The 72089-nt window shown below is 36.6% G+C and overlaps 2 protein-coding genes and 2 long non-coding RNA genes across 5 annotated transcripts in view; 2 read left to right on the top strand and 2 right to left on the bottom strand.

The window, feature by feature from the left end:
• Window positions 1-25913: 25913 nt before the first annotated feature.
• LOC142553862 (phospholipase A1-Igamma2, chloroplastic-like) lies at window positions 25914-27830 on the top strand. The gene is made up of 2 exons (XM_075664383.1): window positions 25914-27253; window positions 27339-27830. The coding sequence occupies exons 1-2, from the start codon at window positions 25968-25970 to the stop codon at window positions 27574-27576; spliced, it is 1524 nt and encodes a 507-aa protein (XP_075520498.1). The 5' UTR covers window positions 25914-25967; the 3' UTR covers window positions 27577-27830.
• LOC142553863 (uncharacterized) lies at window positions 27540-47257 on the bottom strand. The gene is made up of 2 exons (XR_012822021.1): window positions 46602-47257; window positions 27540-27854 (listed from the first exon to the last, which is right to left on the bottom strand). It is a non-coding gene; the product is annotated as an uncharacterized LOC142553863 (long non-coding RNA).
• Window positions 47258-67268: 20011 nt separating this feature from the next.
• Window positions 67269-72089, bottom strand: part of LOC142553860 (glutathione reductase, chloroplastic-like) — a 7472-nt gene continuing 2651 nt past the window's right edge. The window contains exons 7-11 of one of the 2 annotated variants that reach the window (XM_075664382.1): window positions 72074-72089; window positions 71837-72007; window positions 71601-71735; window positions 67840-67928; window positions 67269-67537 (exon numbers count right to left, since the gene is read on the bottom strand). The exon at window positions 72074-72089 is cut by the window's right edge and continues 48 nt beyond it. In XM_075664382.1, the coding sequence (XP_075520497.1) occupies window positions 67887-67928; window positions 71601-71735; window positions 71837-72007; window positions 72074-72089 (364 nt within the window). In that variant the 3' untranslated portion in view covers window positions 67269-67537; window positions 67840-67886. The remainder of the gene's footprint in view (window positions 67538-67839; window positions 67929-71600; window positions 71736-71836; window positions 72008-72073) is intronic. The other variant, XM_075664381.1, reaches the window with a different exon arrangement.
• On the top strand, window positions 67376-69887 carry LOC142553861 (uncharacterized). Its single transcript, XR_012822020.1, has 3 exons — window positions 67376-67512; window positions 68171-68225; window positions 68720-69887. It is a non-coding gene; the product is annotated as an uncharacterized LOC142553861 (long non-coding RNA).

Here is a 72089-nt window from a genome sequence, read left to right as displayed (position 1 = left end):
CTGTATGGGGAGAAGTGCAGGATTTTCACAGACCATAAGAACTTGAAGTACTTCTTCACACAGAAAGAGCTGAACATGAGGCAGCGGAGGTGGCTAGAGCTAATAAAGGATTACGACTGTGACATTAGCTACCATCCGGGTAAGGCTAATGTAGTTGTGGATGCCTTGAGCAGAAAGACTGTAGTGATCACTCATTTATCAGTACAAAGACTGTTGCAAACAGAGATTCAAAGGTTTGAGCTTGCAATTTATGCCAAGGGCAGTGCCCCTAATCTTTCTACTCTGACAGTGTAGCCGACACTGAGAGACAGAATTCGGGCAGGGCAGACTTCTGACGAGCAGTTGCAGAAGTGGAGACTGCTAACTACTTAAATTATAATTCACCCAAGTGTAGGTTATCTGCAAGTAATATATTTCGTGAGTATGAGATCGATTCACAGAGAGGTTATTTTTAGTTTAAATTTATTAATTTATAAATTACCAAATTCAAAAATGAAGTTTACAAATTATAAAATTTTGTCAAGGTTCAAGGATTTATTCTTGGTTTATGTAACATTGTTTAACTAAAAGTAAAACAAAGGAAACCACCATAAATAATGGTTCCAAGAGAAATTAAATAATTAAACATATAAAATATAATATAGTTCTCACTGTCGAAAATACCGAATTAACCGATATTTTATATATGGTACCTATGATTATATATAAATATATAATTGCATAAAGTAAATGTTAAATTAAATCATTATATTTCATTTAGAACAACCGGCAGAGCCACGCTATTGCCTAAATGAAATATAAGATTTAATAAATTAGTTGCGATAAAGTAAAAGTTAGTTGCGAAAAGTAAAAGTTAGATGCGAAAAGTAAAAGTTAGTTGCAATAAAGTAAATGTTAGATTGTTAGATGTTAGTATTAAATCATAATATTGCATTTAGAACAACCGACAGAGCCACGCTATTGTCTAAATGAAATATATGATATAATTATATAAATATATATATATATATATATATATATTTATACATATTTATAAATAATATAACAATAATAATAATCGATGAAATATTTATTGTATCAAAATTAAACAACAAATCAAGATAACCACTTCAATAGTATCAAGCATTTGATGTAAATTGATAACAACAAATAATTCATTTTTATACCTACAATAAAAAGAAGTTAGCTAAATGAAATAAAATAAATAAAGAATATACAAAATATAAACAATCTTACTTCACCAAGAATTCATCCTCTTCACCTTGACATAATAGATTAGCTTGCCATGAGCTTACTTTTGATCAATATTAAAATCATCACTCATAGTTAAGAAAATGAAAGAAAAATATTGGAACTTAGAACTTTGATACACACTCACACTATATTTTACAATGAGATAGAATGATTCTCAAGCTAGCATAAGGCCTCTATTTATAGGCCAAATGAGAGAAAGAGTCAAAAATTTTAATAATGTCATGTAGTTGTAATTGTAGTTTTTGTCTCCTCCAACTTCAATTCAATGACCCTTCTTTCAATGCTATGTTCCACAACTTTAAGCACCGAATTTGACTTGGCTCAAACAAGAAACATGTAGGGAATTGTCTGTAGATGAATTTGGCCACTTGGTTCACCTCATTTGGTTAAATATTGAATTATTTATGATTTTTTTGCTATAAGCTGGTCATAGTAAAAGTAAATCTGGCCTCCTTTTGATATTTGCACAATTTGATCATCTTAATGAATTTTTTAGGCAATCATGTCTTCTGTAAAGTTGTAGATAATTTCTCAAGGATTCCAAACATGTTTGAATCACCTCCATTTGAATTTTGTAGCATGAGTTATCATTATTTTACCAACACGTGGAAAACCTGAAAATAAAACATATTTAGTAAGACACTTAAATATAAACAATCAATACTAAAATAACATAATTTTATAATTTTAATGAAACTTAAATTTTAAAATATAGGTTTTAACATATAATAAATTATTAATTTTAAGTTTCATCAGAGACCAAGAGACGAGGCTAAGGGCCGGAGACTCTATACAGTTGTTGACGGCATAGTCAGATATAGGGACCGATTATGGGTTCCTGACAGTGATTCCCTAAGAGCAGATATCTTGAGCGAGGCCCACATCACCAATTATTCCATCCATCCAGGGAGTACAAAGATGTATAGGGATCTTCAGTCTCTTTATTGGTGGCCAGGCATGAAGTGGGATATTCTGCGTTTTGTTTCCGAGTGTATGACGTGTCAGCAAGTCAAAGCATAGCATCAAGGACCTGCAGGAAAGCTGAGACAACTCCCAATTACCGAGTGGAAATGAGAGAATATTACTATAGACTTCGTGACAGGACTTCCGAGGATGAATGGAGGGTATAATGCAATTTGGGTGATCGTTGACCGGCTCACTAAGTCAGCTCATTTTCTACCGATCAAAAAGATCTCCACCATGACTCAGTACACAGAGATGTACATCAGATAGATAGTTTGACTGCATGGGATTCCAGTGTCCATCGTGTTAGACAGGGATCCGAGATTCACGTCTGCGTTCTAGAAGAGTCTACACCAGGCATTGGGTACTAAGCTGCTATTCAGTATTGTCTTCCATCCTCAGACTGACGGACAGTTAGAGAGAGTTATTCGGATTTTAGAGGACCTACTCAGATCTTTCTTGATCGACTTCCAGGGCAGCTGGGAGCCGAAGTTACCTTTTGTGGAGTTCACGTACAACAACAGCTTTCAGGCATCGATTGGTATGGCTCCATATGAGAATTGTACGGGAGGAAGTGTAGGTCTCCAATGTATTGGGAGAAAGTAGGAGATAGGGTCGGATATCGTCAATCATACTACAGAGTTTGTGGTCAAGATCCGAGACAGGATGAAGACCGCTGAGAGCCGGCAGAAGAGTTACGCGGATTAGCGGCGCCGAGATCTTGAGTTTGTCGTAGTAAACCATGTGTTCGTGAAGGTCGCACCGATGAAGGGTATGATGAGATTTGGGAAGAAGGGCAAGCTCAGTCCGAGATACATAGGGCCGTTTGAGATACTGGAGAGAGTTGGGACACTTGCATACAGAGTTGCATTATCGCCGAATCTGACGGGAGTTCATAATGTGTTCCATGTCTCTATGCTGTGGAAGTACATGTCGAATCATTCACATGTGCTGAACTATGAGCCACTTCAGCTGACACTAAATCCGTCATTCGAGGAGAGACCCACTCAGATATTGGACAGACAAGAGAGGATGTTCCGGAACAAGATGATCCACATGGTCAAAGTCAAGTAGCTGAATCATTCCGAGGAGGAGGCTATACGAGACTGAGGCTGAGATGAGGAGTCGCTACCCGGAGTTATTCGGTATGTTTTTAATTTCGACGACGAAATTTTGTTTTAAGGGGAGAGAGTTGTAAGGTCCAGGAAATTTAAACTGCGTAACCTGAATGCATGCAATCTAGGGTTTCTATTTAAATTATGAGTTTAATGATTGTTATGCATTTAATGCATAATTATTGCATGGTTAGTGTTTATTTCATGATTTATTTTAAAGTTTCATGCATTAGGGTTTTAAGTTGCACTTCGTGCTCGAACGAGGAACGGAGATCGGGGAAAATTATGAAAAATATTTTTATTTAATAATTAATTTAAATTAATTAATAAGAGGTTTGGTTAAGTGTATTTTTCAAAAATGGGCCTTGGTGGGTAATATTTACTCGCCCGGTCGAATGTTTTAGCCGGTACGCAAATTTTAATGAATCGGGATACTTTTTAAGGGTTCGGGCAATATTTTCTAAAACATATCAAAACGAAATATTTTTTGAGAGTGTTTTTGGGTTTGTCAGGTTTATGTTAATGCTTAATGGGCTCAAAACCCTTTTAATCCTTTTAAAATGTAATTCAGGGCCCATTAGTGCTTAAAATTTTATTTAAACACTACTCTACACTAACCCTAACCCTAATTATACAAAGTAGCCACCCCTTCCCTCATCCCTTCAGCAGCAACCCACATTTTTCAGCAGCCTCTGGTATCAAGCATTTGATGTAAATTAAAAACAACAAATAATTCATTTTTATATCTACAAGAAAAAGAAGTTAGCTAAATGAAAAGAAATAAAGAAAGAATATACAAATTATAAACAATCTTACTTCACCAAGAATTCACCCTCTTCACCTTGACATAATAGATTTAGCTTGCCATAAGCTTATTTTTTATCAACACTAAAATCATCACTCATAGTTGGGAAAATAAAAAATATATTGGAACTTAGAACTTTTATACAAACACACTATATTTTACAATGGGATAGAATGATTCTCAAGCTAGCACAAGGCTTCTATTTATTGGCTAAATGAGAGAAAGGATCAAAAATTTATTAATGCCATGTAGATGTAATAGTAGTTTTTGTCTCCTCCAACTTCAATTCCATGGCCCTTCTTTCAATGCTATGTTCCATGACTTTAATCGCCGAATTTGACTTTGCTCAAAACAGAAAACATGTGGGGAATTGTCTGTAGATGATTTGGCCTTTTGGTTCAACTCATTTGGTTAAATATTGAAATAGTTATGATTTTTTTACTATATGCTGGTCATATTAAAAGTAAATTTGTCCTCCTTTTGATATTTGCACAATTTGATCATCTTAATGAGCTTTTTAGGAAGTCATGTCTTCTGAAAAGTTGTAGATAATTCTCAAAGATTCCAAACAAGTTTGAATCACCTTCATTTGAATTTTGTAGCTTGAGTTATCATTATTTTACCAACACGTAGAAAACCTGAAAATAAAACATATTTAGTAAAAAAATTAAATATAAACAAACAATACTATAATAACATAATTTTATAATTTTAATGAAACTTAAATTTTAAAATATAGATTTTAACATATAATAAATTATTAATTTTAAGTTTAATCAGCCACCAAAAGCAATTTCGAAATACTCCAGTTTCTTTCAAGCAAGCTTCCTCCCCGCTCCTCCAGTGCTTGTCCGACGAGCGTTCCTTCGAGTCTTTGAGCATCTACACATCAAGGCACGCCTTGTATCATCCTTTTACTCATCATTCACACTATGTATGTTATTATGTGTATATTTGCATGAGGAATTTTCGATCTAGCATGGAGCATGGATCTTGTTCGATTTTTACACGATTTCATGCATGCCTTTTGATCACAACTCACGTTTTCATTTTTTTGTGCGAAGGGCTGCCGGTTTTTTGTCACTAAGGGGCTGTACTCGGTGGTATGTTGGAGTAATGAGGCTGGTGTCGAGGGTTGGTCATGTTAGGTTGAGGGCCGAGAGGTGTTTTGTCAATGAGTTGCTCGTTTTTGGTAGAGATCGGGTGAGAGGTGGAGCCGGTGGTGCAAGGGCTGAACCAAGCCATGGACCAGACCCTGTTGGGTCTGAGAGACGGGCCATGAAGACTCAACCACCACTGGAACCAACCATGGAGCCGCCGATCGCGTGAAGAGAGATTGGACGCGGGTGGTGCGTTTGGGTTGCTTCTCAGCTTTTGGCATGTTGCAGCACGCATGGAGCTGTGAGATTAGGTTAGGTAGTTCTAGTAGGGTCCTAAGGTGGGCTAGGAAGGGTTGGTACAAGGCTGGTCCGAGCCAGCAGAGCCTAGGGCCGATAATTTTCAAGTTTAGCATATTAGGGTTTCGAACGTGCATTGGGCAAGAATTTACAGCAGCATGTGGCCTTGTTTCCATGGGTCTTCGTGGGTTGTAAATTGTGGTTTTAAGTCTGGTTAGGTAGTTTTAGGACATGATTCGAGTTTTGGGAAAATCGGGTTAGATTCGGGTTGATTCGGGTTAAAATCGGGACCCCGGTCAAAGTTTTAAAACGAATCAATTACGTTTTTAAACAGGCTCGAGTTTACGTCTAAGAAACTCTTATAAATATGTTTTAAGGAGTTTGGTAGGCTTTGGGTCGAAATTTAGCGGTCCTGGGGTAAAATGATCATTTTTGGTTTTCAGGAGCAAAATGATCATTTTGCACCCGAGTTGAGTTTTTAGTCCTGGAAGCGCACTGAGCACAAATTTTTCCTGTTTTAAATGTTTATGTATCATGTACATGATTTTATGTAAATATGAAAAATACGTTGCATGCTCGATTTCAAGAAAAATTTACGTATATGCATGATTTTATTAAGTGAATGATATGATGATATGATTTGAATTATGGGCAGTTGGTTGTGACTAATACGATGACACGATGACGTGTAAGGTCAAGGCTTAGTGGACAGGTAATGATGTAGCTGATGTCCCCGCTGCCGGGTACCGCAGTTACACGTAGATGGATCCATCGACTAAAATGATGATACAAAAGTCACAACTAATGAACGGAATTCAATTAAAAGAAACGAACACGTATATGATGTTATGTTGAGATATGTTTTGACATGTATTCTTTATTATGTTTACGTTTACGCTTTAAAGTTCATGAATTGTATTTTTATTACGGTATTTTTCATTGTTGCCTGCATGTATATGTACTTTGTATTATAAGTGTATTGAGTCTTTAGACTCATTAGGTGTGAATGATGCAGGTGATCATGTCGATGAGGAAGCTGGATGTGCGTACATGGTCCGATGACCATATTTTCCGCACATCACGTGTTATGAGTTTTGAGTAGACATGTTTGGTTTTGTGAGTTGGTTATGATATGTTGATGATTTCAGGATTTTTACTCGTATTAGGTTTACACACTTGATTGATGGCCGAGTTGGCAAATTTTAAATTGCAGTATTTATTTGTCGATCATTTACGATTATTTTTAAAAGGCAAATGCTTCTGTATTGTTGCATGCATGCACAATTTAGTACTTTTGAAAAAATACTTTTAAAAAAAATTAGTAGTATTTTAAATTAGTAAATGTTTCACACACTCACTCACTCACTTTCAAGGCAATTCAAATGGGATTTTTGAAAGGAAAATCGCCGCAAGGTCTCCCCGTCTCTCCGCCAACATTCTTCGCGTCTAGAATTGATTTTTCATGTGTGAATGATGCAAAGGCACGTTTTAATCTTTCGTTGGTCATTGTTCATACCATATTATTAGTGAATATACATGTATTCATGAAAAATATGATGCGCTATTATTTATTTTAGTTTTTATGGCATACAAATGGAAAAACCTTGATTTATTGAATGATTTTGATGATTATTGATGTACAAAGGGGCTGCCAGGTTAGGGACAACATGGGCATGATTTAAGGACTATTTAGGAGGCTAGATGAGTAGGGGTGTCAATTCGGGTGGGTTGGGTCGGGTTGAGCAATATCACTATTCAAAAATTGTTCAACCCGAAACCGAGCCAACCCGAAAACTCTCAACCAGAACCCGATTAACCCGAATCAACCCGATTAACTCGATTTTGAATATTTTTTAATTTTTTTAAAAGGAAATTAAATAAAATTCAAATAATAATAATAATAATAATAATATTATTATTATTATTATTTTAATTTAAAAACATAAAAAAATATCTCTCATATATATGATTTAAATTTGAAAGTTTAATTGTAGAAAAATAAAGTATATTTACTATATCAAATAAACAATTGTTTAAAAATAAAAAATGTTCAAAATAAATATTAAATTATGAAAATATATGATATAAATATACAATAAATATTTTTTCAGACATACAGTATATAAAAATGTAGGCAATATTTATTAATTATTTTTAAAAAAAATTAAAATTTTCGGGTCAACGAACTTAACCCAACCCGATCATTTTTTTGCGTCAGTTATCGGGTCCAACCAAATCTTACCCCGAAATCCCCAAACCCAAACTTGATATTTTTGGGATTGAACCGTGTCTGGTTGGTGGGTCGTGTCTTATTTTGACACCCCTATATATGAGGCTACGCAAGAGCTGGACGGGAAGGAATAGGGGTTGGACGAAGATTTGTTCTTTAGGAGTCTAGGACTCGGTTGTTTGGGAATTCAAGGGAAAGTCGTGCGGGTCCTATCGAGGCAAGGGGCTGGGCTCGTGAGGGTCCTAGCATCGAGCCATGGTGGTCCACGCAAGGCTGGAGATACTCGGTAGGGCTGTAACCGACGCGCAAGGGAAAGGAACACGCATGTCCTCGTTCATGGGCGGGTAGGTTCCTAAGGGTTCGGTCTAGGTCCTAGGATGGCTGGATAGGGGCTGGTCGCGTCGGCTAAGGGCTAGGCTCGAAGGAACTCTCGAATGGTTAGAGCTAGGGTTTGGACAAATAAGCGCATAAATTTCCAGAAGCTTTTTAGGCATTTCCGAGGGTTTTAGATGGCTTGAACTCAGTTGAAAAGGGGTTAATAGGGTGGTTAAGTTATGGTTAAAGTTTGGCAAAGTTCGGTTAAGTTTCGAGTCGATTCAGGTTAAAACGGGACTTTGGTTCAAGTTTTAAAAGAAATTACGAATTTATTCGATGAGCTTAATTTTACATAAATGTTTATGGGTGAATTTTAAGGTGTTATGATAAGTATGGATGGATTTAGGTCGTCGTTTTATAGTCTAAGCATAAAATGGGAAAGTCGGGGTTTCGTGGGCAAAACGGTCATTTTACACATGAATTACATTAGCAGTTCTGGCAGTGTCTTGATTGCTGCAAGGAATGTTAAAATGTTTATTTTGAAAGGTTAGGGAGTTTTTTGATGAAAATTGTAAAATGTTAAAGAATAAGTTGTATGCATGGTTTCAAGAAAATGTTATGTGCATGAATTTATATAAGTGATTGATATGATAAAATGTTTTGATTGAGGTGATTTGATTGTGATCAATACCAACACGAATACGAATACGAATACGAAATAACAAGATGATATGTAATACCAAGGCTCAGTTGACGGGTGAGAGTGTCGTTGATGTTTCCGCTGCCTGGTACCATGGTAATACATAAGATTGATCGATCGACAAACTGCTGATACGAAAGTCACAATTAATGATCTGAATTCATATAAGATGAAAACGTGTATTATATGATGAAAGAAAAGTAATGATGAAAGAAAATGTTTAAGTTTATGCATATTCATGAAAAAACTATCTTTATTAAAAGTATTTTCACTGTTGCTTATTAAAACGTCTGCCTTTTTATTGCTTAAAAAGTACTAGAAATTTTTTTTTTATAAACACTCAATTTTCGGCCATACACATAAACCTCATAAAATATTTTACCCTTTAAAATAAAATATCATCCAACTAGCAATTTAAAAATCAAGTAAAATAGTCATAAAAATGAAATTGTTGCATGTTTTACCAAACCTAAAAAGCAATAAATTTGAAAAGTATAGCCCATACTAAACCTCTCAAAAATCTCTCAAAGCATAAATAAATAGTCTTAAAATCTTTAGCATAAATCATAAGTCATAACCATAAATGCGGAAAAATAGAAGCGCTGGTCCTCGGGTTGTGTGCACCTTCAGTCCAGTCAAATCACTCGTCAAGAACTCCCTCAAACTCACCTGCATCCATCACACCTAGTGAGTCTAAAGACTCAACACACCATCATCTTTATAGCAAGTAATACGTAATACAGTCAACATATAACAGTGAAAAATATTTGTACTTAAAATATTGTTTTCATGAAGATGCATAAACTTCAAACATGAACATTTTCGTAAACCTTTTATGATGCATGAACTTTAAATAGAAACATTGTAGAGGCCTAAAAATCCGTGCTTGAAAATTTGCGGGAAATTTAAAATTTTTCTTTTCAAATAATTAAAATTTCCTCAATCATAAATGAACTGATACATAAAGTTTGATGTTTAAAATTGCAGCGGAAGAAATTAACATTTTTCGAAATAACAATAAAAAGTTCATCCAACGATTGTTGAGCAATAAAATAATAAATGCTGAACTGAGGTCCTCGGGTCCTACTACTGCCGACTCGAGCTGGCTCACTGAATTAACTGAAATGATAAAAATTTAAACAACTGCATAAATAATAAATAATTAAATTTAAATACTCATGCATTAAAATCATTTTAAATTTAAATACTAGAATTATGCATGGCTTATACGTAGTCTAAGTTACGGGTTGCGGGGGGTGATCGCCGGTGCCATCAGTTGCACGGACAATGAGCGGCTCCTGGCAGGCTTCTAGGTGGAGGGAACATGAATGAATCGACCCACACGGGAATGAGAGGGATTCCGAGACTGTTCAATGTAATGGACTGTACAGTTGAAGAGGGCTTAAAAGATTTGATTTGTTCTACTCATATCACGAAGGTGCATCTTATTTTCGGTAGCTCATCACATAACAACTCCAAAGTTAAGCGTGCTTGACTTGGGGCAATTTTGGGATGGGTGACCTCCTGGGAAGTTTCCCAGTGTGCGTGTGAGTGAGGACATAAGCACGCTGGAAAGACTCGTCTTGATACAGTGAGGACAGTCGTCGAATCTGGGGCGTTTCAGTTAATATAAGAGCTGACCTCTCTTAGTACGGTGTGGTTCGGGGACGAACCAAGCGGATGCTGGTGGGCATGTGAGGCCCGGGACCGAAGAGGGCGGGGGGTGATCGCTGGTGCCATCAGTTGCACGGACAATGAGCGGCTCCTGGCAGGCTTCTAGGTGGAGGGAACATGAATGAATCGACCCACACGGGAATGAGAGGGATTCCGAGACTGTTCAATGTAATGGACTGTACAGTTGAAGAGGGCTTAAAAGATTTGATTTGTACTATTCATATCACAAAGGTGCATCTTCTTTTCGGTAGCTCATCACATAAGAACTCCAAAGTTAATCGTGCTTGACTTGGGCCAATTTTGGGATGGGTGACCTCCTGGGAAGTTTCCCAAGGTGCGTGTGAGTGAGGACATAAGCACGCTGGAAAGACTCGTCTTGATACAGTGAGGACAGTCGTCGAATCTTGGGGCGTCTCAATCATTTTCAAAATGATGCATCAATTTTAAGCATAAACATTTTCAGGACATGCATCACATAAACCTTAACATTTTCCTTTTTTTTCTTTAACATGACATGACATAAAACATTTTTCATGATCATTAACATTTTTCCTTTTCCTTTGTTGAATTCAGATCGTTAATTGTGACTTTCTTAACATGACATGAACATGAAAAATCGATGGATCCATCTACATGAAACCGCAGTACTGGGCGGCAAGGGACACCAGCACACTTTCACCGGTCAATTGGGCCCTGGCCTATCCTGATCGAATAGAAATACGATCGTCGGGGTTCCCTCGGGGGCCTTTTCCATAAATGAGTTTCCTCTGGGCCTTTTCCCCTCACGATATTCTCATTCTTACCGGTACCAGAAAACCGTTACCACATATTCGTAATGATGAAAATACGATCGTCGGGCTCCCACTGGGACCGTCACCCTCACGACATCCCCAACATTAACGAATTAGTCACAATTACTTCACTTCCTTCAACATTTACATTCTCATCACTTTATAAAAATCATGCATAACATAACATTTTTGTTTTTGAAACCAAGCATGCAACATGTCTTTTAAATGTCAACCTTAAATCATAAAAATTCGTGGACATTCAAAAATCATAATTTAATCATGAACATTACATAAACATTTTAAATGACATTTTAACATCAAAATATTTAAAATAACATTTTGACATATTAAATCATAAACATATAAAATTCCCTAAACATTTAAAATATCATTTTAACATATAAAATCCCATAAACATTTAAAATATTATTTTAACATAAAAAAATTCCATAAACATCCATCACTATAGGAAATAATCATATTAGCACATAAAACAGCATTCAGGGCACTGCCATGATGTTTATTAATTTTTAGGTGTAAATAGACCGTTTTACCCCTAGACGTAAAATTTCCCGTTTTTGACTTTTTCTTGAATTCATTGACTCTAAAATGTCCCAAATAATTATTTAGGCTTACATGAATTTTCTCATATTTTTATTTGGCATAAATCGAGAACTTTTAAATTAATCTTTAAATAAGACGTATTAATGCTTTTTAATCTCGAATTAAACCAAACCTTAATATAAAATTCCTAAATTCATAATTTAGTCTTTTTATATTATTTTAGCCGTTACGAACCATGACTCGACCCCCCGTGAGCCGTTTTTCAATTTTAATTAGTTAAAAACCCTGTTTTGACACCTAAACTTTGACCCCGAGCCAACTTTCGATTTTCATGAGTCACACCCAAACCATACTGATCCAACACTTGACCAACATCCTAAAGTACCCTACTGGACCATTAGACTACTAAGAAACCCATGCCAAACCCAAAAATGAGCCACCCCAAGTCACCCCTATTCTGGCCGAGAACTCCTAGTGTGGTAGGACTCTATGATTTGCTTCCCAACCCTTACCAACGAGCCCAGCACTTGAACCAACCACCTGTGCACTTCCCTAAGACCCTTAGGACTCGCTCTAGCCCAGCCCCTGAGCATCAGACCGAGCCCTCCCCTCCCAGCAAGCTGCTCACCCCACGCGCAGAAACTGAGTTTGCTCTCGGGTAGGAGTCCTCGTGTATCAGGACTCCTCCCAGCCCTCAAACCCGAGTCCTAGCTTGGCTATGACTCTACCCTAGACTTAACCAAGCCCCTAGCCATCCCTGAACCCAAGCCAAGGCCAGCCCTCCCCCTTGTGCATGAAACCCGACCCCTCATTGCTTGACAGCAACTCACGGCTTTGCTTGTTCCCATGCTTCTGCCGTGAGTTTGGGAGTTGTGTGAGACTCTAATACACATAAAATCTTTGCTTGATCATCATTACTATCATGGCAGCCCCCTTTTATGCATGAACAATTTATTGGATGCAAAATCATGAATTTGAAACTCCTATGTGCACTATTTCGAAAATACAGAAAAGTGGGGTTCATGTTCTTCATGCGTACAATATTTAAACAATAATATGATATGATGGATGAGAAAAGGAGATGTATGGCGTACCTTTGCGTTATATACGCATGAAAATCCGTTGACGACGAAGAACGGGACGCAACCTAGGCTTGAATCTCCCTTGTCCTTCTAACTTTCCTTCCCCAAAGTGTGTTGTGTGTGCCGTGAGCTTTGAGAAAGAGTTTTCAGATTTTTAAAAAGTGTGGCCGTGAGAATGTCTAGCTTGAGTAGGGTTTTGGTGATTTAAATATATTAATTACACTAATTAAATTACTAACTAGGCCTTAGGCCTATCAAGCCTTTAAATTAAGCCCATTAGTTTTAATTAGGATTTAATAAAATATAAACAAAGTTTTTGTTTAAATAAATTTGTGAATTAAATAGCCAGGTTGCCAAAAAAGCTCGCATTTTGTTGAAAAACCAACTCCGATAAAATTTACGTCTTGGCTTATAAAATCACCTCAAAACCCCTAATTTTCAAAAATAATAAAAAAAACCCACAATCATATTTTAAATAATTAAAAATAATTATTTAATAAAAACATTTTCTATTTTTCAGTCATCGGTCTCCGTTCCTCGATCGCAACTTGAATATCCCTAAAAATGCAATTTTATGCATGATGATAATTATAAAATCATATTTAACATGTTAGCATGTATGTCACATAATCAAATAGCAATAAAAATCAGTTAATTACTCATTTTCCATTATTTCCTAGATTTGCATGTAGTTGGATTACGTCGTCTTAATTTTGGACCTTATAACTCCTCCCCCCTTAAATGAAATTTCGTACTCGAAATTAGAACTTACCGAATAGATCAGGATAGCGACTCTTCAAGTCCCTCTCGATTTCCCAAGTAGCTTCCTCTTCCGAGTGATTCAGCCACTTGACCTTGACCAGTGGAATGACTTTGTTTCACAATCTTCTTTCTTGCCTTGCTAAGATCTGGACAGGTCTTTCCTCATAGGTCATGTTTGGAGTTAGTTGGAGTGGTTCATAATTAAGCACATGTGACGGATTCGACATGTACTTTCGCAGCATTGAAATATGGAACACATTGCGAACTCCTGAAAGCGCTGGTGGCAACGCCACTCTATAGGCTAATGTCCCAATTCTCTCCAAAATCTCGAATGGACAAATAAATCTTGGACTTAGCTTGTCCTTCTTGCCAAAGCGCATAACACCCTTCATGGGTGCTATTTTCCCGAATACAAGATCACCCACTGCAAACTCTAAGTCCCTTCGTCTTTTATCCGCATAACTCTTTTGTCGGCTTTGTGCAGTCTTCATTCTCTCACGAATTTTGACTACAAGCGCGGCAGTCTCTTCAATCACATCCGACCAATATCTATTCTTTCCCCAACCTCGTCCCAATGAATAGGAGATCTACATTTCCTTCCATAGAGCGCCTCAAAAGGAGCCATTCCGATTGATGATTGGAAACTATTATTGTAGGTGAACTCCACTAGAGGTAACTTTGGTTCCCAATTGCCTTGGAAATCGATAACACATGCTCGCAGTAGATCTTCCAAAATCTGTATAACCCTTTCTGACTGACCATCGGTTTGAGGATGGAATGTTGTACTGAACAATAACTTGTTCCCCATCGCTGCATGCAGACTTTTCCAAAAAGATGACGTGAATCTCGGATCCCTGTCAGAAACAATAGATACAGGAATCCCATGCAGACGAACTATCTCTCGAATATATAAGTCGGCGTACTGAATCATGGTGAACGTCGTCTTAATAGTTAGAAAATGCGCTGATTTGGTAAGACGATCAACTATCACCCATATAGCATTGAACCCTTTAACTGTCTTTGGCAATCCCACAACAAAGTCTATGGTGACATTTTCCCATTTCCACTCGGGAATAGGGAGTGGCTTCAATTTCCCCGCTGGTCTTTGATGCTCTGCTTTGACTTGCTGACAAGTCAAACACTCAGATACGAATCTCAAGATGTCCCTCTTCATCCCCGGCCACCAATATAACAACTGCAAATCTTTGTACATCTTTGTACTTCCCGGATGGATGGAGTAAGGTGTGTCATGGGCTTCCTTCATAATAAGATCTCTCAAAGAGTCGTCACTTGGAACCCATAGACGATCTCGATAGCGAACTAAACCATCCACCACTGAATATAAATTCCGGCCCTTGGCTTCATCCCTAGCTCTCCACTTTTGTAACTGCTCATCAGTGGACTATCCATCTCGAATCCTATCTCTCAAAGTCGACTGGATTGATAATGTGGCAAGATTTTGGACCTCTCCCCTAGCATACACTGTAAGCTCAAACCGCTGTATCTCGGACTGCAACGATTTTTGGAGTGATATTTGAGTGATAACTGTTGTTTTTCTGCTCAACGCGTCTGCTACTACATTAGCTTTTCTCGGATGGTAGCTAATGTCACAATCATAGTCCTTCACTAACAAAAGCCATCTGTGCTGTCTCATATTCAACTCCTTTTGGGTGATGAAGTATTTCAAACTTTTATGATCGGTGAATATCTTGCACTTCTCCCCATAAAGATAGTGTCTCCAGATTTTTAGTGCAATAACTACTGTTGCAAGCTCAAGATCATGAGTAGAGTAGTTCTTTTCGTGAATTTTCAGTTTCCTTGACGCATAGGCAATAACTCGGTCGTTTTGCATCAGAACTGCGCCCAAAACAAGCTTAGAAGCGTCGGTATAAAGAACATACTCCCCTTGCCCTGATGGCATAGATAACACCGGCGCTGTAATCAAGGCCTGCTTCAGCTTATCGAAACTGTCTTTACACTCGGATCCCCAAATGAACTTTGCATTTTTCTTCGTCAAGGATGTCAAAGGCACTGCAATAGATGAGAATCCCTTGATGAATTTGCGATAATAGCCAGCTAGTCTCAAGAAACTGCGAATCTCGGTAACACTCTTCGATACTGGCCACTCTTTCACTGCCTCAACTTTACTTGGATCGACTTCCACTCCATCACTAGAAATGATGTGGCCTAAGAACGCCACTCTATCGAGCCAAAACTCGCACTTACTGAACTTTGCATAAAGCTTTCTGTCTTGCAGTACCTGCAGTGCTGTCCTCAAATGGCGACCATGCTCCTCTCTGCTCTTGGAATAAATCAATATGTCATCAATGAAGACAATAATAAACTGATCCAGATACGGCTGAAATACGCGATTCATGAGATCCATAATGATCGCTGGCGCATTGGTCAACCCGAAGGGCATGACCATAAACTCATAGTGCCCATATCTCGTGCGAAATGCCGTTTTGTGGACATATGACTCTTTTACTTTCAATTGATGGTATCCAGATCGCAGATCAATCTTAGAAAATACCGATTCTCCTTGCAACTGATCAAATAAATCTTCAATTTTTGGCAGTGGATACTTATTTTTTATAGTAACCCTATTAAGCTCTCGATAATCAATGCAAAGACGCATGCTACTATCTTTCTTTTTCACAAATAATACCAGTGCGCCCCATGGAGAGTAACTAGGGCGAATGAAACCCTTGTCTAGCAATTCTTGGATTTATCTTTTAGTTCTTTCATTTCAGTAGGTGCTAGACGATAAGGTGCTTTCGATATAGCAACTGTGCCCGGGATTAGATCAATAGAGAATTCCACTTCACGATCGGGCGGAATACCAGAAACATCCTCGGGAAAGACGCTAGGAAAATCTCTCACAATATCAACATCTTCTAACTTCTGACTGATAGATTCATGTGCAGTAGTGACACATGCTAGAAAATCTTGGCATCCCCGCTTCATAAGCTTCCTCGCACATAGACAAGAGATAATGTGCGGAATTTGATTGTTTCTTGCAGCCTCAAAGACAAAAGCTTTACCACTAGGTGGCCTAATAGATACTTGAAACGTCTGCTTATTCGTTTTCTTAAAAAGTACTAGAAAATTTTTTTTTTAAACCTCACTTAGCATCGGCTGAACCATAAAATATTTTTGATATCATTTTAAAAATAAACATCCAACTGTCATTTAAAAATCCAAAGAAAAATATTTTCAAGCATAAAATCGTCAAACATTTTATCAACCTAAAAACATTCTTTGAAAAATATAGCTCATACTATAACCTCTCAAAAATCTCTCATAACATAAATAAAAGACGTAAAAATATCTTTAACATTGCTTAAAATCATAAATAATAACTAGTGCGGAAAACTAGCATCGGTCCTCGGGTTATGTGCACCTTCAGTCCAGTCAAGTCAACCATCAAGACCTCCATAAACATATTCGTAATCACCTACATCAATCACACCTAGTGAGTTTAAAGACTCAACACGTCATATTCTTGATATCGAGTAATACGTAATACAGTTAACATATAACAGTGAAAAATACTTGTACTTAAAATATCGTTTTCATGAAGATGCATAAAAATAAACATTTTCGTAAACATTTTCATGATGCATAAAAACATTTTCAAAAGACATAATCATATCACTTAAACATATTCATATTCATGACCATATTCGTATTCATATTCATGTTCGTGTTTGTTGAATTCAGATCGTGATTGTGACTCGTATTCTTAAACGTATTGGGCGATGGATCCATCTAAAGAAACCACAGTACTGGGCGGCGGGGACACCAGCAACACGCTCACCGGTCAACTGGGCCTTGGCCAACTTATTAACATATTCGTATTCTTATCACGTATTCATATCCGTATCCGTATCCAAGGAAACACGATCGTCGGGCTCCCACTGGAACCATAACACTCACGATATCTCCAACATATTCAGTAGTCACAATCCCTTCACATCCTTCAACATGTCGTATTTCCATCACTTAATAAAAACATGCATATAATATCATTTTATTTTGAAACCAAGCATGCAACATATCTTCTAAATGTCCAATTTAAAACCATAAAATCCATAAACGTTTTTAAAATAACATTTTAACATATACATATCCATGAACATTTAAAAATAACATTTTAACATATAAAAATTCATAAACATTCCAAATAATCATATTAGCATATAAAACAGCATTCAGGACACTGCCATGACGTATACTAATTTCTAGGTGTAAAATGACCGTTTTACCCCTATACGTACAATTTCACGTTTTTGACATTTTCTTAATTCCATTGACTCTAACATATCCCAATAATTATTTAAGCCTACATGAATTTTTTCATATTTTTATTTCGCTTAAATCGAGGACTTTTAAATTAATCTTTAAATGTGACGTCTTAATGCGTTTTAATCCCGAATTAAATCAAACCTTAATATAAAATTCCCAAATTAAAAAATTAGACTTATAATAAATATTTAAGCTTAAACCTAATTTTTCATAATTTTATGAAGTTTAAAAATAGGCTTTCCAGTTAACTCGTTAATTAGCGTTTCGTGCGGCGATTAAATCCCGAATAAATCCAAAACTCGTTATTTTGACCCCAAATTTTAAACATAACATTTCTAATATTTATTCTACCCTTCCAAGTCATGAGCCACTCCCATGGACCCATGGATTTAAGTTTAGTTTTATTATTTTCGTTTTTGACACCTTATCGAACACACCGAGCCATCTCCTAATTTACTCAAGCCATGCCCGAGCCACCTCAAGCCAAAACCAAGCCAACCCATCTAGGGACCCTACCGTGCAAGCCCAGCCCAAAAAACCCCGGCCCTGGCCCGCTCAAAACTTGCTAGACCGAACCCAACATTCTGCAGGTGTGTGTTACCTAGCAATAGTAGGACTCTTAACCCAACTAGGACACTTCCAGCCCTTAACCACTTGACCCCTCATGACCCTAACCACCCTGGACCACGCCCAGGCCAAGTCCAGACCAACCCCAAGCTTCAAAAACTGCACAGCGAGCCACCACACCAAGCACAGCAGCAGCGCTCTAACTTGCTTCTCACACTCCCTGCGTTTGGCTCGAGCCACGTCGAGCCACCACGCACCAACCCACAACCCAACCCTTGGCCAACCTCCCTTGACCCTTATGGACCAGCCTGGCTCGCGCCCAGGCCTGTCGCAAGCCTAACGTTCCCGCTGCGCACAGAAACTCACATGGGGGAGAGTCCTAGTTCACTAGGACTCTTCCCTAGCCACCACCTTGACCCCTAGCCGCCCTAGGACCCAACCCTACCCTAGACCGAGACCAACACTGCCCCTGGTCGAGCCCTAGATGAGCCCCAACAGCCCATGCCAAGAAACGAGCCACTTGACTCTTGTGCAATCAAAAAACCCACGGTTCCTTCTTAATTGATGCCTACTGTTGTTTTCCAGCTTTTGTTGCTCACGTTTTCAGCTTATTTGGTGTGTGTTTAGGACCCTAAATTTTTTTAAAACACCCTTAATCCATACCCTAACCATGGCAGCCCCTTAACACAAATTAAACATGATTTTTGAATCAACAAACAAGAGTTAAACCCATGCATATGAATAGTTGCGAAAATTATAATTTGAGTGTCTTGTTTTCTTTCAAAACATGTTCAAATAAATATTATGGTGTGATAGATGATTGAAAGAAAGAATATGGCGTGCCTTTGCGTTTTATACGCACGAAAAACCGTTGACAACGTCGAAGAACGGAGCAAGACCTTGGCTTTGAATTCCCTTGAGCTTCTCGATTTTTCCCCTCAATTATTGTAGATGTGTGTGTCGTGTGTTGGGGTGGGGGAGAGTTTTCTGAATCTTTAATGAGTGTGGGGCGTGAGTTACGAGAGTTTTAGGGTTTTGGGGTGCTAATCATATATTATATATAGCTTAATTAAATACTAACTAGGCTTTAGGCCTATTAAGCCCCCAAATTAAGCCCATTAGTCTTAGTTAGAATTAAATAAAATATTAGCAAAGTTTTGGGTAAAAATAGTCTGTAAATTAAATAGCCAGTTTTGCTAAAAAGTTCGTATTTTTGTTCAAAAATCAACCGATAAAAATTACGTCCCGGCGTATAAAATCACCTCAAACCCCTTATTTTCAAAAATAATGAAAAACATCACCCATATTTTAAATAATTAAAAACTATTATTTAATAAAAACATTTTCCGTTTTTCAGCCCTTGGTCTCCGTTCCTCGATCGCAACTCGAATAACCTTTAAAAATACATTTTAATGCAACCATGTAGAAAATATATTTTAAACATGTAAATATGCACAACAAAATTAATTAATTCAATTAAAACATTTAATAAAAATACACAAAGAATTTAATCACTCGTATGCATGTGGTTCGTGTGGATTCTAGAATTTTCTGGGCGTTACAATACTGATCGCTGACGAAAATTTATCGAAGCTCCATTCGCTGATAGCCAATCCATCCCAAGTATAATATCGAATTTGGGCATAGGAAGCACAATAAGATATGCCCGAACAACATCTTTGAATAACCGAAGCTCCAGATTCTTAACAATCTTAGACGTGAGCATCTGATCACCGGATGGAATAGAAATTTTGAAACCCAAACCCATATCTTGAGGAGTAATTTTCAGTTTTTTGATGAAGGTTTCAAATATAAAAGAATGTGTAGCTCCTGAATCTAGTAATGCATAGGTAGCCACACCTAGAATGATGATCCTCCCTGCGGTGAAAATATCTATTAAATCTTTTAAATCTTTTCGCGTTGAATCTTAAGGATTTGCTATCATTAATTCCCAAAGTTATGTGTAAATTGCGAGTCGAACCTAAACATTTCTTGAAAAATTGCTTTTTAGCCCTTGAGGATTTCGAAAATCACATTCATGGCCCTTTAAGAATTCGGTAATTGCGTTTTGGTCCCTTAACTTTCGAAAATTACAATTTAAATCCCAAAATTTCGAAGTTCTCCCAAATCCCTTTTATTATGTTTCTTTAAATTTTGGCCCTAAACCTTTTTATTTGGAATTAAGTCATCCTTTACATAAAATAAGACACAAAATCAATATCATTTTCCATGGTTTCAAAAATCATAACTTAAATTCAACTAAGTAGAACATGCAACCTACTTTCCACTAGGTTAGATCTTGTTCCCAAATCAATCTAATAACCATTTTAACATTTCATGCAATAATAAGCAATATAAAAATGTTAAATGACTTGGTTACCCGTGATGAGTGTAGTGTCTGCCTCTTCCTCAGCTTCCGCGGCATTCATAACATAGGCTCGGGCCGTAGTAGCTGCTTTCTTCTTTGGGCAGTCGATAGCTTTGTGTCCATCCTCCTTGCAGTAGAAACATTTAAATGATCCCCATTCACATGTGGACGGTTGCACTGTTTGCATGGTTGCCTTTCAGCAGGCTTTGGTGCTCCAGGATTCTGTGGCTTTGGTGGTGCTGGCTTCTTGATTGGACCTTGGGGCTTTTGACGCCCTTGAGGTCTAGAAGGACCCGTATATGGTTTCTTATTCGGATGATTATTATTCTGATGTTGTTGCCTCTTACGCTGTAACTCAAAGTCAATGTCCTTCAAGGATTGCTCAGCCTGGTATGCATAGGTAACTGCTGTAGCATGATCCACAGGATGCATCATCATAACCTTATCTCGAATGGTAGGTCGAAGGCCATCCATGAAATGTCTAAGCTTTTCTTCCGCATCCTTGGCAATAAGGGGTACCAAGTGACAACCCCTATCGAATTTCTTCATAAAATCAGCAACAAATACGTCTCCCTGACGGAGAGTCATAAATTCACTCTTTATTCGGTTTCTGACATCAGCAGTAAAGTATTTCTCATAGAATTTTGTCTTGAACTGAGCCCAAATGAGTGTAGCAAGGTCTACACCATGCTCGGCTCCTTCCCACCATAAGGAAGCATCATCCCTAAACAGATAAGTGGTACACCTCACACGATCCGCATCTCCCATATCCAGGTATCGAAAGTGTACCTCAAGTGAACGGATCCAACTTTCAGCAGCAAAGGGATCGGTAGTGCCAGAAAATTACTTCGGCCCTAGCCTCCGGAACTGGTCATATATATCATGCTGTGGCCTAGGTGCCTGCTGCATCTGCTGCTATAGTTGTTGCTGCTGTAATTGCTGTTGTTGTATCTGCTGCTCGAAGAGACGAGCCATCCCCTCAAGAGCACGAGTAGCAGCATCTGGTGGTGGTGGTGGTGGTGGCGCATTTTCTTGATTATTCCCTTGGTGATTCACGCTGTTCTCTGCCTGATTCTCAATAACAGGAGCACTTCTAGGAGGCATTTTATCTTAACGTTTTCCAAATTCTAACGTAACCAACATGCAGTTAAATCTAAGTTCTCTAATCATGCGACATATCATATCCCATAAAGCAATTTAAGCATGCAAAGCATAAATACTTAAAAAGTTCGTAAAAATGTACAATAAGCATAATATTCATGAAGTCATGCAGGTAACATCATACTGAATCATATAAAGCATGTAAAAACTTAAAACTTTGAGGCTTGATGACTGATCTTTCCGGCGCAGATGGTGGCACAACCCTTTACAGGACCTTTGCTCTGATACCAACTGAAACGTCTACCCTTTTTATTGCTTAAAATGTACTAGAAATTTTTTTTTTATATAAACACTCAATTTTTGGCCATACACATAAACCTCATGAAAATATTAAAATATTTTCCCCTTTAAAATAAAACATCATACAACTAGCATTTTAAAAATCAAGTGAAATAGTCATAAAAATGAAATCGTTGCATGTTTTACCAAACCTAAAAAGCAATAAATTTGAAAAGTATAGCCCATACTAAACCTCTCAAAAATCTCTCAAAGCATAAATAAATAGTCTTAAAATCTTTAGCATAAATCATAAGTCATAATCGTAAATGCCGAAAAATAGAAGCGTTGGTCCTCGGGTTGTGTGCAACTTCAGTCCAGTCAAATCACCCATCAAGACCTCCTTCAAACTCACCTGCATCCATCACACCTAGTGAGTTTAAAGACTCAACACACCATCATCTTTATAGCAAGTAATACGTAATATTGTCAACATATAACAGTGAAAAATATTTGTATGCATAAACTTCAAACATGAACATTTTCGTAAACCTTTTATGATGCATGAACTTTAAATATAAACATTTTCAAAATGATGCATCAACTTTAAGCATAAACATTTTCATGACATGCATCACATACACCTTAACATTTTCCTTTTTTTTCCTCAACATGACATGACATAAAATATTTTTCATGATCATAAACATTTTTCATTTTCCTTTGTTGAATTCAGATCGTTAATTGTGACTTTTCTGACATGACATGAACATGAAAATTTGATGGATCTATCTACATGAAACCGCAGTACTGGGCGGCGGGGGATACCAGCAACACTCTCACCGATCAACTGGGCCCTGGCCTATCCTGATCGAATAGAAATAAGATCGTCGGGGTTCCCTCGAGGGCCTTTTCCCATAAATGGGTTCCCTCTGGGGCCTTTTCCCCTCACGATATTCCCATTCTTACCGTTACCACAAAACCGTTACCACATATTCGTAATGATGAAAATACGATCGTCGGGCTCCCACTGGGACCGTCACCCTCACGACATCCCCAACATTAACGAATTAGTCACAATTACTTCACTTCCTTCAACATTTACATTCTCATAACTTTATAAAAATCATGCATAACATAACATTTTTGTTTTTGAAACCAAGCATGCAACATGTCTTTTAAATGTCAACCTTAAATCATAAAAATTCGTGGACATTTAAAAATCATAATTTAATCATAAACATTACATAAACATTTTAAATGACATTTTAACCTCAAAATATTTAAAATAACAATTTGACATATTAAATCATAAAATTATAAAATTCCCTAAACATTTAAAATATCATTTTAACATATAAAATCACATAAACATTTAAAATATCATTTTAACATAAAAAATTCCATAAACATCCATCACTATAGGAAATAATCATATTAGCACATAAAACAGCATTCAGGGCACTGCCATGACGGTTACTAATTTTTAGGTGTAAAAAGACCGTTTTACCCCTGAACGTAAAATTCCTCGTTTTTGAATTTTTCTTGAATTCATTGACTCTAACATGTTCAAAATAATTATTTAAGCTTACATGAATTTTCTCATATTTTTATTTGGCATAAATTTATAACTTTTAAATTAATCTTTAAATAAGACGTATTAATGCATTTTAATCCCGAATTAAAACAAACCTTAATATAAAATTCCTAAATTCATAATTTAGTCTTTTTATATTATTTTAGCCCTTACAAACCATGACTCGACCCCCCATGAGCCGTTTTTCAATTTTAATTAGTTAAAAACCCTATTTTGACACCTAAACTTCGATCCCGAGCCAACTTTCGATTTTCACTAGTCACCCCAGAACCATATTGATCCAACACTTGACCAACATCCTAAAGTACCCTACTGGACCCTTAGACCACTAAGAAACCCAAGCCAAAGCCAAAAACAAGCCACCCCAAGTCACCCCTATTCTGGCCGAGAACTCCTAGTGTGGTAGGACTCTATGATTTGCTTCCCAACCCTTGCCAACGAGCCCAGCACTTGCACCAACCACCCGTGCACTTCCCTAAGCCCTTAGGACTCGCCCTAGCCCAGCCCCTGAGCCTCGGACCGAGTCCTTCCCTCCCAGCAAGCTACGCACCCCACGCGCAGAAACTGAATTTGCTCTCGGGTAGGAGTCCTCTTGTATCAGGACTCCTCCCAGCCCTCAAACCCGAGTCCTAGCTTGGCTAGGACTCTACCCTAGACTTAACCAAGCCCCTAGCCAGCCCTGAACCCAAGCCAAGGCCAGCCCTCCCCCTTGTGCATGAAACCCGACCCCTCATCGCTTGACAGCAACTCATGGATTTGCTTGTTCCCATGCTTCTGCCATGAGTTTGGGGGTTGTGTGAGACTCTAATACACATAAAAGCTTTGCTTGATCATCATTTACTATCATGGCAGCCCCCTTTTATGCATGAACAATTTATTGGATGCAAAATCATGAATTCGAAACTCCTATGTTCACTATTTCGAAAATACAGAAAAGTGGGTTCATGTTCTTCATGCGTACAATATTTAAACAATAATATGATATGATGGATGAGAAAAGAGATGTATGGCGTGCCTTTGCGTTATATTCGCACGAAAATCCGTTGACGACGAAGAACGGGACGCAACCTCGGCTTGAATCTCCCTTGCCCTTCTAACTTCCCTTCCCCAAAGTGTGTTGTGTGTGCCGTGAGCTTTGAGAAAGAGTTTTCAGATTTTTGAAAAGTGTAGCCGTGAGAATGTCTAGCTTGAGTAGGGTTTTGGTGATTTAAATATATTAATTACAATAATTAAATTACTAACTAGGCCTTAGGCCTATCAAGTCTTTAAATTAAGCCCATTAGTTTTAATTAGGATTTAATAAAATATAAATAAAGTTTTTGTTTAAATAAATTTGTGAATTAAATAGCCGGGTTGCCAAAAAAGCTCGCATTTTATTGAAAAACCAACACCGATAAAATTTACGTCCCGGCGTATAAAATCACCTCAAAACCCCTTATTTTCAAAAATAATTAAAAAAACCCACAATCATATTTTAAATAATTAAAAACAATTATTTAATAAAAATATTTTCTATTTTTCAGCCATCGGTCTCCGTTCCTCGATCGCAACTTGAATATCCCTAAAAATGCAATTTTATGCATGATGATAATTATAAAATCATATTTAACATGTATGCATGTATGTCACATAATCAAATAGCAATTAAAATCAGTTATTACTCATTTTCCATTATTTCCTAGATTTGCATGAAATTGGATTACGTCGTCTTAATTTTGGACCTTACACATATAGATGTATATATATTACTTGTTACTATGATTAAGGCTTGCTGAGTCAATAGAGTCACTAGATGTGAATGATGCATGTGAGGATTTTGATGCTGAGACAGGAGGGTTGAATGACTTAACTGGCTGGGCGGATGGTGCAGTATCCCGAGGACCTATGCATGCAAGTTTTTCCGCACAGTTATAATTTTACATTACTTTAAAGATTTTGATGAATTTTGTAAAGAGTGGTTTTTGATAAGATTATGACATTATGCTTATATATTGTATAGTCAATAATGTACGTATATGTATGTATATATATATAGACCGTCTCCACCATAAAGTTGCAACAAACAATCAGATTACTGACTTGCTATCACCATTCTACAATGGCGGTGTCTCTCTCCAGAATGGTTCTCGCCTTATCAAACCCCCTTCTCCAGGCCCGGAGACAGCCCGATTACATTCAGAAACAAAATCCCTCGGACCTGGAAACTCGTATCAAACTTTCAGCAACGAGGCCGTTGAGGCCTGCTAGAGCCATATCCATGGACTCTCTAGCATCATCCAGTACTGCAACCGGGCTTCAACAAGAACTAGGATCAGAGGCCAAAACAGATTCTCAGGATACGAGGACAATCGCCGATTCCTGGCGTCAATTACAAGGTGAAAATAATTGGGACGGGTTGCTCGACCCGATGGACCCATTGCTGCGGCACGAGCTGCTCAAATACGGAAGCAAGGTCCAAGCTTGCTACGACTCTTTCGAGTTCGACCCAACTTCGAAATATTTTGGCAGCTCCAGGTACTCCAAGCGTGAGCTTTACAAAACTCTTGGCATGGCGGAGATTGGCTACGACATCACCCGATACCTCTACGTCACATCCAACGTGAAATTGCCCAAATTTTTCTTGAAAACAAGATTTCCTAGAGTCTGGAGTACGGATGCTTCTTGGATGGGCTATATTACTGTTTCGAATGACAAAATGACGAAGAAGCTAGGAAGACGGGACGTGTGTATCGTCTGGCGGGGAACTATCACTAGGCTGGAATGGATTGCCGACCTGTCGAATTACTTGAAACCACTATCTTCTGAAATCCCATGTCCCGACCCTTTAGTGAGAGTCGAAGCAGGTTTTCTCACTATCTACACCGATGCAAAAAAGAACTGCCAGTACTGTAACATTTCCGTCAGGGAACAGGTTCTCGCCGAAATCTACAAGCTGGTTAACGAAACGTACCCTGACGAAGAGCTTAGCATCACCATAGTAGGGCACAGCTTGGGCTCGGCGCTGGCATTGTTAACCGCATACGACGTCGCGGAGACAGTAATCACTAGACGTAAAAATGACAACAGGAAGATACCGGTGACGGCGTTTACCTTCGCCGGGCCGCGCGTTGGGAACAACAGATTCAAGCAGAGGGTGGAACAATTGGGGGTCAAAGTGCTGCGGATTGTCAATGTTCATGATATCGTACCCGATTCTCCAGGCTTCTTGTTCAATGAGAATACGCCCCCTGCCATTATGAATGTCGTGGAGCATTTTCCGTGGGGTGTTTATACGCATATGGGAGTGGAGCTGGAGCTGGATCACAAGAATTCTCCATTCTTGAGGCCTGACGGGGACGTGGCTTGTGCCCATAACCTGGAAGGTTACCTCCACGTTCTCAATGGGTTAGTCCAGCTCCGAGATCTCAATCTATCACTTAATTTTCTAATCGAAGATATAATATACACACACAATTTGTTGTATATGCAGGTACCACGGTAAGGGCAAGAAATTTGAGCCGGCAATGGACAGGGATCCAGCATTAGTGAACAAATCCAGCGATTTCTTGAAAGATGAACTTGAAGTCATGATAAACTGGATGCAGAATCACAACAAGGGAATGGTGTTGAAGAACGGGCGTTATGTGCAGATTGAACGTAGCATGGAGGATCACATTACTGAAAATAACCATCATCACATCCAACAGATACGCACCCATGGACCATAATTTATATGTCAGAATATAAAAAAAATTCGATGCGCAGTTAAGCATCCATGTCGACTTTTTCGTTCAGAATGGCCATATGTGCTTATTAGTGTAAGTCGGGATTAAGAATACTTATTTTGATTTTTGATTATATTTAATATAACTAATAAATAATTCTACTACTGAAAATATAAAAGCTACAGGGGGTCCCGAAAGGATTTATATGGATACTATTTTGGTTTTAAATTTAAGGATGGAGGGTGAATTTCTTTTAATATTCGCAAAAAATTATTGTTCATCTTGTTGAAAATTAATATTTAAAATATGTGTGTTGAATATTTGAATGTTTAAAATAAGAGTTATAAATATTGAAAATTAGTGTGTGATGATGTAGATAATGATGAATTTATTTTTGGATTATTTGTAAAAAAATTCTATAAATAGCCTCACCATTTGTGAAGAAATTCACAATTGAGTTGAGAGAAAAACATTATAAAGTGTGTAGTTTGATATTTTAAGAGTTTGAGATTTTTATTTTTATCATAAATTTTTACTTTTTCATAACATGTTATCAGCATGAAGCTCTAAAAGTACTCCATATTTTTCCAAGCTCCAAAACAGAAGAAAAAGTACCCCCATGACAAACTTGGCAAAGCTCGAATTCATTGATCTTGATATTACGGGAAAAAATTATATGTCATGGACTCTCGATGTAGAAATGCATCTTGAGTAATTGGGTCTAAGTGAGACCATAAAAGAAAATGGCATATCAACATCACAAGAAAAGGCAAAAGCCATGATATTTTTGCGTCGACATATCGACGAGGGATTGAAATGTGAATATCTAATTGAAAAAGATCTCATGGCTTTGTGGAGGGATTAAAAGAAAGATTCGAACATATAAGGGAAGTTATACTTCCGACCGCCCGAGATGAATGGAATACGTTGAGATTCTAAGATTTTAAAAAAGTCAATGATTACAACTCGACGATGTATAGAATAATCTCGCAATTGAAATTTTGTGGACACGTGATTACTGAATTGGAAATGCTTGAAAAAATATTTTCCACTTTTCACGCATCGAATATAACTCTACAACAACAATATAGAGTGTGTGGATTTTCGAGATATTCTGAACTTATCGCCTCTCTCCTTGTGGCGGAAAAGAATAATGACCTGTTAATGAGAAATCATCAGGCACGACACACTGGTTCAACGGCATTTCCTGAAGTAATGTCGTAAACAAAAATGAATTTAAATCTGGAAACCAAAATCAAAGTTATAGACAACATTTTGGTCGAGGACGAAATCGTGGTCGTGGACGTGGACGTGGAAGTGGTTGTGGTCGTGGACGCGGCCGTGGTTTTGAAAATAATCGAGATAGTTACTTCTATAACTCATCTCAAAAGAGTGTCTCAAACCATCCACAGAAGAGGCATCATGAAAATATAAGTGTTAATGAGAATCACTCAAAAAGATTTGAAAGTTCTTGTTTCAGATGTGGTACTCTAGGACATTGGTCTCGTATTTGTCGAGCCCCTGAGCACCTTTGTAAACTTTATAAAGAATCAATAAAGGGGAAAGAAAAGGAGACCAACTTCACTGAACAGAGTGAACCTTTGAGTGATTCAACTCATTTTGATGCTGGAGATTTTCTGATTGATTTCTCAGACAATGATCAATTTGCTGGTGGAATAAATATGTAAAATATTTTATTTTTCCATGTACCCGTATGATAATGTTTTATCGTGTGCTATATTTTTTACATATATATTATATTGTATTTTATTTTTATAAATGTATTTTCAGTAATTTTATTTCATTGCATATTTTTTTTGAAGTTCAAACATGGAAAATTCTATGAACAAAGCTGAAGTTTGCATACCCGATAGTGGTACAACGCACACTAACCTCCGAGATAAAAGATATTTCTTGGAACTAAAACCAACAAAAACAATGGTGAATACAATATCAGGTCCTGTAGACTTGATTAAAGGATGTGGTAAAGCACAATTTTTGTTACCTAATGGTACAAAATTTTTTATCAATGATGCTTTATATTCACCACAATCGAAAAGAAATTTGTTGAGTTTTAATGATATATATTCCCATGGGTATGATACTCAAACAATGAATGAAGGGAATGAGAAATATATGTGTCTTGTCACATATAAATCAGGAAAAAAATATGTGATTGAAAAACTACCAATGCTCCCTACTAGATTGCATTATACACATATAAGTCTCATTGAATCAAACATGGTAGTTGATAATTCTTCAATATTAACAAATTGGCATGATCGATTGGGACATCCTGGTTCAACAATGATGCGAAGAATTATAGAAAATACACATGGTCATCCACTGAAAGACCTGAAAATCTTTCAGAATAATAAGTTTCAATGTAAAGCATGTTCTCTTGGAAAACTTATTATAAGACCATCACCAGTCAAAATCCAAAATGAATCACCAATGTTTCTTGAACGTATTCAGGGTGATATTTATGGACCAATTCATCCACCATGTGGACCATTCAGATACTTTATGGTATTGATTGATGCCTCCAGCAGATGGTCACATGTATGTTTATTGTCAACTCGAAATGTTGCATTTGCAAGATTACTTGCTCAAATAATAAAATTGAGGAATCAATTTCCCGATTATACAATCAAGAAAATTAGACTTGATAATGCTGGTGAATTTACTTCTCGGACTTTCAATGATTATTGTCTGTCTATGAGAATCATTGTTGAGCATCATGTTGCTCATGTACATACACAGAATGGATTGGCTGAATCATTGATTAAACATCTGCAAATGATTGCTAGACCAATGATTATGAAAACAAAGCTCCCTATTTCTATATGGGGACATGCAATTCTACATGCTGCTGCATTAATTCGCATCAGACCAAGTGCATATCATAAATACTCCTCATTGCAGCTTGCATTTGGTAAAATAACCAGACATTTCTCATCTGAGAATTTTTGGATGCATGGTGTATGTGTCTATTGCACCACCACAACGAAAGAAAATGGGACCTCAAATAAAGATTGGAATTTATATCGGTTATGATAGTCCATCAATCATTCGATATCTTGAACCTCAGACAGGTGACGTGTTCACAGCACGTTTTGATGATTGTTATTTTAATGAGAAAATATTCCAAATTTAGGGGGAGATAAGAAACATATCGAAAAAGAAATTACATGGTATGTATCATCATTGTTACATCTGGATCCAAGAACAAAACAATGTGAAAAAGATGTACAGCAAATTGTGCACTTTCAAAGAATAGCAAATCAAATACGAGATGCATTTACAGATGCAAAAGGGGTAACTAAATCATATATACATGCTGTAAATGCTCCTGCTCGAATTGAAATTTCGAAGAAACAAATTGAAGATACTCATGATGTCATTAAATGCCTGAAGCGTGGAAGGCCAGTCGGTTTCAATGATAAAAATCCTCGAAAAAGAAAATTCATAGAGAAACACGATGATCACAAAATAGATAATGATGTTCCTGAAGAAACACATGATGATGAAAATGTTCTGTCAGAACCACAAGCTGACGAGAATCGTGAAATCTATATCAACTATATTAATACTGGAAATATATGGAACCGAAAAGATATAAAAGAAATTGATGATATATTTTCTTATAATGTGGCAATTGACATCATAAATGATAATGAAGATCATGAACTAAAATCTTTTCGTGAATGTAAAAATCGGCAGGATTGGATAAAATGGAAAGATGCCATCCAGGTTGAATTGGATTCGCTAAATAAACGTAATGTTTTTGGACCTATAGTCCTTACATCTGAAGTTGTAAAACCTGTTGGATACAAATGGGTTTTTATTCGAAAGGGAAATGAGAAAAATGAAATTGTAAGATATAAAGCTCGACTTGTTGCACAAAGTTTTTCTCAAAGGCCTGGAATTGATTATGAAGAAACGTATTCTCCCGTGATGGATGCAATTACGTTTCGGTATTTGATTAGCTTGGCAGTATCTGGAAATTTAAAAATGCGTCTTTTGGATGTTGTTACAGCTTACTTATATGGATCACTTGATAGTAATATATATATGAAAATCCCTGAAGGATTTAAGATGCCTGAAGCACAAAGTTCAAAACCCAGAGAATGTTATTCTGTGAAATTACAAAGATCATTATATGGGTTAAAGCAATCTGGCCGAATGTGGTATAATCGGCTAAGTGATCACTTGATGAAAAAGGGATATGTAAATAATTCAATATGCCCTTGTGTTTTCATTAAGAAAACAACATCCGGATGCGTAATTATTGCTGTATATGTTGATGATTTAAACATCATTGGAACGAATAAGGAAATTCAAGAAGTTGTGTCATACTTGAAGGAAGAATTTGAAATGAAGGATCTTGGAAAAACAAAGTATTGTCTGGGTTTACAAATTGAACAAAAAGAATGTGGAATGTTTGTTCACCAGACAAATTATGTAGAAAAGATCCTTAAACGTTTTAATATGGATAAATAAAATCCTTTAAGTACTCCAATGGTTGTTAGATCATTAAACATAGAAAATGATCCATTCCGTCTATGTGAAGATGATGAAGATATTCTTGGTCCAGAAGTACCATATCTAAGTGCTATTGGTGCCCTTATGTATCTTACAAATTGTACAAGGCCCGATATATTTTTTGCTGTAAATTTATTGGCAAGATTTAGCACATATCCAACAAAGAGACACTGGAACGGAATTAAACATATATTACGTTATCTACGAGAAACAACAGACTTGGGACTTTTATATTCAAAATATGCTAATCCAAGTATAATTGGTTATGCCGATGCTGGATGTGAGAACCCGATATTTTACGATCCCAAGTAAATAAGGTAAAAAATACACGAGCTTAAAACTTAGCTTAATCTAAGATCAGAATACTTTCATTCTAATTATAAACTTAATTATGAACTTAGATTTTCAGCTAGTAACTCGTGGAAGTAACTTCAAAGCTCGGGGATTAGCTCAACAGAAGGCCGAGCTGCAAATAACCGCATCCATCGGAGAATTGTCACGGAAGGAGTAAAACCCCAGCTCAAGGACACGATCTGTCAGCTCGAAGCAGCTCAACCAAGTTTGTCCTAACAAAATCAAAAAGGGAGCTATAAGTTGAGCCAAGAGTTCGGACAAATTAAATGTGCAAGAAATGACCTTCGTGTTAACCCATGAAGGAGCTGCGGGAGGAGCTAAGAGCTAGGACATATTGATGATGCAGGAAATGACCTTTAGAAAATCAAGGTGACATTTAAGGATGCATGAACTTTTGAACCCACCATTATAACTAGTCTTGAACTTGGAGAACACATGGAATTTTGGTCTACAATTAATCACACCATTATGTCATTTCTTGTGCTCCAAGTGGTCGACCAAGGCAAGGTGAAGGGGCAAGAATTTTCTATAAATACCACCTAAAGTCACATACAAGAATGCACTTCAAAAATCCCTCAAAAACTCTCCCAAATTTTTGGCCCTCTCCTCACCCCTCAAGTCTCGACCGAAGTCAAGGAAGAAGGAGGAAATATTTTCGTGCAGTCTAGTACGGAAACCTTGTGCCGAAGTGCTGCCTGATCAAAGACAGTGTTTGTTAGAGTTGCGCCGAAGTGCTGCCGAAATTTCAAGAGAAAGCTTCGTACAAGAAATCTGTAAGTGGGCTTTTGATATATATTCGTTTGTATTTTAAAACTTGAATATGTATATCATGACATGCATGTATGTGTGTATTCATTTTCGAAAATTGCTATCTGTTCTATTTAAAATTTCGTTCGATTATGTGTTCTCTTTTATGCTTCGAAATTCGTTGATTCCGCTGTGTCCGTATGAAAACTCTGAAATATGAAAATCTGAAAAGTTCTGTCTGTTACTTCTGAATTATGTTGCATTGTTACGATTCGAAGTTGAAATGGGACGAGAATTGTGATTCTGTCTGGCCCCAATGGTGGGTATAAAACCATTTCTGTTATGGTGGGTATAAAACCATTTCTGCTTGGCCCCCACCGGTGGGTATAAAACCGAGTTCTGGCCTCACCCCTTAGAGGACAAACATATTGGGGACAATTTGACAATGGAAATGAGATGAGTAACAGTGTTTTTGTCTTTTCTGAAATGATCTGAATTATTTCTCTTTTGTTCTGAATCATTTGAAAATTTCAGTCTATTATTCGATTCTTTTTTGTCTTGTCAAGTTAATAATGTTAATTTTGAAAGTATGATAAAGAAAAGTTTTTTTAAGAATTAAGTTCTATATGTATATTTGGAATCGATCGACCCCCACTTGTTGAGTGTTTTCCCAAAACTCTCACCCCTTACAATTTCAAATAAAAATGAAGAGCAAGTAAACGAGGAGGAGCAAGAAGCGTTCTGGGGATGGTGATCAGATTTCGAGATCAGGAAATCGAGAATTGTACTCCTTTTCTTTTGTTTAGCTTCTGCAACTCTGATGTAAAAGTTTATTCTTTTGTCATTGTAAGACAATACTCTATTTATGAAAAAGACTGGTTTGATTTGATACGAGGCTTTATTGTTTTTCAATGTAATTGTTAAATAATGCCGGATGTCACCGACGCTTCGGACTCGGGGCGTGACATTTTAGTTGTATCAGAACTACCAGGTTCATAATCCCGCTGGGATTTTGATAGACAAAATTTGGCAAAGTCAAATTTTGGCAAAAGGCTAGTGTATCCCAATTTGAGTCCAACTTTCATCCGTTCTTGAAATTCAACTTCCATCTGTTTCCTAAATTTCGAACAGATTTAAAAAATCTATCTCTTTAATTGCTTCGCAATTCTTAGAATCAAAAATTTTTCCACGACCACTTTAATTGTGCCCTTTATTTGTGCCTTTCCATCCTTTATACAATTCTGATGCTTTGCTTTCGATTTTTATCCTAGGAAATGGCTGCTCCACGTACTCGCGCTCAGGCTGCCCTTCGCATGCGTCAGCTAACGATTGATAATCAGACTAGGGAGATCGCGACTTTGAAAGCGCAACTAGCCAAGGAAAGATTGGAGAAACAAGAGCTTAGTGAGGTTAGACACATACTTGAGACTGATGTACAGCGATTGACTCATCATCTGGACTTGGCGGAGAGCCAGCTGTTGCAGATACCGACCGATTCCGTTCGCATCACACGCTTAGTTGCACTTAACAGGGATTTATTGGAGAAAGTAGAGATAGAGCGTGGACGTGCTGCTCAGGCCCGTCAGCGCCAGGAGGAGTACAACGCCAGGCAGGATCGGTACATTTCGAAGCTCCACAGCGCTATGGACAGACTTCAGGATCAGAATAACTACCTACATTTGGTGATAGAGAACATGGAGGAAGAGGAGGTAGCACTGATGGAGGTGGCCGGAGACGACAGTGCCAGCGACAGCGACGGCGGAGAGATGATCGATTAGATTAGCATTATAATAAAGTATCTAGATTGTAGTAAACTTGTGACTAAGAAAATAATATGTGTACCAAACTATTTTTAAACTTTCTATTATCTTATTGCATATTTAAGAATGGATCAGTATCTTATTTAAATGTTTTTATAGGAAACCAACATGGACTTTCAAAGCATTATAAATGAACTTCAGAAACAACTTCAGGAAAAAGAGTCAGAAATTAAAACGCTGAAAGAAAAGAATGATAAACTTGAGAGAGATAACTATCAGTTGGACGGAAATAACGTGGGCATGATGGAGGATCTTCGTGAGGCTAGAGTGGAAGAGAAGAAACTACGCGAAGACGTTGGACGTTACGCGGCATACCATCTAGAGTCAGAACGTCAGCACGAGATCACCAAGCAAGAATTGAAGAAAGCGCAAGATAGGATTTTTACGCTCGAAATTCGGGAAAATAGTCTTCTCAAAACCCAGCGTCGTCTTCAGGAACGGATTGAAGAGCAAGAAATCGATGAAAATTTGAGCCAATCAACAATACAAGAACTACAGGATCAAGTAAACAATCTCGATCACCACAACACACAATTGCAGAATTACATCGAGAATCTACAAAATGAGATGGTCAATATGGAAGAACTCATGGAACAACTGGAAGAAAACCCTGTGGAAGAAGAAATTAATGAAGCAGTAGGGGACGGAGAAGTAATAGACGAGTAGGGAGAGAGAGTTCTAGAATAGGCTTCGTTTGTATTTGATTAATCATTTGTTTTGAAAAATATTTGGTTGTATGAAAATTTTTACAATTTAATGAAATTATTCCTTTTATTAAATATTGTGGCAAACAAATTAATAAAATACATGTTTATAGGAAATGACAGGCAGACCACCCCGAAACAACCGTAACCCTCGTGGTACCAACCAAGATGAAAACCCACCACCACCACCTCCGAGAGTAAATCTCAGTCAAGAGGATATGATGGCAATAGCTACTATCGTAACTGCAACGTTACAAGGATTCGTCAACCCATTGGCTAACGCCATCCAACCACCACCTGAACCGCAACCGCGTGGGATTAAGTACCATTACGAATCTCTCAGAAGGAATCGAGTTCCAACTTTCGATGGGAACCCAGACCCAGAAGTCAGCCACAACTGGCTCAAGAACGTCGAAACACAACTACATTTACCGGAGATACCTGAAGAACTGAGAGTGGAGGTTGTAACACCGTTTTTGGAAGACCGAGCTAGGAAATGGTGGGAAACTGTGTCGCCATCTTTGGCAGAAGTGGAAGAGATCACATGGCAGATTTTTAAGATAGAATTTTTGAAACAATAATATCCCGCTGAATTTCGACTACAGAAGTTGGGTGAATTTGAAAACTTCAAACAGGCTCCGGACATGTCAGTGATGGAATACACTTCATGGTTCAACGATCTGGGAACCTATGTCCCAACGATCATGTCGGATGAAACGTTAAAAATGAATCGATTCAAGAAGGGACTCAACAGTCGAATTCAGTCGGCATTGGCAGTATTCAAGCCAAACAACTTTGCGGATTTGATGGGCGCTGCAATGAGCGCAGAAACTGATATCAAGCGACGCGAGGAAGAAAACAAGAACAAAAGACCGATGAGCAGTCAATCTACTCAGAATGGTCCCAAGTTTAAGAAACAAAATTATTCAGGTGGGTCTTTCAAAGGAAATTCTGGCAGTGCTGGTAACACCGAAGGAAAGTGGTGTGATACATGTCGACAGAAACATGTTGGAGAATGTTATCGGAAGACAGACGCTTGTTTTAAGTGCGGAAAGGTGGGTCATAGAATTAAAGATTGTCCTGAAAACAAGGACAAAGGGACAGGGCCCAGCAAGCAACATGAAAACAAGACTAATGCTCGTTTATGCAATAACCCAAGAGGAAGCTGATAACACCAATGAAGTGGTGGCAGGTACCATTTTACTCAATAAAATGCCTGCATATGCTTTGTTTGATTGTGGTGCCACACATTCATTTGTGTCTAGAAGATTTGCTAAAAAGCATAAACTTGAGCATGATATTCTTAGTGAACCGTTAAGAGTAGCAACACCTGCCAGCAAAACAATTGAAACACACAAAGTGTATCGAAACTGTAAAATTTGTATCAGCAATCAAACTTTTGAAGTGGAATTAATTCAACTCAATATGGTTGAGTTTGACATTATCCTTGGAATGGACTGGTTAGCTAAAAACCATGCCATGGTAGACTGTCAAAAGAAAGATATTAGACTTCAGACTTCTACTAAGGAGGAAGTCATATACCATGGGAAGTCCAAAGAAAGGAAATCTCTGTTATCTGCCTCACAAGCCTGGAAGGCCATAAAAGGAGGAGAAGAGATTTATCTGGCAATGATCAATGAAGTCAAGGGAGAAGAAATTCCAAAGATGGAAGATATACCGATTGTTCAAGAATTTCTAGATGTTTTTCCCGAAGAGTTACCGGGTGAGATACCCGATAGGGAAATAGAATTGAAATCAATTTGGTCCCTGATGCTGCACCAATATCAAAGGCACCATACCGAATGGCTCCAGCTGAATTAAAGGAGCTAAAGGAGCAACTGCAGGAATTATTAGACAAGAAGCAGATTCGCCCCAGTGCATCCCCATGGGGAGCCCCAGTGCTTTTTGTAAAGAAAAAGGACGGAAGCATGAGGCTATGTATTGACTATCGGGAGTTGAACAAGATCACCATAAAGAATAAGTACCCACTCCCAAGAATAGATGACCTTTTCGATCAGTTAAAGGGAGCCAAGGTCTTCTCAAAACTAGATCTGAGATCTGGTTACCATCAGTTGAAGGTCAAAGCGGAAGACATCCCTAAAACTGCTTTTAGGACAAGATATGGACATTACGAATTCACGGTAATGCCTTTTGGCCTAACGAATGCTCCTGCAGCATTCATGGACCTGATGAATCGGGTATTCAAACCATATCTTGACAAGTTTGTGGTTGTCTTTATAGATGATATCCTTGTGTACTCACGAAGTGAAGAAGAACACAAAGAGCATCTGCGTCTCACTTTGCGGACACTTCGAGAAAAGGAACTATACGCCAAATTCAAGAAATGTGAATTTTTGTTAAAAGTGTGGCGTTCTTAGGACATATAATTTCTGAATTAGGAGTGTCAGTAGACCCTAAGAAGGTAGAGGCAATCAAGGATTGGCCACAACCAAAGACGGTGACTGAAGTCAGGAGTTTTCTGGGTTTAGCAGGCTACTATAGAAAATTTGTGGAAGGATTTTCTTCGATAGCCATTCCACTCACCAAACTTACTCAGAAAAATTCGAAATTCATTTGGAATGAAGCTTGTAAAAAGAGTTTCGAAACCCTGAAGACGAAACTCGCATCCACACCAGTACTCATTCTTCCCGAGGATGGTAAGAATTTCACTGTATACAGTGACTCATCAAAGGAAGGATTAGAGTATGTGCTTATGCAGGAAGGTCAGGTAATTGCTTATGCCTCACAGCAACTAAAACCATATGAGCAGAATTACTCCACTCATGATTTGGAATTAGCCGCAGTAGTATTTGCGCTTAAAATCTGGAGGCACTACCTTTATGGAGTAAAATGCGAAGTTTTTACTGATCGCCAGAGCCTCAAGTACATTTTCACTCAAAAGGAATTAAACATGAGACAAAGAAGATGGATGGAACTTCTCAAGGACTATGATCTATCAATCAATTACCATTCGGGTAAGGCAAATAAGGTGGCAGATGCGCTGAGTCGAAGGAACCCTGGGAAGGTGAACTTAAATTCCCTATCAGTGCAACCAAACCTCCGAGAGACCATCAAGTTGAAGCAGAGTCAAGACACCTCCATCCTTAAAATTCAAGAACAAATCCAAGAAGGAAAAGTTCCAGAATTTCAAATTGATGAAAATGGAATACTCTGGATGAAAGGACGATTGTATGTGCCAAACGTCGATGGAATTCGAGAAGAAGTAATGGCCGAGGCACATAAATCGAGATTTTCAGTACATCCAGGGAGTACCAAAATTTACAGAGACTAAAAAAATAATTACTGGTGGAACGGTATGAAGAAAGACGTAGCTGTCTTTGTTGCATAGTGTTTGGTCTGTCAACAAGTCAAGGCGGAACATCAAAGGCATGGAGGACTTTTACAACCATTGGAAATACCAGAGTGGAAGTGGGATAACATCTCCATGGATTTCGTAGTAGGGCTACCACGATCAAGGCAGGGTCACGATGGGATCTGGGTGATCATTGACAGATTGACCAAGTCTGCCCATTTCTTGCCAGTACGGATGAATTATAATTTGGATAAATTAGCCACTTTGTATATGGACAACATAGTGAGGCTACATGGAGTTCCAGCGAGTATTCTGTCTGACAGAGATCCAAGATTTGTATCAAGATTTTGGAAAAGTTTCCAGAAGGCTATGGGAACCAAGGTTACTCTCAGCACGGCCTATCATCCCCAGACTGATGGCCAAACCGAAAGGACAATTCAAACCCTCGAAGATATGCTGAGGGCATGTGCACTGGACTTTTCTGGAAATTGGAGTGAACAGTTACCCCTGATCGAATTCGCTTATAACAACAGCTATAATAGTAGCATTGAGATGGCTCCGTATGAGGCTTTGTATGGAAGAAAGTGTAGGTCGCCCCTATATTGGGACGAGGTCGGAGAAAAAGCTGTTACCGGACCAGAACTCATTCAGCTAACCGTTGATAAAGTAGTAATAATCAAGGAAAGACTCAAGGCAGCCCAGGATAGGCAAAAGAGCTGGGCCGACCTGAAGAGAAGACCCTTACAGTTGGAAATTGGTGAGAAAGCTTATGTCAAGGTCTCCCCTATGAAAGGAGTAGTTCGATTCAGTAAATCCGGAAAGTTGAATCCGAGATATGTGGGATCGTTCCAGATACTGGAAAACGTAGGAACCTTAGCCTATTGATTAGCGTTACCACCGGACATGGCAAGAATACATAACGTTTTCCACATCTCACAACTGAGGAAGTATGTCCCAGACCCGAGTCATGTACTCAAAGTTGCACCACTGATGATTGAAGGAAACTTCAACGAAGAACTCAAATACGAAGAAGTCCCTATTCGAATAGTGGACACAAAAGACCAAGTATTGAGGCACAAGACAATACCTTATGTCAAGGTATAGTGGTCAAATCATACTGAAAGAGAGGCAACTTGGGAACTCGAGGAGAAGATGCGGTCACAATACCCTCACCTATTTGAATGATCAAGCCAATGCAAGTTTCGGGGACGAAACTTTTAATAAGGAGGGAGGGATGTGAGAACCCGAGATTTTACGATCCCAAGTAAATAAGGTAAGAAATACACGAGCTTAAAACTTAGCTTAATCTAAGATCAGAATACTTTCATTCTAATTATAAACTTAATTATGAACTTAGATTTTCAGCTAGTAACTCGTGGAAGTAACTTCAAAGCTCGGGGATTACCTCAACAGAAGGCCGAGCTGCAAATAACCGCATCCATCGGAGAATTGTCACGGAAAGAGTAAAACCCCAGCTCAAGGACACGATCTGTCAGCTCGAAGCAGCTCAACCAAGTTTGTCCTAACAAAACAAAAAAGGGAGCTATAAGTTAAGCCAAGAGTTCGGACAAATTAAATGTGGAAGAAATGACCTTCGCGTTAACCAATGAAGGAGCTGCGGGAGGAGCTAAGAGCTAGGACATATTGATGATGCAGGAAATGACCTTTAGAAAATCAAGGTGACATTTAAGGATGCATGAACTTTTGAACCCACCATTATAACTAGTCTTGAACTTGGAGAACACATGGAATTTTGGTCTACAATTAATCACACCATTATGGCATTTCTTGTGCTCCAAGTGGTCGACCAAGGCAAGGTGAAGGGGCAAGAATTTTCTATAAATACCACCTAAAGTCACATACAAGAATGCACTTCAAAAATCCCTCAAAAACTCTCCCAAATTTTCGGCCCTCTCCTCACCCCTCAAGTCTCGACCGAAGTCAAGGAAGAAGGAGGAAATATTTTCGTGCAGTCTAGTACGGAAACCTTGTGCCGAAGTGCTGCCCGATCAAAGACAGTGTTTGTTAGAGTTGCGCCGAAGTGCTGCCGAAATTTCAAGAGAAAGCTTCGTACAAGAAATCTGTAAGTGGGCTTTTGATATATATTCGTTTGTATTTTAAAACTTGAATATGTATATCATGACATGCATGTATGTGTGTCTTCATTTTCGAAAATTTCTATCTGTTCTATTTAAAATTTCGATCGATTATGTGTTCTCTTTTATGCTTCGAAATTCGTTGATTTCGCTGTGTCCGTATGAAAACTCTGAAATCTGAAAATCTGAAATGTTCTGTCTGTTACTTCTGAATTCTGTTGCACTTGTTACGATTCGAAGTTGAAATGGGACGAGAATTGTGATTCTCTCTGGCCCCAATGGTGGGTATAAAACCATTTCTGTTTGGCCCCCAATGGTGGGTATAAAACCATTTCTGTTTGGCCTCCAATGGTGGGTAGAAAACCACTTCTGTCTAGCCCCCACCGGTGGGTATAAAACCGAGTTCTGGCCTCACCCCTTAGAGGACTAACATATTGGGGACAATTTGACCATGGAAATGAGATGAGTAACAGTGTTTTTGTCTGTTCTGAAATGATTTGAATTATTTCTGTTTTGTTCTGAATCATTTGATAACTTCAGTCTATTATGCGATTCTTTTCTGTCTTGTCAAGTTAAGAATGTTAATTTTGAAAGTATGATAAAGAAAAGTTTTTTTAAGAATTAAGTTCTATATGTATATTTGGAATCGATCGACCCCCACTTGCTGAGTGTTTTCCCAATACACTCACCCCTTATAATTTCAGATAAAAATGAAGAGCAAGTAAACGAGGAGGAGCAAGAAGCGTTCTGGGGATGGTGATCAGATTTCGAGATCAGGAAATCGAGAATTGTACTCCTTTTCTTTTGTTTAGCTTCTGCAACTCTGATGTAAAAGTTTATTCTTTTGTCATTGTAAGACAATACTCTATTTAAGAAAAAGACTGGTTTGATTTGATACGAGGCTTTATTGTTTTTCAATGTAATTGTTAAACAATGCCGGATGTCACCGACGATTCGAACTCAAGGCGTGACACTGGATACTTATCTGATCCACACAAGGCACGTTCCCAAACTGGATATGTATTTACTCGTGGAGGCACTTCAATTTCTTGGCGTTCACAGAAACAAACACTCGTAACAACTTCATCAATTCATGCCGAGATTATTGCACTAATGAAGCAAGCCGTGAATGTGTGTGGTTAAAATCAATGACCCAACATATCCAAATCTCATGCGGATTATCATTCGACGAGAAGCCTGTGATACTATATGAAGATAATGCTGCATGTGTTGCTCAAATGAAAGAAGGATACATAAAAAACGACAGAACTAAAAATATTCTTCCTAAGTTCTTCGCATTCACTAAGGAGCTTGAGAGAATAAATATATTGATGTTCATTACATTCAGTCAAGTGAAAACTCATCAGATCTCTTCACAAAGGCACTTCCTACGACAATATTCAGAAAGCACATATATAATATTGGGATGCGCAATCTATGAAATTTGTGAAGAATTGTTCGTGTCAACATGAGGGGGAGTTTACGTGACTGCACTCTTTTTCCCTTACTATGGTTTTTATCCCAATGGGTTTTTCCTATTAAGGTTTTTAACGAGGGAGTATAAAAACGCGTAATGAAGACAATCATTATGATCATCATCACAAGGGGGAGTGTTGAAAATTAATATTTAAAACATGTGTGTTGAATATTTGAATGTTGAAAATAAGAGTTGTAAATATTGAAAATTAGTGTGTGATGATATAGGTAATGATGAATTTAATTTTGAATTATTTGTAAAGAAATTCTATAAATAGCCTCACCATTTGTGAAGAAATTCACAATTGAGTTGAGAGAAAAATATTATAAAGTGTGTAGTTTGATAATTTTGAGAGTCTGAGATTTTTACTTGTAACGCCCCGAAAATTTTAAGGTTCACGTAAACCACATGCGCGCAAGTTATTAAATTCTTTGTATTTTAAATTAATTATTTTAATTGCATGAATTAATTATGTTGTGCATACTTGCATGTTTAAACTATATTTTTCTACATGATTGCATTAAAATGTATTTTTAAAGGTTATTCGAGTTGCGATCGAGGAACGGAGACCGGGGGCTGAAAAATTAGAAAATGTTTTTATTAAATAATTATTTTTAATTATTTAAAATATGGTTGATGGTTTTTCATATTTTTGAAAATAAGGGGTTTTGAGGTGATTTTATACGTCGGGACGTAAATTTTATCGGTGTTGGTTTTTCAACTAAAACTCGAACTTTTTGGTAACCCGGCTATTAAATTCACAAATTTATTTAAACAAAAACTTTGACAATATTTTATTAAATTCTAATTAAAACTAATGGGCCTTAATTGTTGATTTATTAGGCCTAAACCTTATTTAGTGAATTAATTAGTATTTAAAATGTATTTCTCCCAAACCCTTGACACATTGGTCACGCCTACTTTTCTGAAATTTGGCCTCCCCAAAACACTTCATGCACGAACACACACACACACAAATTCTCAAGGAAAATTTTGGTGGTAGCTTAAGGAATAAAGTTCAAAGCCAAGGTCTTGCCCCGTTCTTCGACGTCGTCAACGTATAATCGTGCGTATAAAACGCAAAGGCACGCCATAATTCTTCTTTTTCTCTTCGATCACACCCTAATATGCATTTAATTATGGTTGACATGAAAAACAAGCATCTCTTTTATTAATTTCGTTTTTATACATACACATGAGTTTAAAGCATGTTTTTGTGTCCCAAAACTTGTGTTATCTTTGCAAGAGGGGGGCTGCCATGGTAGGTAACTTGGAGGGGATGTTTTTACACAATTTAGGGGTCTTAGAACACACGAGACATGCTGCAAACGAAAGAGAAATAAACTGAAACCGTAAGAATAAAATCAGAAGAAGGAACCGTGAGTGGGGTTGGCTTGTGCAAGATGCTTTGGCTCGTTTCTTTGCATGGGCTGGTGGGGCGCAACCAGGACTCGTCCAGGGTCAGGGGTGGTCTCGGTCTAGGGCTGGGTTGGGTCCTAGGGTGGCTAGGGTTCGAGTTTTAGGCTTGGGGAAGGAGTCCACCCGAAGTGGGACTCCTCCCATATTCACGCGCAGGATTTGTTCAGGAGAGAAGAGGGGCTCGCGGCTCGGTCTGGGGGCGAGCTGGGTGGTTCATCAGGGTCCTAGGGTGATGGGTAGGGGTCGATCCAGGGCTTGGTGCAAGTGGGTGCTCTGTGGCTCAAGCCAAACGACAGAAGCGCAAGGGAAGCTCCATGGTGCGCAGGCTGTTGTGCTTGGTTCAGGGGTTTCGTGCGCAGGGCCCAGGGGCTGGGTCGGTCTGGGATTGGTCTGGTCGTGGTCTAGGGAAGTTTAGGGTCGTGAGGGGTCGAGTGGTTAGGGCTTGGAGGTGTCCTAGTTGACAATGAAACCTAATACACAAGGGTACTAACTCACGCACACATGCAGAATAATAGAGTCTAGTTTCAGAAGGTTTTGAGCGAGCATGGGCCGGGTTTTTGGGGCTGGGCTTGGTCAGTAGGGTCCCTAGGTGGGTTGGCTAGGTGTTGGCTCAAGGTGGCTCGGGCGTGGCTCGAGTAAATTGGGAGATGGCTCGGTGTGTTCGCCGGTGTGTCAAAAACGAATATAATAAAGCAAAAATTGAATCCATGGGTCCACGGGTGTGGCTCATGACTTGGAAGGGTAGAATAAATCATAAAAAGGTTATGTTAAAAATTTGAGATCAAACTAACGAGTTTTGGATTTATTCGAAATTTAATCGCCGCACGAAACGCTAATTAACGAGTTAATTGAAACGCCTAGTTTAAGCTTAATAAAATTATGAAAAATTAGATTTAATCTTAAATAATTATTATAAGTCTAAGTTTTTAATTTGGGAATTTTATATTAAGGTTTGGTTTAATTCGGGATTAAAACACATTAATACGTCATATTTAAAGAATAAATTAAAAGTACTTGATTTAAGCTAAATAAAAATATGAGAAAATTCATGTGAGCTTAAATAATTATTTGGGACATGTTAGAGTCAATGGAATTAAGAAAAAATAAAAAATGTGAAATTTTACGTCCAGGGGTAAAACGGTCTTTTTACACCTAAAAATTAGTAAACGTCATGGCAGTGTCCTAAATGCTATTTTATATGCTAATATGATTATTTTCAATGATTATGGATGTTTATACGTTAATATGTCAATTCTAAATGTTTATGGATTTTTAAGAGGATATGTTTATTGATTTATGATAATATGCGAAAACGTTTATTTTAAATGTTTATTTTAAACATTTATGATGTAAAAATATTTATTTTAAAAATGTTCATGGATGTTTATGATTTTTAATATGTTAAGTGATGATTTTTAAATGTCTATGATTTTTATGATTTAAATATGGACATTTAAAAGACATGTTGCATGCTTGGTTTCAAAATAAAAATGATATTATATGCATGTTTTTATTAAATGATGATAACATGTTGAAGGACGTGAAGGGATTCTGACTACTACAATATGTTGGAAATATCGTGAGGGTTATGGTCCCAGTGGGAGCCCGACGATCGTGTTTCCGTTGATACGAATACGAATATGATGAATATGATTGGAGATGTCGTGAGGGGAGAAGGCCCCAGAGGGAGCCCATTTATGGGAGAAGGCCCCAGAGGGAGCCCCGACGATCGTATTTCCAATGCCATGATATGTTAATACGTAGGCCAGGGCCCAGTTGACCGGTGAGAGTGTTGCCGGTGTCCCCCGCCGCCCAGTACTGTGGTTACATGTAGATGGATCCATCGCCCAATACGTTTAAGAATACGAGTCACAATCACGATCTGAATTCAACAAACACGAACATTAACATGAATATGGATACGAATATGGATACGAATATGGATATGAATATGAATATGTTTATGTGATATGTTTATGTTTATATAAAAACGTTTTTATGAAAATGTTTTTATGCATCATGAAAATGTTTACGAAAATGTTTATGTTTATGCATCTTCATGAAAATGATATTTTAAGTTCAAGTATTTTTCACTGTTATATGTTAACTGTATTACGTATTATTCGTTATCAAGAATATGACGTGTTGAGTCTTTAGACTCACTAGGTGTGATTGATGCAGGTGTTATTGATTATGAATATGATAATGGAGGTTTTGATGGTTTATCTGACTGGACTGAAGGTGCACATAACCCGAGGACCAACGCTAGTTTTCCGCACTAGTTATGATTTATGATTTTGAGTTATGTTAAAGATATTTTTTCGACGTTTTATTTGTGAGTGGTTTTTGAGAGGTTATAGTATGGGCTATACTTTTCAAATGTTAGATGCTTGATTTATTTTAAAATGATGTCAAAAATATTTTATGTAATTTTTGATGGTTCGGTCGATGCTAAGAGAAGTTTAAAAAAAAAAATTTCTAGTACTTTTTAAGAAAACGAATAGCAGACGTTTCATTATTTTTTACCATAAATTTTACTTTTTCATAACACACCTTTTAATTTAGTTGTAATTTTAATTAGCCAAATATAAGAAATTAACTAAATTTACATTGGTCCAACTGTGAGAAACAGAGGAAGTATTTCATTTAAAATTATGGAAGGACGTACAAAACAATAATTAATCATAGTTACGATGACAATTTTTATAACTCGTCCATATTTAACACTCAAATGAACCTATTAAAAGTTTTCAAATGGTGTCTGAGTTGATATAGTAGGTGAACGCTTGATCAATTGTTAGAAGTTCGATTCTCACTATCAATAACTTCTCAAACGAGTTTATCGCACATGGTTCTTGCTCAGTATGCATTGTTTACCTGACTAACGAGATGTGTCCGTTAATGTGCTAGTACGATGGTTTTGATTATTGCGTTGGTTCGAAGATTTACTTTGTGTACATCGATGAGTAGTACCTGCGAGTTCCTACGTAATAATAAAAAGTAACCACAGAGAAATTATAAGAAGAAATTGTATCTCAATCGATATCTTTCCGAATTTGCATTTAATGTTCAAATTAATTTCAAGAAATGCATTATTCCATGCTCAGACAATGATTCAGTGTATTTTTTTTCCATGACCATATACCTCAATTTGAAACAATTTGAAAATTCTACATATAAAGATAAAAGACAGTCAATGGCTATGCTTTTCGCAATTCTGCCCAACTCAAGCCTAGGATATATGAGTGTTGAATTCTTTTCTTACATTATATATATATATAATTTCAAAATGAAATTCTCAATTTTCAGTTATTATACCCCAAAAAATACCTGACGAGTTACCCTCAAAAAATTCAAGTTAATCAATGACTTATAGTCTATTTGACATAAGATCTCAAATACAAGATCTCAAATACAAGAATAAATATCAAACTCTGATCCAAAAATTTGAACATGAATAGAAGCTACCAACGTCATACTATGACCACTAACTAGATGCCACAGCAAGCGGGACCAATGATAATTCAGGTTTCATTTTTCCTTTTTAAATAAATATCAAACTCTGATCCAAAAAGATGAGAAAAAATCCAAAAGTTCGCAAATTTTTGGATCATGTTAAAATTAAAAATTTATGATAAAAATAAAAATCTCAAACTCACATAACATATTAAACCTACAAACTTTATAAAATTATATCTACTCAATTGTGTTTTCTTCACAAATTGAAAGATTCATTTATAGAATTTTTTTCGAAATAATCCAAAAATATATACATCATTACATACATCATCACATACTAATTTTCAAAATTTACAACTCTTATTTTCAACACTCAATCTCTTATTTTCAACACTCCCCCTTGTGATGATGATCATGATACAATGATTTTTTTCATTACGTGTTTTTATACTGCCTCGTTAAAAATCTTACTAAGAAAAACTCATTGAGATAAAAACCATGTAAGGAAAAAAGAGTGCAGTCATGTAAACTCTCTCTCATGTTAATACAGACGATTCTTCACAAATTTCGTAGATTGCACATCCCAATATTATATATATGATTTCTAAATATTTTCGTAGGAGGTGTTTTTGTGAAGAAATCTGGTGAGTTTTCACTTGACTGAATGTGACGAATATCAATATCTTTATTCTTCTCACGCTCTTGGGTGAATGCGAAGAACTTAGGGGGAATATGTTTAGTTTTGTCGCTTTTTTATGTATCATTCTTTCATTTGACTAACACATGCAGCATTATCTTCATATAGTGTCACAGGCTTCTTGTCGAATGATAATCCACATGAGATTTGGATATGTTAGGTCATTGATTTTAGCCAGACAAATTCACGACTTACTTCATGTAGTGCAATAATCTCGGCATGATTTGAGGAAGTTGTTACGAGTGTTTGTTTCTTTGAACACCAAGAAATTGCAGTGCCTCCACGAGTAAATATATATCCGGTTTGGGAACGTGCCTTGTGTAGATCAGATAAATACCCAACATCAGCATAACCAATTATGCTTTGATTGGTATCTTTTGAATATAAAAGTCTCAAGTCTGTCGTTAATCTTAGATAACGGAATATATGTTTAATTATGTTCCAGTGTCTATTTGTTGGATTTGAGATAAATCTTGCCAATAAATTTACAGCAAAAGATATATCAGGTCTTGTACAATTTTCAATATACATAAGGGTACCAATAGCACTAGATATGATACTTCTGGACCAAAAATAACTTCATTACCTTCACATGGACGGAATGTATCTTTTTCTATATTTAATTATCTAACAACCATTGGAATACTTAAAGTATTTGGTTTATCCATATTAGAACGTTTAAGGACATTTTTTGTATAGTTTGACTGGTGAACAAATATTCAACATTCTTTTTATTCAATTTGCAAACCCAGACAATACTTTGTTTTTCCAAGGTCCTTCATTTCAAATTTTTCCTTCAAGTACAACACAACTTCCAATTATTTTTAAATCATCAACATATACAGCAATAATTACGCATCTGGATGTTGTTTTCTTAATGAAAACGCAATGGCATATTGAATTGTTTACATATCCTTTTTTCAGTAAGTATTCACTTAGCCGATTATACCACATTCGAACGGACTGCTTTAACTCATATAATGATCTTTGCAATTTCAAATAATGACATTCTTTAGGTTTTGAACTTTGTGCTTCAGGCATCTTAAAATCTTTCAGGGATTTTCATATATATATTATTATCGAGTGATCTGTATAAGTGAGCTTTGACAACATCGATAAAACGTATTTCTAAATTTTCAGATACCGTAAAACTAATCAAATATTGAAATGTAATTGCATCCATAACATAAGAATATGTTTCTTCATAATCAATTCCAGACCTTTGAGAAAAACCTTGTGCAACAAGTCGAGCTTTATATCTTATTATTTCATTTTTCTCATTTCGCTTTCGAATAAAAACTCATTTATACCGAACAGGTTTTACACCTTCAGGTGTAAGGACTAGAAATGCTTATCGGTCCCATCGAACCGGTTTCGGACCGGTTCCTACCAGTTCTGGGTCCGATGAGTTCGGAATCGTTCTGAACCGGTTCCGGTTCCACGTTGAAATACTTGGAACCAATCCAAACACAAGACCAGTTCTACTATTAATAAATCGGTTCCGGTTCGTTTTGAACCGGTTCCGAAATCTAATTTATTATATTTTAATATATAATTAAAATTAGTAATATTAATGAAAAATTCTATATTTAGTATTTTGATTGAAAATACTTTTGATTACATAAAAAAACTATAACAAAATAACTTACACATTTTTTTTTACAATTGAACATCGAAAATTCATCAGGATTTATTAAAATATATTTTGAATACTCTAGATCTTCGTCGGAGCTTGAGCTTTGAAATTCGTCGATTGCTCCAGCGGTTCTATTCTTTTTTTTTTTGCTGCAAATCAATCTTGTAGGCATGTTAGCATGCTAAGTGTTTCTGGCTTTGAATTAGTTCTTTGTTCACCGATGATTCTTCCACATATTGAAAATGCTGATTCAGAAGCAACACTTGAACTTTGAACGGCTAGGACATCCCTTGCAATTGTCGCTAACACAAGATGTAGTTGAGAATTTACTTTCCACCAATCTAAAACATCAAAATTCTCTGTAGTCTCAATATATTGGCTTAGGAAATTTGGATCTCATTGTAATTTGTCGTTTTCACTGATTTTTCTTTGAACTTTTGTTGTTTTAAACTTTGAAAAAAGTTTAGTGCTACACTTTTGCCTTTCTCTGTGGGTGTCTCCTCCGGCTGTCGACTTGGTTCACACTGTTCACTAGCATACAAGTCAAACAATTCTTGAAGAGAACGCATTATTGACTTCTTTTAATCGTCAACATTCTTCTCCAAAAATTTAGAGTAATATTCAAAAAACATGTCTAACCCACCTCGACTTTGACTAGGATCAAGTAATGTTGATATACCATGCACAATTGGATTTTCTCCCAATATTTTAAAAATTTGTTTTCCATATTTGAAACAAAGTCATGCATAATAGCATCACCACGAAATTCAATAAATCCATAAAACATATTGAAAATTAAAGGTAGAAACATGGTTGAAGTAGGATAATTAATATTAAAAAAAATTGGTTGCTTCTTTAAAAATTTCTAACAATGAAACATATTTACTCAAAATATTTCAATCATCATCAGTCAACATTAAAGATTCTACCAAAATATTATTGTAATTTGGAGTAACTAAATCTTGAAAACGTAATAAAGTGTGATGCAAATGATATAAAGAATTACATCTAGTTTCAAAAGGAAGAGGAAATTTTTTAAATTTAATCTCATTTGTTTCGACTAGTGTTTTCCAATCACGTCCATGTTTTCTTTCACATAATAATTTTCCGCATACTTTGATTTTTTCTATTACAATAATCATTTGTTCATCACATGCACATTTTACACATAAGTTAATAATATGACATGCACATCTAATATGAAGCAAATTACCATCTAAAATTGATTTTAACGAATCTTTAAATATTTAATCGCAAGAGTATTGACGCTAGCATTATCTAATGTGATCGACATTATTTTATTTTGTATCCCACAAATCTTAACAACATTTAACACATATCTAGCTATAGTGTATGCGTTGTGTGTTGATTCTAAATGATCTAACGCTAAAATTCTTTTTTGCATAGTCCAAGTTTCATCTATCCAATGACATGTAACAACAAGAAAAGATTTGTATTTCAAATTAGTCCAAATATCAGTTGTTAAACTAACTCTATAAGAAATATTTGAAATATGTGATATTATTATTTCTTTATATTCCTTATACATATCAAAACAATATTTCTTAAGTGTGTGTCTAGAAATATTATGAAAACCAAGTTGAAAAGTACTAGTAAATTCAACAAAACCTTCTTGTTCAGCTATTATAAAAGGTTGACAACATTTAGTAATAAATTTAACGATAGCTTTTCGAGATATTTCTTTTGAAATCGTGAAAGCTTTACCAGATAAAAGATTAATTTGTTGTTGTGTTGTTTCTCTACCGAATGGTTGTAGAGTATCAGGGTCAAGCTTATGTAACTTGACTAAATGTTTTTTCAAAGTGCCAGTACCACCGGAACCACCACCTGTTTTATAAGTATATCTATTTTTGCAAATTCTACACACAACAAAAGAGTCGTTTGTACCAGTTTTTTTTCAATGTCAAAGTGATCCCAAACTTTGCTTCGCTTTGCTCGACCCGTCGTCGTGCTCGTCAGAATATTGCTTCTTCCGACGGACGATGATGTTGAAGAATATAGGATTAAAGTAGTGTGTATAATGTTGCTGAGAAAAGCTTAAACTCCATTGCTCAACCTACTGAAGTATTTATACAAGGATTTACATCTACAGATCCACATTAATAGGATCTCCAACAAACCTAGTGCTACTAATTAGGAAACTAACTAACTAACACTATCAGATTAGATACAAGCTAACTAACTACACTCCCCCTCAAGCTTAATCAAAGATACTCTGCAGATTAAGCTTGTTACACAATTCCTAGAAGCTTGGATGAGGTAATGCTTTGGTCAGAATATCAGCAACTTGATAGTGTGTTGGAACTTAACTCAAACTGATTGTGCCATCATCCACCTTCTCGCTTATGAAATGCCTGTCAATCTCCACGTGTTTAGTTCGATTATGTTGCACGGGGTTCTTTGCCATACTAAATGCCGACTGATTGTCACAAAAGATACTTACTGACTTATGATTAACAACTCTGAGTTCCTCAAACACTCTTTGATGCCACATTCCTTTACATATCCCTAGAGCAAGAGATCGAAGCTCTGCCTCTGCACTACTCCTCGCTACTACAGACTGTTTCTTACTGCGCCAAGACACGATATTTCCCCAGATGTATGAACAATTTCCTGAGGTAGATCGCCTGTCCGAAGCATCTCCTGCCCAATCAGCATCTGTATATACTTCCACGCTGCGATTGGAGCACTTTCTGAACATAATGCCTTTCACCGGGTTTCCTCTCAAGTACCGCAGAATTCTCAAAACAGCTTCCATATGCACCTCGGATGGATTGCTCATAAACCTACTAACCACACTTACTGAAAATCCAATATCAAGGCGTGTATGAGCAAGATAAATGAGTTTTCCTACAAGCCGCTGGTACTGATCCTTATTACATGCAGGTTCATTCCCTCGTGCAACAAGTTTGCTGGTTGAGTCCATAGGGGTATCACTCGCCTTACACCCTATCATCCATGTGTCCTTGAGCAGGTCCATAACGTATTTGCGTTGAGATACAGCAATTCTATCTTTGGTTACCCCTACTTCCATACCAAGAAAGTACATTAAGTGACCTAGATCCTTGTTCTCAAATTACTTGGACAACACTTGTTTCATTCTATGAGTCTCCTCCTTATCATCACCTGTGATTACAATGTCATCAACATATACACTCAATATTGAGCACTTCCCTCCTTGTGAATGCTTGACAAAGAGGGTATGATCTGCTTGACACTGTTTGTAGCTATTCTGCTTGAGAACCTTAGAAAAGCGCTCGAACCATGCCCTAGGTGATTGCTTGAGACCGTATAGTGACCGCTTCAATTTACACACTTTATTCTGAGTAGTACTATTACAGAATCCCTCTGGAATTCCCATGCATACTTCCTCTTCCAGTCTCCCATTCAAGAAAGCATTTTTTACGTCCAACTGCATTAAGGGCCAATCAAGATTGACGGCTAGAGAGAGCAATATTCGAATAGTGTTGAGCTTCGCTACTGGTGCAAATGTCTCTTGGTAATCAATTCCGTACGATTGCGTATACCCCTTCGCAACTAATCTGGCCTTCAGCCTCTTAATAGTCCCATCTGGCTGATGTTTTACCGAGAACAACCACCGACACCCTACTGTTCGTTTCCCTGGTGGGAGGTCAGTAATATCCCACGTTCCATTTTGCTCAAGGGCTTGGAACTCCTTGAATGTGGCAGCTCTCCATGCTGGATCTTCTAATGGTTCATGAACTGTGTTAGGCACTCTAACTTCATCGACTTTAGAGAGGAAGGCTCGGAAGTTTGCTGACAACTTTCCATAGTACAAGAAGTCTGCCTGTTCATTTGAGCTTCGTGTTCGAGGCTGCTTACGTAGAGCAATTGGCAACTCAATGTCAGATAATGGATCAGAACTATTACCAGGAATATTACCTTCCTCCGTTGAGTCAGTCACTTCATCTGGTGAGAGTTCTTGGCAGTTTGGAGTTTGTGTACCTCTAGGGATTTCTTGAGATGGTTCTGAGGTGGTTGGAGGCTGATCATCTGATGGAGTGGCACCGTCTACTTGAGATAAGGTGGGACCTTTATTGAGTGGTTGAGTGAGTTGCGTGGGAGTTGATGAATGTATAGGAGAAGGCTCTATGATAATGTCCCAGAATTGAAATTGAGACTGAGATTGAGACTGAGATTGCTCCCCTTCAATTTCAGGTCTGGAATAGAATGGCTGAGATTCATTGAATGTTACATCCATGGAAACAAATGTTTTCCTAAGAATCGGGGAATAACACTTGTAACCTTTGTGCCTTGGAGAATATCCTATGAATATGCACTTAAGAGCTCTAGGATCAAGTTTTGATTGATGATACTGATGAACAAACACAGTACAACCGAATACTTTTGGTGTAATGGTATTTATTAGGTGTGTGTTAAGGTGTATACTAAGGAGAGATTGGCATGGTGTTTGAACTTAAATGTGCAGGAAGGCATACGATTAATGAGATATGTGCTCGTGAGACTTCCAAAAGGTGTCTATTCTTACGCTCGGCAATACCATTTTGTTGTGGTGTGTTGGTGCATGAACTCGTTTGGACTATACCCTGAGATGAGAAATATTCTCCTAGTGTAGCATTGAAGTAATCTCGTGCATTATCTGAGTGAAATACTTGGACATGAGCATTGAACTGAGTTTTTATCATACGGTGAAATTCCTTGAATATTTGGCAAGTCTCAGATTTATGTTTCATTAAAAATACCCATGAAAAACGTGTGTGATCATCAACTAAATGCAAGAACCATAGTGCACCTGATATATTTGTGACCCTGGATGCTCCCCAAATATCACTATGGATCATGGAGAAAGGATGTGTTGGTTTATATGGTCTTGGTGCATAGGTGCTGCGAGTATGTTTTGAAAGTTGACAAAGATCACAAGTGAATGAATTGATATCTTTATTAATGAAAAGAGAAGGAAACATGCGTTTGAGATACACGAAGCTCGGGTGTCCAAGACGAGCATGCAACAACATAATGCTTTCGTCTTTATTAACAACTAAACCAGAATTAAAACAAAGATTGAGAGAGGTTGGTTTTATTTCAGCCTGAGGTGGTGTGATGGTTTTGAGGAGATAGAGGCCTCCACAAAGCTCAGCCCTGCCAATCATTCTCCCATAATTCATGTCCTGAAACACATAAGAGTCAGTTAGAAATTTGGTTAAACAGTGATGATCTTTATTGAGTTTCCTGACAAACAGTAGGTTGCAATTAAGTTGAGGCACAAAGAAAACCGACTGCAGAGTCACTTGTGGCAACACGTGAACCATGCCTATCACACGTGATCGAGAACCATCCGCAATACTAACATAGATCTCTTGTTTGCAGGGTGTATATGAAGTGAATAAGGAGCAATTACCAGTCATGTGATCCGAGGCACCTGAGTTAACAATCCATGGAGTGGATATTTCTGTATGTAATGCTGTAGCCAAGTTACCTTGTTGAGCAACATGTTCTGAGTTCACTGGTGGAGATGAAGATGTTGATGAGGGGTTGCCTTGGACCCGGTTGATGATAGACTGCAGAATGTTCATCTGATCCGGATTGAACTGAGCTATGGCTGCGACATGTCCACGTGGTTTCCAATCTGCCGGCTTTCCATGCAACTTCCAGCATGTCTCCTTGGTGTGACCAGGTTTGCGACAATGCTCACACCAGGGACGTCCACGGGGATTTTTGTGTTGTTGAGCCTGAGATGCCACATGACCAGTACTCCATAGAGACTATCACCGGTGGGATTATATGTGCCTTCATGAGAAGCCAAGGCACAACTGTCAAGTGGATTCAGGGAGGTCCTTCCGAGCATAACTTTGCGACGACTTTCTTCACGCCTTACTTCAGAAACTCCCTCGCGAATGGTAGGCAATGGCTTGGTTGACAGAATCCTGCTCCTTACTTCATCTAGTGATTTGTCAAGTCCAAACAAGAATTTAAAAACTCGCTTGGTCTCAACAATTTTCCTGTGATTTTCTCCATCATCTTGACACTTCTAGCAATGTGACTCAAGGAGATCAACCTTCTGCCAGTAGCGAGTCAGATTAGTAAAGTATGTTGTGACTGATTTCTCACCTTGTCGGAGGTCATGGAGCATGCCCTCAATCTCCAAGAGTTCAGCCGTATTGTCTTTGCACGAGAAGGTGTCTTGAAATGCCTCCCATATTTCCTTGGCGGTCTGGAATAGTAAGAAATTCTCACTTATCTCCTGAGTCATATAGTTGATCAGCCACGCCATTATCATTGAATCATTTGCCTTCCAAGCTTTGATCTGATCTGCTGAACTTTCGAGGATGGACACATTGTCTGAGAGGTGATCTTCTTTCCCTTTCCCTTGGATAAACATGAGAACCGAGCTAGACCACTGCAAGTAATTGTGGTCTGAGAGTTTGTGAGAAGTAATTGAGAGGAGGGATAGATCTTGAATGCTGTTTCGAGGTTCACATGGGTTTGATGAGTCTGATATTGATGATGAAGGAGGAATGCCTTCAATCTTCCCATGCTCTGATACCATGTTGAAGAATATAGGATTATAGTAGTGTGTATAATGTTGCTGAGAAAAGCTTAAACTCCATTGCTCAACCTACTGAAGCATTTATTCAACGATTTACATCTACAGATCCACATTAATAGGATCTCCAACAAACCTAGTGCTACTAATTAGGAAACTAACTAACTAACACTATCAGATTAGATACAAGCTAACTAACTACAGATGATGATCGAAAATTCCCACCACCTTCGTTGGAAAGTTCTGCAACATGTTCTTCCTCGTGACTGGGTTCAAAGTCTTCATAATCGGGAATGTAGGCAAAATCTTCACCAAAATCTAAATTGCGGTTTGAAGACGACGTCATTGAAAATATATTTTGTAAATATGTATAATGAATAATATCAAATAACAATTGTGTAGAAAATATTAATATTTCGAGATTGAGTGCAAAAAAATAGAATGAGATTGTTGGGTGAATTAGGGATGAAAAACAAGCACATATTATAGTGATGGAAAAAAATTACAATTTTACCGCAAAATTAATTGTTATTTGACCCCCTAAATTAGGGGCGAAATTGCAATTATTTAAAAAAAATCCATTGGGCAACGGTTGCCCAACGGATATGTCAATATTTTATTATTTTTTATTTTTTCATTATTTTTTTAGCTAACAGATATAACATTTATCATTTTTTTCGTTTTTTATTTTAAAAAAAAAAAAATTGAACCAAAACCGGATTCGGATTCGGATCTGGTTCCGGTTCGGATTTTCGGATCCGGATCCGGAACCGGATCCAGAACCTAATTTCGAAAATCCGAACCGGAACCGGATCCAAAACCAAATTTGGTCGGTTATTTTATTGAACGGTTCACTCCATAAAACATTACGTTTATTTAACGAATCCAATTCAACCTGGATGACGTCTTTCCATTTTATCCAGTCCTGTCAATTTTTACATTCACTAAAAGATTTTGGTTTATGATCTTCATTGTCATTTATGATGTCAGATGCCGCATTGTAAGAAAATATCTCATCAATTTCTTTTATATCTTTTTGGTTCCATATTTTTCTTGTATTAATATAATTGATAGAGATTTTCACAAATCTCATCAGTTTGTGGTTCTAACAGAACATTTTCATCATCATGTATTTCTGCCGGAATATCATTCTCTATTTTGTGATCAATGTGTTTCTCTATGTTTTTTCTTTTTCGAGGATTTTTATCCTTGGAACCGATTGGTCTTCCACGCTTCAAGCGTTTCATGACTTCATGAGTGTCTTCAATTTGTTTCTTTGGAATTTCAATTAGAGTAGGGGCATTTTTACAGCATGTATATATGATTTAGTTACGCCTTTTGTGTTTGCAAATGCATATGGTATTTAATTTTCTTTTTTTTTTTTCAAGTGCACAATTTGTTTTACATCCTTTTCACATTGTTTTGGAATCATAATTTCGGAGTTTAACAAATTAAGTGATTGAAGAGTGCAGGACTGATCGGTTTAACTGAATCTACTCAAACTGAAAACACCTGAACTAAAGTTACCCGAACTGATAATTAATGTGTTAAATAATCAAAGGCAAACCGAACTGATCAAAGCCGATTGAATGAATGAAGACAAATAAACTATCAGTTATGAGAGCTCAGTTGTACAATCAGTACATCTAATCGGTCATATACTCAATTGATATTCAGTTGAACACGTCATCAGCTGAAACATATCAAACAACCGACAATTTGTACATAGCAGATTGTATCCTTTAGTGGGAGCGCCTCATATCCAAACGCTATAGTGTACTATTGTCAAAAGAATGTTGACACAATCAGAAAAGACAAATCAATGGATATAAATCATTCAAATGCATTCAATATTACTGTTGGGAGAAAATTCTATAAATAGCAGACGAGTTCAGCTGAGAAAAGAACTTTTGCGCACATTCATTCTGAGTAAACTTTAAAGTTAAAGATTTCAAAGATCAGTTACGAAAAAGCTCACTTATCAGATATATTCATAGCTTTCAGGCTATCTTTCGAGCAAAAGTACTAGCACATCTCCTTATTGTATTCGATCTTTTGAGATCAGTTGTGCTAAGAAAAGAATATCAGTAGTTTACTGATAAGTTTGTAAAGATACTAAGAGTGTGACCATCTGCTGAAGGCATCGATCAATATCATAAAATATCTAAATGGTCCACATGGTGGATGAATTGGCCCACAAATATCACCCTGAATATGGTCAAGAAACATAGGTGATTCAGTTTGTATTTTAGCTGGTGATGGTCTTATAATAAGTTTTCCAAGAGAACATGCTTTGCATTGAAACTTATTATTTTGAAAGATCTTCTGGTCTTTCAAAGGATGACCATGTGTATTTTCTATAATTTTTCACATCATTGTTCAATCAGGATGTCCTAATTGATCATGCCAATTGATTAATATTGAAGAATTATCAACTACCGAATTTGATTCAATAAATTACATATGTATTGTCAGTAATTTTTTTCATTACATATTTTTTTGAAGTTCAAATATGGAAACTACTATGAAAAAAGCTAAACAAGAAACTAATCATATGGAAGTTTGCATACCTGATAGTGATACAACACACACAATTATCCGAGACAAAAAATATTTCTTGGAACTAAAACTAACAAAAACAATAGTGAATTCAATATCAGGTCCTGTAGACTTGATTAAAGGTTGTGGTAAAGCACTTTTTTTGTTATCTAATAGTACAAAATTTCTGATAAATGATGATTTGTATTCACCACAATCGAAAAAAAAGTTGTTAAGTTTTAATGACATATATTCCCATGGGTATGATACTCAGATAATAAATGAAGGAAATGAGAAATAAATACCCAAAACAACCCCTAAAGTGCATTCGGACGCATACGACTCCTGAATTAAATAGAACAACTTAGGACCTACCAATTGACTCGGAACTCAACCCATACGTAAAACACATCCCAACCTACTGTCCAAGACTCTGAACCAGCCCCGAACCATGCCCGAACCCCGTACCATGCACAACGAAACATGAAGACACAAGCTGCCACAAAGAGTGACATGGCACTTGTGCATTTTTTACAACATCCTATCGATTCTCACTTGAACCAAGCCCAAACCAAGCCCTAGAGTCGACCCATAGACACCGCTTAAGACTTTGGTTTGACCCTTTCCAACCGACGACACATGCACAACCACTAAACTACACAAGTCGTACCCTAGTCGCGTGAGCCTCCTTCATGTGTGCAACTTGGAAATCACGACTCCAGCCCTTATGCTAGCCAACCAGACCCTAACCAACCCATACCAGGCTTACTCCGTGACCCTAAGACCCCGCCTAGACCCTAGACATGAACCCTGGTCCAGCAATTCAAACATCCGTGCACTCCAAAGCTGCGATCAGATCACCCCCATGTGCACGTTGTGCGACTCTTTCAACTACTGATACACCAGCGGCCTGTCGGTCCCTCCCGGACCACCTAATGACACCTAAACACATCCTATAATATAACCATATGTAGCAGCAAGCCTTAGGATCGGTCCAGCAAAGCCGGCGATCGAAACTCGAGAAAATGGAGAAGTTCATAGCATAATATATATCGAAAATGATTTTAATAACGTTATAGCATTCATATAATCAAACCAACAAGTTTTAATGCATAATTTGTATCAAAATACAGTATATAACATGATCAATGTGTCAAAGAAAGGTTTAGACATGCCTTTTCTTTTTAAACGCATGAAATATAAAAAAAGTACGCGAGGGAAAAACAAAAGTCGAACAGAGACGGTTTACTGCGTTTTGTTGCTTCAAAAGTGACTAAAATATTCAGAAAATGTAGTGTGATGATCGGCTAAAGCTTATGTTGGAAGAAGAATAGAAAATATCCTCCAACCCTAGGCTGGGTTTCGGTAGATTGTGTGTGAGTGTGTGTGTTTAGTGTGTGGTCTTGGTGTATGTTTACTATGTGTGTTTAGTGTGTGGTCTTGGTGTATGTTTTGTGAGAGCCGTGAGAATGAGGATTCTAGCGTAGGACTCTCCTCTAATATTTAATAAAAATATTAACTAGGGTTTTAGGTCAATTACTCAAAGTTTTTAATTACTGATTAAGCCCTGCAACTTTTAAAATTTTACAATTTAAGAGTCTTACAAACCCTAAATTTTACCCATAATTAAATACTAATTAATTTAATTAATTATGACATAAATTAATTATTAAATATTGTATCCCGAGTGAAAGGATTTAAATCTCTTACTTTCGAATTTTGCTATTCAAAATGCTTAACATACTTTTATTTCACTTGATTAAATTTAACTCTTAAATGCTTAAATTCGTAAATCCTTTAAAATACCTAATTTCTCGGCTTAATAAAAATATGACATTAAATTTTTAACATCTCAATCGTCTGTGGTCTCCATTCCCGGTTCGGCATTGAATATTCGCATGAAGAACTAAAACTCGAGAAAACATTTTAATTTGCATAAAATAAAATATATACATTTAAAAATAATTTAACACATAGCATGCATTACATAAATTATTAATTAATAAATTATTTTGATCATGTATAGGGTTTACGTGTACTATTTTTTGGGCCCTACATTTGCCATATCCTTTTAGACTTAAAGGTTGCGATCAGCCGGGAACCCGTTCTAGCCTTGCCCGATTTCAGCAAGGAATCCTAGGTACACACAGATGGCTTTGATTTTTTTATTGGAGGGGTGATGATTCAATAGGGCACCCCATAGCCTATGAAAGCTGGAAGCTCAACAAGAGAAAGAGATGATAAACCGTTCAAGAAAAAGAGATGACATCCATCATATATTGTCTAAGGGTGTGGCTCCAATAACCGATTATCCATCAAGACCAAAAAGGTTGTCATAAGCTACTTTCAATGTCAAAAGAAGTTTACTCCCAAATAAGCTAGGTGGCAGGACTTCTTGGTAGAGTTTGACTTTGTGTTTGAGTACCGACCAGGCAAAGCCAATGTTCTAGCCGATGCACTAAATCAAAAATCAAAGTTATCTTCCATTAGAATATCCTCGGAAGACCTACAGACGTATCAAGGAAGGACCAGAACATGATCTCATGGCCAAGGAGTTGTCCAAGCTTGGCGATCAAGGAAGACTCGACAATTTTTGCTTGAAGATGGTCTTCTATATGGAAAATGTCACCGACTCTATGTGCCAAAGTATGGGTACTTGAGAAGAGACCTAATCCATGAATTTCATGACACGAAATGGGCGGGACATCCTAGGCAAAGATGAACAAGGTCCTTATTGGAGTCTTCTTAATTTTGGCCCCAAATGAGAGACCAACTGGAACTCTATGTCAAGAATTGCTTGGTTTGCCAATAGGACAAGGTGGAGAATAGACAACATGTTGGTTTACTTGAGTCATTGTTAGTTGTGGAGCGTCCATGGGATTCCGTCCCTATGGATTTCATTAATGCCTTACGCAAGTCTGATGGGTTTGGATCAATCATGTTGGTGATTGACCAATTTTTTAAGTATGGAACTTTCATTCCATGCCTGAAAGATTACTCTTCTCGATGAAGCCGCAAGGTTGTTATTCAAGAATGTTGTCAAGTATTTGGGGTTGCCAAGACACATCATAAACGATAGGGATCCTCGTTTCATAGGTCGGCTGTGGATGGAACACTTCAAATTTCTTGGGTCAGAGCTACATTTCTCTACAAGCCTTCATCCCAAACTGATGGTCAAACCGAGCGGATGAATGGCTTGTTGGAATGCTACTTAAGGCACTTTGTTAGTGTTAACCAGTGAGATTGGGCAAAAATTTTGGATGTGGCACAATTAGCATACTATTTACAACAAAGCGAAGCCACGGGGAAGAGACCATTTGAGCTTGTTATGTGGAAACAACCAAATAATCCCTAAAGTACAACAATATCTTAGCAAATGACAAAGTCCCGCAGCCATGAAGATGGTCAAGTCTTGGAGCGAGCACATGGGCTTGGCACAAGCACAATTAGAGAAAGCATGCGTATGAAGAAAAGGGCGAATGCTAAAAGAAGGAAACATGAGTACTCCATCGGAGACAAACTGTTCATCAACACCAATTCAAAGATATACGTGGAGTGCATAAGGGTCTAACCTGAAAGCATGAGGGACCTTTCCCAGTTTCCCTATAATTGCGAGAGTCGAGAAGGTATCATACCGTCTTGACCTCCCTGAAAGGGGATCGGTTTTAGGTGTTCTAAAGCGTAACGGAAGTTCAAAATTTATTTTGTAACAAGAAAACCGAACACCTCATGTACTAGGATGTGTAGCAAATACAAAAACACGAAATATGACATTCATAGGGTGTTATGAAATTTATCTATCAATCACAATGGATTGATGATGGCTCCAACTAGGGTGTAAACACCTTGTCTCTTGATGGGATGACCTTCTACAAGCTCTCCTTGCTTCAAATTAGGCCCACCACTTGCAAGCTAGAACCCTTCTTATTTTGTACTAAAAAAATAAGAAGATTTTTCAAGGACAAGTATTTTCTATCCTCAACAATTGAAGAAGAAAAATGGAGAGAAAAATGAGGAGAGAATCCTTCAAGAATTTCGGCCAAGTCTAGTTAGAATGGGAGAGGATGAGTTGTCTTGGTGTGTGAAAAAATAGAGACCAACTTTTGCATGCCATGCAATTTTTTAATAAAAAGTATTCTCCAACTCTTCACCTCCCAATCATGCATTCTTATTTGGGCTTGTAACAATTATAAGGCCCATGGACTTTAATTTAATTGTCTCAAACATATTTGAGCCCAATTAAACTTTACTTGATTTTACTCAAGCCCACTAGTTAAATAATTATTTCCAATTGGGCTTTACAAGGCCCAATATTATTTAATTAATTCAACACTTGAATTAATTTAATTATTTGGACTCTACTAGGCCCACTAGTGTTTAATTAATTCAACACTTGAATTAATTTAATTTAGTCCATAATAATGTTTATGAAAATCACAATTTTCAAATACATTATTTATTTGGCCAACTTTTAATTTAGTAACACATTCATAAATTAAAAGTTATATTTCTCTCATAGAAGTCATACTTCTATTTTCCTTACGCTTATAAACTCATTTATAAGCCGTTCAACACATTGAACTATTTTAACTTCTCAACGGGATCTAGAAAGCTAGTACTTGTGTGGCCCTCAATAGTTCATTGATACAAATAGCCGTGGGTTCACATCTCCATGTGATTCGGACTAAACATGTCCTTATACGAGCATACCCCAACTGCTCCATTCTTACTTACCAACTCCTTGATAACAAGAATGTCAGAACTCAAGTCTGATAGTACCCAACCAATCATGTTAAACGCCTAGTATCATCGCTTACATGATTCCCTAGGTATCAAATGATAGTGCCTGCAAGAACCATTCAATTATGGTTAGCGTACAGTACGGTCCCTTCAACTCATATATCCCGACCGATTCGACAACCATTGGTATATCGAGAATTGTCAATGAATCGATACTATGTGTCATATCGTAGTTGCATCGATGATGTAATCTATGAAACCCCTTTCATAATTACCACCATACTCTGATCAGAGATTTCATACTACACATACATGAGAACACATAGGATATCCATACCCGAAGGTAAGCGGTGAGTCCCCGACTACAATGCATCGACTCCTATATGTTTTGACAGAACACCCAACCTTGCCACCTGATGACCCCATGAGAGTCGGTAAACAAGTCAAAGTGTAATTCTAGCACATAGAGTCTCAATGTTGTCCCGGGTCATAAGGACTAATGGTGTACAACCATAAACTAGCACGTTTCCACTCGATAAGTGAGAACCACTTGGAAAGTCCTTTATGGAGGGTTGTTCAGTGTACTCTACAAGAAGCACCTATCTGCCTGCTCGGACATCACAATGTCCCCTACCAATGAAGCATGGTACTCACATCGCATATACTAGTCTCGAACTCGAGCGGCCTATATCCTTCTTAGCGGGGGCTGAATCGACTAGGAACTGTTTAGAATATACAGTATTCCAAATATGAGTTTCATGATACTCATCATATGAGCATCTCATATTCTTTCTACTATTTGTATATTCAAGGGCTTTATCTATGCAACTAGCATGGGTATACAGATAAAGAAGTGCCAAAATAATAAATTCAAATATTATTAAAATAAAGATTGTTCATACATAGAGTTTAAACATGAACCCTCGGCCAACACTTGGCTCGACGGGCACCTACTCTAACACTCCGAAACACTTTACCAAAAATTAAAGCGAAAAAATTTACTCTAAATCAAAACTAAAATCGTATAACAGATAAAAATTTTAAGTGTGCGAAGTGGTAAAATTGTGTAAGACAGAAAAAATTTTAAGTGTTATGAAGTGGGTGGAAGAAAATGGATCGAAAATGCAGGTATTTATAGAAATTTTGCGACGGTTATTGGTAAAACCGTCGCTAATTATGGCGGTATTTTCAAAATTTAAATTTTGCGACGGTTTGGCTTATGACAGTCGCTATATTTAGCAACGGTACATGCGACGGTTTTTCTTTAAACCGTCGATAAATTTAGCGACGGTTATAAGTCAAACCGTCGCAATTTTGAAATAGCGACGGTTTTAAATATGGCAACAGCTTACACAAACCGTTGTTGTTTGTTCAAAAATCATGCTAATCGACAACGGTTTTCTTGTTGATTGTCCAAAAAAACACGCTAATAGACAACAATTCATAAAACCATTGTCATAAACGCTCAAAGACAACAGTTTTATAGAACCGTTGTCATTGACTCTAAAAATAGACACGGTTTTATAAAACCGTTGTCTTTTACGTAAAAAAAGCTCCACGACAACGATTTTAACTAAAATCGTTGTTAAAACCCCTTTGGGCCTAAACCAGTACTGAACATTGGTACCAATACCATGATGGAGTTAGAACTTCAAGTGAAGAGGCCTAGCTACATGGATTTCTCCATAATTTTGGGGGGAAAATTATTTTTGTAACTTCTGTTTTATGAATTTATAAATCATGATCATGTGATTCATATCAATTTTTAAAAATTATAAAAAAATTAATTCTACTTTTTTTCTGGAAGAATAATTTATAGTGTGTGTGGATTTGATTGTCCGAGTGTCTGGGTTTGAGAATAATCAAGAGAGAACCGAATTTACGACTCGCTTAATTTCTTTTTCAAATTTCTATTTCGTAATCGGTGTAAAGTTTTATCAGAAATAGTATTTGAGCAAACAAGTAATCTTAGAATTTAACATAAAATTTTGGTACTTTTTCCTGTTTCGATTGATAAAAGACTACTTTTTAACCGTGTCCATAAACTTCTGGAATTAACCATTTCTTTGAGTGATTATAGACCAGTCATCATGGTACATGTGTGCGTTTGTATAATATTTGTGTATCGATAAAATAATATTTTTTACCCGTGCATGTACACTTGTATAATAGACCATTTTTCTAAACAACTTGTTGACTAGTCGGCAACGCACAGTAATATGTAAAATAATATTTTTATTATAGTTTTTTAATCATATATATTTAATTAAATTTAAAAAACATATATATATAGAAACATTTATATATGTTTTAATTATTAAATAATCTTTATAATTATTAAATAATATTTATTATTTGATTATTTTATTAAAAAATTAAAAAGAGAGAATTTTTTAAAAAGAGAAAATTAGAGAGATATTTATGGAATTTATAAAAAATGTTTCACCGTGATATCAGTGAGAGTTTAATTAATACCATACGCATTGTTTGGTATGCATGATATTGGATGATTGATTTTTAATCTTTCACTTATCATGTATTTGGTGTGCATAATTAAGATTGAGATAGGCTCGTTCAGCCCCACCCAACTCGCATTGTATGGATTATTATTCTCTTGTTGGTGGTTATATAATCCTTTGGGGAAGAATGAAGGATGTTTGATTAATTTAAATTTTTCTTTAATATCTTAAATTTTAAAATAATTATAAATTCAACAAATTTAATAATATTTAAATATAAATTTTAATTTGCCTAATATTATAACGAATTTAATTATTATTGATCATATTTTTATTATTATTATATTATTTTTAACTGTAATATTATAATTGTTACTAACTATTATTTAATACTCGAATTTGTATTACTATTTTAATTATCACAATAAATACATATTTATGTCATGATCAAATTCTAATTATTTTATATAATAATAATCGATTTTTTAGTTTTTCCGGAAATCGAAACTAGTGAAAATTTAATAATTAATATAACATTTTAATTTTATTTGTAATATTTTCAATAAATTAATTCTAAAAAAATTATTTATGCAATTATTTTAAGAATATATTACTAATTAATATATATGATGAGAGCATTTTACTAATAATAATATAATTAACAAAATAATTAAACAATACATTACACAATTTATCACAATGTTTTATTGATCCTTATTTTTCATCTTATAATTATTTTTATTATATATCATTTATTTATTATATCATGCTAACAGAACAATGTCTAAAAATATAAATATTAATATAGTCCACCATCTTGTCAATCCCATTGGATACGGATATGATCAAAATTTCAAAAATAAAAAAATGATGATATGGGTGATTTTATTAGTCATGGATTGATATAAACTTTTGTGGACGTGAAATTTTGAATCTTGGACCATTACATTATTCATTACCACCGTGGAAATTTCATAAAATGTATAGATTCTCCCAACAACTTGAATTATTGTTTGTTTGTTTTCAGTACAAACACAATTGCTAGAATGGAACAGAAAAAAATCTCTCTATCATGTTATGGTGAGTAGTCTGTTTCAAGGCGTGAATTATTAGCAGAAAACGTTGGATTTTCAGAAACAATACAAGTAGGAAATTGTGTAAATATTATATTTGTACCAAGTTTAGTCCCAATTACCAGATGATGAATTATACAATTTATCATCCAGTTCTTGGTTTGTAATAAACACAGATCCCCAAACACAAATTCCACAGAAGACCTAATTTCCATGTACATACACTCAACAAGTGCAGGCCGCACGCTCCTTTCCACAAGAGAAGACGAATCCTTCAAGGAAAAGAATCGAGGCCCCTCGTGCTGCAAACTTCAAGTATGTGCAGTTTAAAACCTGAGAACTTCATATGATTATTTTACAATCAAATTAGATGTATATTTGCTACCCATAGCAAGATGATTGCATGTATAAAATTTTAGGTTATAAGAGAATTATGCACATTGGAGATTGTGACTTTTTTCAAAGAAGCAAATATGAAGTTGACTCCAACCAAATATAAAATAAAGAACACATCAAGGTAATGCCAAGGCTTATTTCAAACTCAATGATAAGTTATTGGATTAATGTACACAAAGCACCAACAAATCAACTCAATAAAATAAAGCCAATAAAAAATTTTAAAAAAATATTGGAGAGAGATACCTAAGCAGCTGAAGTTCAGCAATAAATTTATTGCTTCATCTATAACCTCAAACTTTAGCTGCAGCTTTGGCCTGAGAATCTTCCATTTCCTGAGAGTAGATAAAATTGTCAACTTTTAGATGAAATCATGATGTAACTAACAGAATTATATAAGCTGAATATATCGATTGTACTATTGCATTCATTAACAACTTGTTTATACAAAATTCTATATACATGGAAGAAAATAAGTAGAGACATTCAAAATCCAATCAGTTGTTATAACAGCTTTCGAGAGAGAATGGGAGCTGATAATCTTGCTGCTGACCTAATGTTGAATTTAACTTTGTAGGGAGATCTGTTGACATTGAGGCGAATTCTTTTACAGTGACAAATGTAGATAACGAGTACGGTTCACTACAATGAAAAAAATGGCCTTTTTTTTTGCATTCAACTCTCATGTATTTAATATATTTGGCACTTGCCTCCATTAGATATCATCATTTTTACACTTAAAAGAGGTAAATGTAACACACGATGGTGAATGCACCCCAAAATAATAAAAAAATTAAAAAAAAAATCATATCAGTGTTTAGAGCCACCAATTTCACACTGCACCCTAACAATTAAAACTTCATTTTGTCACTCTTCTTTTACAACAATTGTTAAAATTCAAAAGGTTCCTGTGTATCCTCTAAGTGATTTGTTACCATTCAACAAGGGTCATTTTTCCCATCAACGGCTAAAGAACTAGTTTGACACAGATTCAAACACTCGAGTAACAAGGAGTGTGAGGAGTCAGATTCATGTCATCGCTTCATACTCATAATTTATTGTCATATTCCTTCTTCGCTTGTTTCAAGCTAATATTGTGTCTTGAAGAAGTTTTCATTACGTGCAGGTCGATTTTAGTTAAAAAATGGCAAAATTACAAAGAAAAATAAAAGATATTCGTCCCATGCAGAATTGAGCCAAAGGATGCTCCAAAAGGTACAGGGCGATGACCAAAAGTTGGAAACTTTGACCAAAGAGAGACCATGGATCACAGGACATCTACATGGCAAGGTCTGTGCACAGCCCTGCAGGTATGCCCTATGAGCTTACACACCAAAAGTTCGGACCACAGGTCCGTGTCACTCAAGAAGGTAATTTTGCTGGAAATCAATATTCAAAAGGAAAGAGTACCATCTGATTCAACTTCAGCTTTACAATTTTTAGGCCATAAACCTACATTTCACGAAAGTAGGAATAGGAATAATAGATTCATTCTTATGGTTCAACATTTAGACTTAGGGAGCAAGGATTTTCAAGGTTTATCGGGCATTCAAGAGGGAGAATTACAAGCGAGATTTTGGAAAACTTAATGCCTCAACACTACAATCTCTCTTAATTATTTTACTTATCTAATATTATTGTCATTTGTCGAACTTTACACTTCTTGTTCATTTTGTGCATTTCAGTAGATTAAGATCCTATTAAGGGATATTTGATAACATTTTTCAATTATAATTCTTTTCTTGCTCAATTTGTTATCCAACAATCAATTAATGTTGTTTGGCCAATCATTTATATTTATTTGTTTTGTGATCTTGAGTACGCTTGCAGATTGATTATGACATTAAAACATCAAATAACACTTTGTAAAATCAACTAGAGATCGAATTTGGTATTGATAAGTCCTAGAGATTTTAGGGATTTTATTTTATCATATTCGTGCTTATCTGGAATTGTTATACCTTATTTATGTTTATTTAGATTAATTTTATATTTGTAGATTTGACCAAAAGATGAAAAAACTTATTTTTTGAGATGAGTTCAAAGAATATTGATATTTAAGTAAATAATCGATGGAGAGTTTTTCAGTATTTTCCAACGTGATTGTACAAGACTTCAAAGACAATCAAATATTAAAAGATGAAATTCTCTTATTTAACAATTCCTTGTCATTCACGTGAAATAAGAAAACGGACAGAAAGTTTGGGCTTTTGAGATATTGGCTCATTAAGATGAGAGGAAATAAAAGGTGAACACACACATCAAGGACATAACAGACAAGAGATCACAGAACATATACAGCACTACACGTGAATAGAGGACAAGAGAGAGAAGAAGACAAAACTTGGAGGAAGACAACAGACAACTTTCTCTCCGAACTTGGTGGAAGGAAAAATCTAAAGTTTGAGAGAGAGGAGGATAACAACTTCAAGAGGAGAATCACGCCAACCGCGCTGAGATTTTCTTATTCTTTCCTAAATTTTATTCTTATGAATTCAAACATTGTATTTATGCATTATTTTGATTTTATGAAATAAATTTATTTAGAATAAAACCACGATAGGATCAAACAATACTTTGTTTGATATTTAGTTTATTTTATATATTATTCTTTTGATTTTAATTATTGATTGATGTTGGTTTAATATTTCTTGTTAATAATATAATCACCTATTTACATGTTTGTATATTAATCACAAATCGAAAGATGATTGGTTAATTATAGCAACAAAGAAGTCGATCAATGCATGGTTAAACTAATTACAAATAGTACTCGATTTCAATGTGCGGTTATAGATGAAAACTGAAATTCCACAAAGATTTAATGCATTTAGATCTAATTAAATTCAATTAGGAATAATTGGATTGGTAGATCTAAATACATTTATTAACTGGAGGAATCGTTTAATAAATAAATTGGGATTTCACCATAATTGTCAAGAATTTAATAATTAATTGAATGTTAACACGTGTCAACATAGTAGAAGTGGCTCTGTTGTGTGTCTTAGTTCTTTATTCGAAGTTAAATCCATCATTGATCATTGAACCCGTCATTTTTAATTGCAATTGTCTAGTTCAGATTAATAATTCATGTATCTTCTTATTTATTTTGTCTAGTTTAAATTAAGTGATAAAAATTCTAGTAATTAATTATTAATCTCAATAGGATAGATACTTGGACTCATCATCCATTTACTATAACTTGACCTAGTCCGCTTGTTATATTTATTCCCAACCAAAATCGTCAGTCGGGTATCTTTATGAGGCTAAGATAAAAGCTAAAAGTTCAGGGGTCTTAATGCGCTTTTGTCTAACCATAACCTAATAGAAATATATGAACTCTTAGAAATAAATTCACAGGTCCCAAAGAAAGGATGATAATTAACCTAGAAATTTTTGCCTTAGATTACATAGAATCCTTTGACGTGATTGTTTAGAATTCTGTGATAGACATAGCAAAGTTAGATATTATATGTGCTTGGTCAAATGTTGATAATTGCTTGAGTTCATTCACAAATCACAACAGCTACTTTCTTTGTCACACTTTCTCTAAAAGTGCATTATATTTTATTGGTTTTACATTGGTTTAACTATTCACCTGTCTAATTTCATTTTTTGTCACATTTTTTTCTAAAAGTGCATTATATCTGATTGGTTTTTAATTGGTTTAACTATTCACTTGTCTAATTTAATTTTTTGTCTGATTTGGATAATTAAGTTCATAAGTTATAATATAATACTACTAATTAGTAAATAGGTGAAAGTATAAGAGAGAACTTGAACTCAAATTCAATTTTATTTCTCAACAATCTACTGCACTTGTTAGGCACAACGTGTTTCTTCGATCAGAGGGCATAATATGCTATTGAGAAATGTTAGTGTCAATGCCCAATAGTAAGTAGGTGGCCGCAATACATTCTTCACGCATTAAAGAGAAATTGGCCATGAATTCCATCAATCATCAAGTTTAATAATCCCGAGTGTTATGGTACGATAAGTGGATTTACCTCCGATGAAGAACTTCGGATCTTCCGTGTAGGTGTCCTCATGGTAACAAGCTCCTCGGCTGCTGTAGGGTGGATACCTACGGTGGTATCAAAATCTGCTTTTGTCAAGCTAGCTTTGACAGCTACTGCAAATCCCTGAAAATCCAGATTCAATGATAAAAGACCTTAAAATCACATAAACCATATCGGAAGAAAAACAAATCTGCACAACTCAAAAAATAGGCCAAGGTGGCAACCTGGACAATCTCTGGCGAATCTTCGCCACACATGTGCAAACCAAGAACTTTATTTGTCTTTGCACATACTATAAGTTTCATGAAAACTCGGTCAGGAAGACCTGAAATAGTAGCCTTCAGAGGCCTAAAGTTCGAAGTATAAACATCAACATCGCCATATTCCTTTGTTGCCTGCAAGATTTGCAATTAAAAACTCTCCCATTCAATTTGTTGCAGGAAAAATTTCCTCACAATCACCTGCTCTTCTGTAAGA

This window comes from Primulina tabacum, chromosome 8 (genome assembly GCF_025594145.1).
Source record: "Primulina tabacum isolate GXHZ01 chromosome 8, ASM2559414v2, whole genome shotgun sequence".
NCBI lineage: Eukaryota > Viridiplantae > Streptophyta > Magnoliopsida > Lamiales > Gesneriaceae > Primulina > Primulina tabacum.
The sequence above is the reverse complement of the archived record's forward strand: the minus strand, read 5'-3'. Positions and strand labels throughout refer to the sequence as shown.

What these genes read in the sequence shown, in the direction of transcription:
- LOC142553862 (XM_075664383.1), top strand. Translation starts at nt 25,968, where the DNA reads ATGGCGGTGTCTCTCTCCAGAATGGTTCTCGCCTTATCAAACCCCCTT. An exon ending in TACCTCCACGTTCTCAATGG is followed by an intron (nt 27,254 to 27,338) that starts GTTAGTCCAGCT and finishes TTGTATATGCAG; the next exon opens with GTACCACGGTAAGGGCAAGA.